We start from the raw sequence: 70,936 nt of genomic DNA on the forward strand, positions 1-70,936 counted from the left end.
AAAGATGCAGGTAGCTGCTGCGACGTCACACACTAGTGTCTATTTAACAGCTGAGCATTTTTAACATTGCCTACTTTCTGGACAATGAGTGTAATGGACATGGGGTGGAGCTAACTGAGAATCACAAAGGATTCAACTCAGGAAATAGTGCTTCATTATTTATTATCCTACAGTGTATAAAACGAGCATAATGCTGTATTAAACGACTTCAAATGGAAAGTAACGAACCATAAATTGATTGGGGGGGGAGTATTCTGATCATAAATAAAATGATTAACGGGGCTGTTTTTTCTTCATACCTTCTTCTATCAACCAGAGGTCGCCCCGTGCTGGTCATTTGACAGAGTGCACATTAAAGGCTGTAACTGTGTCGTCTTTAATTATATAGTATAATAACTTTAATTAGCACGGTGGCACGGTGGTTAGCACTGTTGCCGCACAGCAAGAAGGTCCTGAGTTCAATTCCACCATCAGGCCGGGGTCTTTCTGTGTGGAGTTTGCATGTTCTCCCCGTGTTTGCGTGGGTTCTCTCCGGGTACTCCGGCTTCCTCCCACCGTCCAAAGACATGCAGCTTGTGGGGATAGGTTAATTGGATAATCCAAATTGTCACTAGGAGTGAATGTGAGTGTGAATGGTTGTCTGTCCCTGTGTGTTGGCCCTGCGACAGACTGGCGACCTGTCCAGGGTGCACCCCGCCTCTCGCCCTATGACAGCTGGGATAGGCTCCAGCGCCCCCCGCGACCCTGAAAAGGATAAGTGGAAGCGAATGGATGGATGGATGGATGGATAACTTTAATTATACAGGAGTGCTCACGAGACATGAGTAGATGATCGTGTCTACTAGAGATGGACCGATCCGATATTAAGTATCGTATCGGTCCGATACTGGCCTAAATTACTGGATCGGATATCGGGGGGAAATAAAGAAATGTAATCCGATCCATTAAATATCACGAACAACACTGGTAACTCGCCTCATAATCTTAGCATGTCGGAGCAGTGTGCGTCACGTGATAGAGCGGTTGTGGCCTGTGAGACCTGTCTGCGGTCTGGTTGAACATTTGGAGCTTCGCTACCAACCCGGCATTTCATCTCCGAGGAAGTGATCCCAGAGAGAAGTAAAGCAAGTGTGTAAGTTCATCTCTGAATGTTTGTAAAGCATTCCTGCGTTAAGCTTAACAACCGATACCTGGAGCGACTGCCTCTGTCTCTCTCTCTCCTGCTGCTACTTCAATCGTGAAACTGAACAATGATCAGCTGATCGGCTTTTCTGTCGCGAGTCCGTGTCTCTAGTTTGTTTTTGGCCCACTTTGCACCAGAAAGAGGAAACCAGCGGCTGAACAACAGCAGCACGTTTAAGCTTGATCAGCTGTTGTTAGAATGTATTTAATATTACTTTCTACACCAGGATCTTTTTCTACAGCTGACGCTGGTAACTGTGCAGGGGCGGATCTAGCAAAGTTTAGCCAGGGGGGCCGATAGGGCATTAACAGGGAAAAGGGGGCACAAAGACATACTTTTCTTTCTTATTCTGTCGAGCTTTTAATAAATAATTATCTGACTCTTACACCCAAAGTTTTAATATGATGTAAAATGTATAAAGTCCATTACTGTATATAGTAACTATTAAGTGTAATATACCCTAGTAAGCTATACTACTTTTTCCATCTGTGCAGTTCTGTTGAAGAAAGATGTTGAATCTATTTAATATTTCTTGAAAAATAATTGATTTCTGTGCATTTTTTTCCACACTGCATCAAATTAAGGTTGATTATGTCGATTAAGCATCATGAGGGTGAGGGATGGTTCCCTATTTTTATTTATTTATTTATTTTTTTCGTTGCTGGGAGTTGGAGCCCTATTGGTTAGGTTGCTTACTCTTTAAAATACCAGAATAGGGAGGATGGTGCAGGTTTAAGTTTATTAGCTTGATCAGTATTGCGAAACTGAACTATTTTTTTTGCATGCAGGTATAACAGAATAGCGTTAGTGTTGTCGTTGTTTTTTAAACTTGAGTATGAACTTATACAAAATGCAGCAAGATATTGAAAAACTGTTTTATTGATTAAAAAACACTATCGGAGTCATATCAGTATCGGCAGATATCCAAATTTATGATATCGGTATCGGACATAAAAAAGTGGTATCATGCCATCTCTAGTTTTTACCACCATTTCAATGACATATCAGTAAAGAAGCTCAGAGGCTCAAAGATCACACAGAGGCAACAGTTTGAAAAAGACGGGACTTCGTGGAAAAAACACAGGATTTCAATCCTTCTCCTCTGAACAATGGCCGATGCTGAAGTTTTTAGAGTGACAAAATCTATGGTTCAGGAGAATACTGCAGCTGTGGAGACGTCACAGTGGGGCCCGAATCTGCAGTTGTTTACACAGTTTTCTAACAAGTTGTGTTTTATTATATAAATACAACCCAAGGGTGTCTTATATGAATACACCCCTTTATATTTCCCATATATATAATTTCATATATATTGGAATTAATGAAATGATGTATTTTTACAGAATATTCTTGTGCTTTTCAAGTTATATTGCATTATGTTCTAGTAGAAGAATGAAGAATATTATTGTGAACTGTGCAGACCTGTAAACTGGTATTGTCTGCTGAATTTCCCGGTTCAGGCGAAAGTGGAAGCATTTCTTTGGTTTTGTTTTGAACAAAAAGTAACTGTGTGTGTGTGTGTGTAATCTGCATGCATACACACAATGACATGTCTCCGTCTCCTGTGCCTTCAGTCATGGGGGAGTGTTAAAAAGAAACAGTGGCAGCACTAAAATGCAAACCAAATTGACTTTCTTCCATTTTCTTTTCTTTCTTCGTACTCTCCGCTCTCATTGAGTGCTTCGTTTCTAACAATGCCGTGTTTCCCTCGTTGATCAGCCTCTGCAGGGAACCCACCCCCCTTTTTCCTAATTTCCCTCTACCTAAACAGAAAAGAGCCCCGTTAAGGAGCGTCATTAGTGCCAGACCATTTTTTTTGTTTGTTTCCATACTCTCAGAAGAAAGAAGAAATGTTATCTGTGGCGGGCAAACTTAACCCAATTAAGATCTGGTGGGGCGCAGGGGCTTGGCTTGGGACACGGGTAAGACTGCCAGCTTTCCAAGCAGGCACACAGCCAGCCAGTCAGGCAGGCAAGTAGCCAGCTGCCCACTCAGTAACCCAGCAGCCAGTGAAACAGTCAGCCAGCCAGGAAACCAAGCAGCTGCCTACTCAGTATACCTACTAGCTAAACAGCCAACAAATTGGCCTCCAGTTAGCCAGGCACTCTGTCAGGTAGCCAGGCAGAGTCAGCCTCTTTAGGCCAGTCCTGTAAAGCGGGTTTGACTTTTGTGAAATTATTTACTGTCTTCTTTTAGTTATACTTTTAGCTCTACAGCATATACAGTATATTTGCATACAACAGGAAGAAGGGTCATTTCAAGCTGTTTTCGCATATTCCCCGTCTCTCTGAGAAGAACTCATTGAAGATGCTGAGCATGAATGTGAGCTGGAATAAACTGGACTGGTTTGTTACTGTTCTAACAGAGCTGCATTTTCTTCTTCTGTTTCTTTTTTGTTTGCTTCTTCTGCGAGAGTACAGTCCATCGGCACCATGTTGCATCGACACAGTGGTCATGGAGAGCTGCGTTTCTGCACACAGGGTTAATGTCTGCCCGAATACAGGCTGAGGCAAAGATAGCCTCGGGTTAGAATAAAGAGAGGTGCTAGTCTGCAGTAGGTCTATGATCCTGCAGGTACCTGATAAAAAAGTGAGGGAAGTCTGGCACCAAAAACGCTGCACACCTGTTTATAGTTGTTCAAGAATGGGTTTTAGGAACATATCAATTCTTTTTATACATTAACAGAGACACATTTTAATGGATGTGAACTAGAAGCTCTCTGCATTGCAACTTTTGCTGCATTGATAGATTGAGCAACAATGCTCAAAAATGCTTCTAAGACTGCAAAGAAATCCATACGTATCCTTAAGATGACAAGCCCCATCTCAAATATTCGTACTTACTAGGTTATGTTCTTAAAGCCCACCGCATTTATCTTCCAGGACCTTTAGCACCTTAAACGTTGGCACCTTTCTTTAAATCCTGCACTTGAGGCCAGAGAGGATGCCTCAGGGGAGAAAGAGCTGGTAATTTGCTCTAATGTGCTCTTGATGCATGCACTGCATTGGTGTCATTTCTCAAATAAAGCATTTGCAATTAACTAAACAACAAAAGAGGCCTTGTCATATGCAAATGTGGACTGAGACGGAGACATCATCGCTCCGTACATGGGAGCGGAGACCCCCTCACACAGACACACACATGCACAGACGCAGCATATTTCAAAATCATCAAACCTTCTTCCCCTGGTGCCACACCTCACACTGGCACACATGCAAACACGCTCACCCCATGATCCATACACAAGTGCCAGATACACACTCCGACAGCCAAACATGTTGATAATTAGAGCCTTGTTATTGGAAGGTGTTATCACAACAATTAACACCCTAATGTGTGTATAAATGTGTGTGTGTGAGTGAGTGAGTGATGACGGTGATAGGAGTGTGTGTGTGTGTGTGTGTGTGTGTGTGTGTGTGTGTGTGTGTGTGTGTGATGACGGTGATAGGAGTGTGTGTGTGTGTGTGTGTGTGTGTGTGTGTGTGTGTGTGTGTGTGAGTGAGTGAGTGATGACGGTGATAGGAGTGTGTGTGTGTGTGTGTGTGTGTGTGTGTGTGTGTGTGTGTGTGTGAGTGAGTGAGTGATGACGGTGATAGGAGTGTGTGTGTGTGTGTGTGTGTGTGTGTGTGTGTGTGTGTGTGTGAGTGAGTGAGTGATGACGGTGATAGGAGTGTCTGTGTGTGTGTGTGTGTGTGTGTGTGTGTGTGTGTGAGTGAGTGAGTGATGACGGTGATAGGAGTGTGTGTGTGTGTGTGTGTGTGTGTGTGTGTGTGTGTGTGTGTGTGTGTGAGTGAGTGAGTGATGACGGTGATAGGAGTGTGTGTGTGTGTGTGTGTGTGTGTGTGTGTGTGTGTGTGTGTGTGAGTGAGTGAGTGATGACGGTGATAGGAGTGTCTGTGTGTGTGTGTGTGTGTGTGTGTGTGTGTGTGTGTGTGTGTGTGTGGTGCCGTCATGTGATGATGGGTGGTGAGGAGGTGTGTGTGCATTCCATTAATTCTTTGTCTCTGTCACACACACATACGCGCACACGCACAGTAAGGGTCCAATGTAACAATGAAACAGTTTCCCATTTGATGAAGTTCCTGTGAATTCTGACACAAAGGCAGCAGGAAGAGGTGCTGGTGATAGATTCTGATTGATATCCAGTAGGGAGCAGAGAACGTGGATGGGTGGGGAGGGGAAAAGAGGGTGATAAGTGAAAAGGAACGAGGAAAGTTGGGGGGTGGACCGTGCAGACATCAAAGAGGAAGCAGAGGAAGAGAAGAGTGTTTTAATTGGGTGCTTGTTTTCTACTTAAATGACCAGAGCCTGGTGGCAAACACACTGCAAATGATACGACAGATGGCTGGGCGTGAAGGCTGAGGTCACAAATAAGAGGAACGCTGTTAAAGGACGGCGAGGCAGAGCAGACGATCGCAAGCTCTCTGTGTTTTCCCTTTTTTATTGTCTTTTACGTATCGATGTCATATTTGATTGGCTGACAGGTCATATACAGAGGTGGAGCGGATACCCGGCGCGCTGTAGCAGCACATCGCTCTTCAAACTACAATATCTGCTGACCATGTCAGCTACTGAATACTAGATACAAAAAGGATGTTGTAAAACTAATAATATTCATAACCCCCCCGACACAACAGTGCACTCCAATTAGAAACAAACTCCATGTATGCAGGTCTGCTGCAGCTTTTGCATTAATGTGCTGACCCAGCAAGCTCAGCAGCGACCTCCAGAAACTAGTGACTGAAACTAAAGCCATACTCTTTTCATTTTAATTAGTCGAGAAAACAATGTAAATGGTAAATCAGAAATAAAAAGAAAAATGAAATCTATGCGTGCAGGAGAAAAACTGCTAATAAAGCTGAGTGTGAAGCTTTCTGTATTTATCTATAAATGCACTTAAATGCATGGCTTTTTAATAATATCCTCACGCACCATGTGGCTGTACTTAAAGCGACCAGATGGCTTGTAGTAACTGAATAGTATTTATTTTGATATTTTAATTGATATTTATTTAGCTGCAGGAAGCCTTCAAAAAGGATTCAATAATGTCCTTTTGACTGTGACGACGACGCCTCGGGCTCAGTTTCAAACAGCACAAAATACACATCAAACTAAAGAAGTTTAAAGCAGGATCATTTTCTACATAAAATGACAGCTTATTTAAAATAATGTGTTTTTATGGCAGAGCTGTACGAAGCTCTAATTAAGTATAGGTAGGAACCAAACCAGAGTGACAGGCTTCAGCACTGTCACGGTCGACAGCAGGGACTCGAGCGCAGAGCAGGTTGATGCTTCCAAACACAGTTTATTTACAACAGCAGCGCAGAATAAATACAGTGAGGGAAATCCAGGGTTCCAAAGGTCCAAGAGGAAGCTCTCTCACACTCGTTCTCGTCTTCACATCCAAACTCACACACGTTCGCACAGCAGGAAGGTCACAGGTCCGGGGAGGAAAACTATCGCACAGGAGAGGGAAATTACTCACAAGGTACAAAACACTTCAGCACAGATTCGCGGGAGCTGAGAGGATGACTAACGTGTCACAATCATCCAGCGACGAGAAGGTCTTTGTCCCAGCCTCAAATAGCGGACAGGTAATGACAACTAATCGCGAACAGGTGTGTGGGCCAAGGGCGGGAGCCCGCAGTGAGCTCCGCCCAGGCAGAGCGGAGAGAGAGGGAGAAAGAGTACAGAACACATGCAGCCTTGGGGGCCGGCTGGGCGGACACGGGCACCATGACAAGCACTATTCTTATTTTAAGTAATGATAAGGTTTCTGTCATCTGGCCTCTCATCAGTGTTGTAAACCATAAACTGGGATGTAGCACAAATGTTAATCTCAGGAAAGTGCAGCATGTACCCCAAACTGAACTTTTATTAGTGCAGCAAATGAGAAAAATGTTCATACAAACGTGTTTGTGAAAATCAGGGACAGTAATTGTTCCCTTCAGAGGTTGACTCAACCACAGTCACGGCAAACTCTGCTTTATTTTACTGCACTACAATCAAAGGATACTGTGAATTATGATGCACAATTAAATTATGAAACTGCACAGTTATTAGAAAAAGCCCTTTTCATGAGGTGCTTAAGGTATTATTAATACATGATACCCACACAGATGAAAAACGACATCAGTTATGACAGATAATCTGAAGTATCTGTAAGCTGTCAGTTCTCTGGATGCTGCTTTTTAAAAGGAAAACTTAAATCAAACACAGTCTGCTAAATCAAACTCTTTAGAAATGTTCTCCTGCACACATTTCTGCAAAGGCTGGAATAATTCTTCAAAGTAAGACACGAGAAATATGAATTTGAGCTACTTGACAGTGCACTGCCTTCAAACACACACAGTGTCCAATCAGAGTCTGTGTGTAGGCTGGTGTAATGAGGTGAAGACAGTTGTCCATTACTTCCTGAGTTGATGGGCTCCTCACAGCAGTGCAGCCACAGCTGGAGGAGAGGGGGTGGAGGCACCATGAGGAGAGTATCAGACACATTCAGCCATATTCCTGCTCTGTGTTTGTGTCACAGCTTATTTGACTCCCACATATAATGTCATCAGTGAAATAATCATAATGCACTTTTTACTTACACAGCAAGTATCTCACAAGTTGTTCTTTTCTTTTCTACTTTTATACAGTAAGAAAAGTAACAATTTATTCTCAGGAACAGGAAAGAGACGGGAACGCAGCACTCCGTCACATCCACACCCAGTTCCATCCAATTTAAAACCTGATCCTTGTTGTTAAATGAGAGAGATGAGGAGGCAGGAAGATCGTGCCACGATATAACATCTTCATTCATGCAAAGCTAGGACGACGCAGTAATGCAGATGTCACTTTCTATTTATACATATAATTACTTTGACTCTGGGTAGTATGATGTTGACTGTAAAGATGCTCAACAACTAACTGCAGTCACGATGCCAGCATCACAGTGATGAATGAAAATGCTGGTCACACACTCGGTTTGGCACACAGTCGTGTTGTCAGAGAAAACTTTGTGTTTCAGGAGTGTTTAAATTAGCAAGTTTCATAAGAATAAACAATTTGACAGGACAAACTTTTGCTGTGACATCAAATAAAAGAACAGGTCTGTGTCGCCATCTAGAGGTGAAAAGGTGCAACGTCACAGGATTTCTACAGGTTTACGCTTCATGTCAACTCAAAAAAGCACACACGATACAATCCAAGCAGCAGCATCGTTTTTCCTTCAAACAGAAAGTCGATTTTATTCCAGTTTCATGTTTTGAATTAAAATGTTGGGCTGTAAAATCCAGTTTAACCTGCAGCTTTGGAAACTGATGTTTTTCTCCTTTCAGAGGACAATATTGCCTCGCAGTGTCACATGACAGGATTAAGGTAACGTTAGATTTTTTTTATTTTGACAAAAGAAAAGAAAAACATCCCTCAAATGACTGAAGCCCCAAATCTCTTGCTATTGATGCATTATGCATGAAGTGGTGACGTATGGATGTGTGCATGCATATGTCTACATATTTGGTGTATGTGTATTTGTACATGTATGTGTGCATGTACATGTCTATACTTATAGTTATCTGTTACTTACACAGTAAGAGTAGAATAGTTGAAATTTAATACTTGCATATTTCCACAAGCCTCATATGGATAGTAGATGGAAAATATATAACATGTTCAGAACCTCAGCTACTGTTGCAAGTCCTTGTTGTATTATCTTGTTTATTTTGTATTACTTGACTGTATTCTGGTATACTCTTTGTATTCTTCTGCTATCTGTACCTGAGCTGTGGTAACGCACAGGTTTCCCTGCGTAGGATCAATAAAGTCTCATCTTATTGCAAAATCGCTTAATGAAACCTCTGAACAGCGTGCGTGAGTGCACACACCAGGCTGCTTGTCCACTTAGTTTGGTTGAACATATAGAGTGTGTAACATCTGATGCCCCAGTACCCGCAAAAAGTTGTGAAATATAATTTAAAAAAATACAGCACTGTGCAAAAGTTTTAGGCAGGTGAGGAAAAAATGCTGTAAACAAAGAAAGCTTTCAAAAACAAAAGCATTGTTTATTTTCATCAATCAACAAAATGCAGAGAATGAAAGAAGGAGAAATTAAATCACATCCACATTTGGTGTGAGCAGCCTTGGCCTTCTTCTAGGTACTGTTGAAATCTCCCAATTCTTTGAATCTTTGGGCTGAAGGAAGGACAATACTCGGTGTATTTATGCTCAATCAACAATCATTTATTTCCATACAATTCAACACTTAAGAGCATAAGGACCATCATGATGGGGAGACATGCCTGAAGAGGGTCACAGCAAGTCTCAAAATGGTGACGGGTTGCTCAGCTTTTTATAGTCTCTAGTGGCCCCCATCTAGTCGTAAAAGCCAAAACATCACATTCTTTCTCTGTTACAGCGCCTAAGTTATGACCTCGGCAGTTGTCTCTCTGCTTTCTGTAAGGTGGGGGTGTGGAATGTGGTCTGTCTATCTCCCCTATCTTAGACACAGAGTCTCCTGCTTACAATCTTCTCTTCATGATTCAACAATTAAGCATGTAATACATTCACAGCAGATCAAGGATACAGAGTGATGCACACTTATCTAATAAACTAATAAGTGAATATGTTCTGTTAACTCAAAAGTATAACGAGAACTAAACTACATACAGCTCACACACTCTATATTAAAGGGTATAATATGATCTACAGCAGTATTCTAATTCAACTACTTTGATTACATATATAAGGTAACATATGATAACAGAATAATCTAATAGTACACTGGCACACAGTTTTTGAAGGAACTCGGCTGGTAAGGACCAAAAAGCTCTTCAAAGTTATCCATACAGCAGAACGCTGCTGCAGGGCTGCTCTCCCCTCGCTACAGGACATTTACACCAGGAGATGCTGGTCCAGAGCAGCTCACATACTGAAGGATCCGTCCCATCCCAGCAATAAACTGTCCCAACTTCTGCAATCAGGCAGAAGGTGCAACACCACCCGAGCAACAGAGAGGCTGAAGAGGAGCTTCTCTCCTGTCATTGTTACCACATTCTCATATCACGGCTGAGCCTTCTGGCTTCACTACAGCACACTTTAACACCCCACTCACACAATGCTCAGATTTTGAACTGTAAATTTCCAGATTGTTTTATTTATATAATGTAACTCACTCACTGAATATAATGTTCTCTCTCTTTTTGCACAGTCGAGCGTATCAGGTCACCTGCGTGTTGTACTTTTATTAGGGGTGGCTGTAGCCACTGTAGGGCAAGATACTAACCCCATGTTTGCCTGATGGTGGTGGTCAGAGGGCCCAGTGACACCAGTGTCCGTCTGTCAGTGCGCCCCAGGGTGGCTGTGGCTACAATGTAGCTGCCATCACCAGTGGGTGGATGACTGGATGTAGTGGAAAGCGCTTTGGGGTCTTTAGGGACCAGAGATGGGCAGTAACGCGTTACTGTAATCCGATTACTTTTTTCAAGTAACGAGTAAAGGGATTACTATTGCAAAAACGGTAATTAGATTACCGTTACTTTCCCGTAGGAACGCTGCATTACTGCGTTACTAAAACCGTGATTTTTTTGCGAGAATGTCTCACGACAGTGACGTAAGCGAGTGCAACGTTCATGACAACAGCTGTGTGCAGATCAACAATGGATCATATATCAAGTGCAGAGAGAATATGAGCGTGCAGCGTTTAAAGCGTGGAAGTACTGACCTTACTTTGAGTTTGATTCCATAAAAAGTGACAAAAACATTAGTGTCCGCTGTGCGTGGGAAGAAAACTTCTTTTTACAGAGAAAAAAACCCCTAAACTTCCAACAAGCACCGAGTAGCTACGACGTGATGGGAAACTCACAGAGAAACTCGCGGATTCTTCCACTGACCGCGGCACACCTGCACCAGGGTAAACCTCCGCCTACCCCACTCCTGCTTTACAGGTGAAAATAGAGCAACAGGACCGCTGAGTCTTTGACTTTATTTATTTTCTGCTGTGTTTTACTTGCATCTATTTGAAAGACTGAGTTTAAACACACAAAATATTTTATTTTATGTGCTTGAATGTGCAGAAAATAGGTTTAAATGTTAAACTAATTTCTTCCAGTCAGAGAATGTTGCATATAATTAAATTTTTGCTTGATGCATAAAGTTAAAAGATTAAAACTAATAAAACAAGTTTTAAAAAGAGACTTTTCCATTTGATTACATTTTGTATGATGGATTATGCAGAAAAAGTAGAATTGGGCTGAAAGATCTATCGCTTTATCACCTCTTCAGGTTGTAAGTCGTGTTTTTTAAAAGTAACTAAGTAACTAATTACTTTTGAAAATAAGTAATCAGTAAAGTAACGGGATTACTTTTTTGGGGAAGTAATCAGTAATTAGTTACTGATTACTTTTTTCAAGTAACTTGACCAACACTGTTAGGGACTGAGTAAAAGCGCTATACACATGCAGGCCATTTACCATTTTTTAACTATGTTCGTGACAAATAAAGAATCTTGGTAGGTCGTTCCAAACATCTCGGAGAATCAAGCACAGATCTCCTGTGGATGTCGGCGTCCTCACATCCTTCTGTCTCTGATCCCAGACACACTCGATGTTGAGATCAGGGCTCTGTGGGGGCCGTACCATCACTTCCAGGACTTCTTGTTCGTCTTTACGCTGAAGATAGCGCTTCATGACTTTGGCTGTGTGTTTGGGTCGTTGTCCTGCAGAATACATTTGGGGCCAATAAACAATCGTTTATATTTCTGAAAGCACCTTTCACCTGCCGAAACCCTTTTGCACAGGACTGTAAATAAATTAAAACCATATATAATAATCTTGATTGTTCACAGTAGAATATATGAACATATATAAACTGATAAACAAAGGCTAGACGAGCAGGTGGCAGTAAAAACAAACAGCTGGAACAACTGGCAACAGGTCAGCAACATGACTGTGTATAAAAAGAGCAAAGTAGAGACTCTGGTGTTTAAAACTACACTAAGATGTCAAAAGAACATTACAGCAAACACGCGACAGAAAATCACCAATACAAATGTACACAACTACTTCTGTGCCACTTAATATGCAGTTCGCTACCATGAAGCCTGGAAGCTGTTTCCTGTGTGTTACTGTACAGCAGCTCAGGCAAGCTTCCAGTATGGAAATAAAAATGAGTCCAGAAATCTCCATCCACGCGAGAGCTTCAACTGGAGCTTAAAAAAATCCTCATACAACTTTAAAAACCGATGCAGCGAAACCAAAGCCTGTCCAGGCCTCACTCGCTGCTGCAGCAGCTCGTTGTACAAAATACACAAAGGGTTCACTTTTATGTTTTATTCACTTAAATAGACTGATCAATACGTATGTGTTAGGAATTTGAGCACTAACAGCTATTCAGACTCTTACAGAAAGATGCGTCAGTTTGGTGAACTTGTATCAAGATGTTCATTTTAATTCGTAATAAAAGAAAAACGTCTCAAAACATTTATAAATGTTTTCTTTGAAAATATAATCGGGACTCCAAACCTGTTCAACATCAGCACGCCGCACAGCAAAGGGAAAAGCATACAGTGGTTCAAAAACATGAAGAAAAAAACATTTTTACAGTATCTACAAAAGCAAAGCAAAGTGTTTGTCTTTGTGAGGCCTCAGCCTCCCGCAGCTCCAACAGAAAAAGGCTTCTTAACCAGATAAATGCTTTTCAGTAATGCTAATAAATATTAGCAACAAAACAACAGTGTGCTAGAAATTCTAGCAATGACAAAAAAAGCCACATATGATAAGTAGTTGTTTGTTCCAGACTCGTGTGCTCTGCCTGCATCACATATTTAACAGATATTAAGCTTAAAGGCTGAAACCCACAGCGTGTAACCAAACCTGTGGAGCCTTCTTACTCACATCAGACCTGCCATTCAGAAAATATGTGGTCACTGGACTTATAATGAAGAGAGTCGCATTTCTTTCATTTATGCTGGGAAATAGTTGGAGCTTAGTCTTGTGCTTTGATAGAAGGACTCTGTCAGAAGCCTGGGTAACAAAACAAAGCTGATAGTTGCAATTCCAATGTCACAAGGACGATTATTTTACTGAAATGTACTGTACACGACAGCGATTTTACTGTGCACAGTGCAGGAAATGCAATTTAACAAATACACGTGTTTGTGTTCTGCCATGAAGATACTGCATGCATCATACAGAGTCCTTCAGAGTGACCGTTTACCTCTGTGGCACAAATAAAATTACACATGAATCAAGTTATATTTGAACCAGAAATACGGCTCCGAAGAACAAACCATTATAAAGTGAAATATCTGTTGTCCAGAGAAACTTTGAGAAATTCAAAGCACCATGTTGAAAAACTGTACACAGCAAGTAGGCTCGTGGCGTTTAATACAGAAGACATCCTGTTGCAGCCGTGATTGGGTATTGATTACTGCGTGGCTGTATTTCTGTGCAATCAGCTAAACGAACTACCTGATGGACCTGTGCAACACTCACCAACAGTTACAGACCCTGACGGACAAAACATAAAAAAGGCACCGATGCCTTGGGGGGGGGGGGGGGGTCTTAACATTACCACTCAAACCACCCACAGTGAGCTGAAGACATATCAACTTTCATTTATCTTCCAGCTAAATTTAGATAAAAAACATAAAAAAGGATGCTTTTGCTCTAACATGAAGTGATACACTGTTCATAACCTGCAAATTTGTGTGTGTGTGTGTGTGTGCGCGTCTCATTTCCTAATGCCGGGGGACACTCTGACGAAGAAGAGGAGCACCTGAGAAAACAAAGAGGCAAAAAACATGACTTTAGGACAAAAGTTTAAGAAAAGAAAGAAAAAAACCCCAAAAGAAACCAAAGACCAACCTGGAGACGACAGAAGTGGAGGGCGAGCACTCTTTAGAGTGGGAGGGGCTCCTCTAGTGGGACCTCTGGGGCCTGGGTGGAACACAGGAGGAGGGTGGAGCAGGGGCCCACGAGGCACACCGGGACCGCCGTAAGGGATGTGTGACGACAGGGGACCTCGGACAATTGGGCCCCCTAACGACGGACCAGGAAGGCGATGCAAGGAGAGCAGCGGAGGAGGTTTGGTTTTGGGATGAGCAACTAAAAATAAAAAGAAGCAAATCAGCCTCTAGCTGTTCATGATTAGCAATGCCGTGGTAGGTTTTAGCACTCTCACCAAAGTAGGACACCAGGACTTTTCATCATGCTTCACAGCCTCACAGCATTAAAGGTTTGACAGATTTAAAAAGACACAAAGAGGGAAAACCCAAACCTGGTGAAGGCAAGAGGGGTACAGGTGAAGGTGAGGCGTGGTCTCCCATGGGCCCCCCTGTTAAAGATGCAGGCTGAGGCTGTGGTGGCCCAGATGGAGTCGGAAGCAGAGGAGGTGGTTTCCCCAACCCTGGAGGTAACATGATCCCTTTCTCACCCTCACTGTTGGAAGCTGAAGAGATAAAACGCAGGTGAAACAGAGATATATGACCTAAGGACAAAGCAAAGCTGATACAAGAAGTCAAAGCTGAAACAGCGCTTCTGTAGGAACTGCTGTGTAATCGTTTCACCTTGTACGTGATCCTGCCGAGAGCGCACGTACTCTGAGATGGTTTCCAACTCCTCGGGGTACAGATGGACACCCTCGCCTAACAGTACGAGGAGCTGACGTGTTTCAGAGGGAACGGTGTGGCGCGCGATCTTTTCTCGATCCAGAAAGTCATCGAGCAGCTGCGACGCCTCGGCTGCAATGTCTGCTGGGTCCCTCGGGGGTCGCTCTTTAGCCAGTCCACGGTTGTACTCTGCTAGAACAAAGTCCATGGCCTGGTCTTTGGGCATGTTTCGATGGACTGAGGAGGGAAAGGGAACGGTAACGGTGAAGTGTCATGAGGCTGAGGTAGGAGAAAGAGGTGAAAAAAAGATCCCTTTCAGCTCGCGCTGAGATCGTTTTGATGTCAATGTTGGGATCAGCTGATTAAATTAGTATTTTGGTAAGTAATGCTTCGGGGGGTGGGGGTGGTGTTGGATTGCTGGATGTGTGGCACTGAGGGACATGCATTTTGTGCAAATACGTGCATTATCAGTAACTTTAATACAACCTGATTAGTAAGTACTGAATTTATCTAAATGTGCATCCAGACATTTTATTCTAAATATAATGAATGGTGACGCTTTTTCAGCTTTGTTTCTGAGGACAGACAATTGTGTTTGTTGAATTGATCTAATTTTGGTTGAATTCACCTAACAATGTGTTTAACATTTGTGTTATAAAGATTAGGTCGTGTATGTGTGCTAATAAAGCATAAAATGTCATATTAAGCAGATTTAAAGCAAACTGCACATTATTACAACTTGAGTTTGATTTTATCCAGAGCCTGGGTCATGCCTCTGTAAAACCGGCCGCACGCTTCGTCCAGGAGGATACAAAAGATAAAAATGAAAATCCCCACAGTTACGAGGTTAGATCATAAAGGTCCATAAAACCATAACTGATTTAAATGTAGCCAGTTTCCTCCTCGTGATCATATTTAGAGCCAGTATCTGATCTGATGCAGATCCAAAGTTCAGCTCAGGCTTTGGAGTCGAGGATTACTCTCTGTTAAAAAGTGCTGCTTGTTCAGCTTCGACCTAAAATTTCTCAGTTTGAGAAACCACAGGCATCAGGAGCATGGTCACGGTCTCCTTTTGACATTCACAGCAAATCTGCTTCCCAGGTTCAGATGTGAAAATGCAGTCCTACAGTAGGAGTCCGACCGTAGGAGTTCGAAGGAGAAAACTGGGTCAGCTGAACTGTGATACACGCCGCTGTGGAACTGTGAAAGGATTTGTATACAATCTTCACACTAGGGCTGCCACGATTAGTCGACTAGTCACGATTACGTCGACAGGGCAGGGATAGCTCAGTAGGTAGAGTGGTTGCCCCATGATCGGAAGGTCGGGGGTTCGATTCCCCTTAACAGCTACCCTGAGGTACCCCTGAGCAAGGTACCGTCCCTACACACTGCTCCCCGGGCGCCCAATGGCTGCCCACTGCTTCACTGAGTGAATGGGTTAAATGCAGAGAGCAATTTCCCCACGGGGCTCAATAAAGTACAATAATGTACAATAATGGACTATCAACTAATCGACTAATTTAATAGTCGACGCGTCGTTTGAAGCTTTGTAAGATCCTGAAAGGCGCAGGAATAAGTAGCAGGATTTAAGAGCTCAGTTGTCAACAATGGCGGCAGCTAGTTAGTTTTAACTTTACTCTTATTATTCTTTCTGGGTCACAAAATAAACGTTTAACATATTTTCAGGTAAGAATGTAGCTGTGTAAACCTCAAATATCTGCTCAGTTTATCAGGACACCGCATATTTTCAAAAGCGCTCCGACGTTTTCGGAGATGTCTGTTACCCACTAGCTCGATAGCTAGCCGGGGGCTAGGCTCGCTAGAGCCGTGAGAACACCGGACTCCCAGCAAATCGTTTTCAAACCCACCGCCGTCTTTCGCTACTCAGGTTAAACATGATATATGAGTCACTTAGATAACTTAAACATGTTATTGTTTGGCTTTTTTCTGTGTTTTTTATTTGTTGATGAGATGAGATAGCCTTTATTTGTCAGTTCCAGGTCTTTTGCCCACAACCGAGATGACAGACCTTTATTTGTTCCTGAGTAAATCGGTTTGGCTGAGATTAAAGTTATTAGATTAGGTTAGATTAGATAAAATAAAACTTTATTAATCCACTGGGTGGTTTTCACACAGCTGAACAAACGTCAAACAGAAAATTGATTAAACAGAAGTGTGAGATGGTCGAGAATTTACTCCGGTGTCCCGTTATATTTTAGGGAGCAAAGCGCAGACGACTGAGTTTATTAAACTTCACCGAAACAATCTGCAAATTTCATTAAAATTTAATAAACTACCATCTTGTGTTTATTTTTAGTTAGCACAGACCTTAAACACATAAAGCTGTAAGCTAATGATGGTTATATAAGAGCAGATGCTGCTGGTGCAATAAGCTGTACGTTTTCTGTCCAATGGATGATGATCTGATTAGTCGACTAATTACAAAATTAATCTGTGACTAGTCGACAATCAAAATAATCGTTTGTGGCAGCCCTACTTCACACCATCCTGAGAATTTTCTGTCCTCCCTGAAATGAAGTTTCAGCTGAAACGTTGTAGTTTTGCGACACTTGGTACATCTGGTTCCCACAGGACTGAGGTGACACAGAAATACTTTTATGGTCTGTGTTGCTAAACGTCTCGACTGCACCTCATATGCAGCTGAACCTGACCTCAAGCCCAGGTCTTGCGTTTGGCACCTGGCACAGATCGTGCATACGTCTGATAATAATACAGATTTGGTTTATTTGTTTTTGTTAAGAGTAACACTCACGTTATCGCACAAAAATCAAAGATGAAGTGAAGTTGGTGTGTAAGCTAACAAATAGTCTGAATGGTAGCTACAACGTTGCCTTTGTGCCGTCTTCCAAAGAAGTCTGATTGTTGGTTTGGTCTGGTTTGTTATTTGGTTTAAGATAGCAGTTAGTGACAGAACTGATGACCCATAAAATGAAACACATGTTGTAATAAATTGACCGTTTTTTAGTTTTTGGTTTGGTTTTTTTGGGATGTATTGTCATGTATTGTTGTGTGAAGTATATGCATGTGCTAGCCAAAGGATCGTTTGCCAAGATCCAGCTATTAACATGTAGATATGATAGACTCGGCACAGTTTTTAAATGCATGCATGACTGAAGAACTGTAGCTTTGTGTAACTTTAGATAGTGGTCTTTTAAATGGTAGTGTGTCTTTTTAATTTATTTGGTTTTACAAGAAATTTGTTTTAGACCTCGTGTTTAAAGATGTGGAATCTACAGACTGTTGAACTGAGCCTAGTAAAAGGGATGGTTTGGTAAGTTTGAAGGAATACGAGGGGTACGAACTTACTTTTGAGGGATTCTGAGAATATGATAACAGTGCAGGAGGACAGAGCTACGTTTGTCTGCTCCACCAGAATACATAAGGGGGAGCCTTCTGCTCGGACATCCTGTAGGGCCCGGGTCAGGCCCGATTCCGCTTGAAGGTAGAGCATTTCCACTGACAGGCCACGCTCCTGCAAGCACTGGCTTAGCGATTTGGGGTAATCCCTTTGAGAGGAAGAGAAACACTTTGTTAACGTGACATTTCTATATTAAGCGACTCACCTCGTATAGGAGATACCCCGAGTTAAATCTGTGACGGAGCAAAGGGTGACTCCTTCATTTAAAATGTGCTTTCCCAACAAAAACAGTGTTTTATGTGAAGCTAACACAGATTTTCAAATCTCTCATCGGTGTGATTAGTGTTGTATTGTGGGTTTATTCTTAATGAGATGTTTGTACCGTAAATATTATAATACTAGTATTTCCTAGTGTCTTTGGGATACTGAGAAAGTCAAATAAAGTGCTGCATCAATTTATACTTATCAATAAGCATTTTATAACTGCCAGTCCATCTGTATCAACTGAGTCTCATAGTTAGCTTGAGTTATACTCCTGTGCTGAACCAATTCCAGTGGTTGACACCCTTGTGACTATACTAGTAGGACACTTTATTAAGTACACCCTGCAAGTTCAACAAGGTGCTGGAAACCATTCCACATTAAATGTGTCCCCTAAAATCAGCACTCTCTCTGATTCTGATGCTCAGTTTGAACTTCAGCAAGTCTTCTTGGACACGTCTGTATACCCAGTATAGGGTGCATGGCCGTGCCATTCAACACAGGAGTATGGCCTAAATCAAGCCTAAGCGGCCATATTTGTGATTCAAATTAATCGTTGCTTTTAGTGTAGAAGTGCGTGAAAATTGACTGATGATGTTGCAATCTTGCAGAGCATAAGGAGTGCAAGTTTTTTAGTGTGCTTTGACCGCTACTCTGTTAGACTTTTACCATGTGTAGAATGTCATGGTCGGGGGGTGGGGGGGTCCAATTTCACTGCAGGTGCAAACTTGCATGTGACAAATAAAGGTTTGTTTGATTGATTGATTACTGGTTTACAACTGTGGCAGTTTTTCAAAAGCATAAAATAAAGAGTATTTTAACAGAACGTGATCCAAGTGGCACATTTGATATGTGAAAGGTGTATTCAAGAATGTTTAACCTTCACATGTATGTATCTGTTAATGTACTTCAATGCAAATCAGTGTGTAGTTGAACACTGAATTTTAAAGATGTGCTACATGACATTTTTTGACTGTGCATAAATGAATACAATCTTCGTTACTGACTGATCAAGACACCAAAAACAAACAGCTGTTCCAACTTTATGTAAATGTGTTTGTGTGAGTGACAAAGTGAGGTGTTTTTTTGCTGGTGTTCACGTTGCTTCGTCTGTGGTTGTCAGTTATCACAACTAATTTAACAGACAATCATTCAACACAACACAGGAAGAAAACTACGTGTGCAAAAAAACCTGTGGGCTTTTACTTTGGTTTTTGTTGTTTTTTTGTTTGTTGCCATGGTGACAAAGCTTCACAGCAGACATCTGCATTGGAAATGTGGTTATATGAACACTTACACACAGGGTCTGCGTGTGAAACACTGTTAATACATCAACAAAAAGACTTTCCAAAGGGAACAAGAACCTAAACTTGAGTAGCCAGAACAAATTTGAAGTTACAGCACGTTAAATGTGAACAAAGCCTCGTAGCTGAAACGATTTGCAGCCTGCACAGCACACCAAGAAAGTAAAGAAAGGCAAGCAAAAAACTGACGGTGATAATAAAAGGATAAGATCTGATACAGAGTTATAAGTCCTTCTGCTCCTAACACTTTCATTGCCTCATACTTACTGACACATCAAAACAGCTTTCATCCAATAAGTCTCATCCTGCAGGGAACCAAAACTCCACAGTCATGGTCTGCAGCTGCTGCTGGAAGCACTCATTTGTTCTGCGGTCTCTGTGAGCTTAGCACAGCAGCACAAGAACCAGTCCTCCATCTGCTACAGGCTCTGATTAAAGTGACCCTAAAGCTCACAGCAGAGCTCCAAAGCAGGAGGACGACTACTGTGGCCAGCTGCAGTCCAAGACGGTGCAGTTGACTCAATGACACTGAGAAACACTACAACAGTAACCTGGCCAGCAAGCCAACCGGTAGGGAAAACACCAGCCGGGGAAAGGTTGTTAGCATCAACTAAGGTTTTAATATAAGACTGAGGAAGATAGAAAAACAAAAGATAATATGAGTCGGCCCGAGTGTGGGGAAACACTGAATGATATCAGTCTCCTCACGCTGATAGTAAAGGATAAACCAGCAAATTCTGTTGGCAATGAATAAATACTCACAGGCACTGTTTGGTAACAGAGAGAACCACGCAGTCGGCTGGCTTCCTCTCCTCCTGCACCTGTCTGTAGAACTTCTGATACAGCGTTTTACGTCTGTCTGCTGGAGTGCCACCCTCTGGTTTGGCTGGAAGTTTGAGAACGGTGACGTTGAAAGAGACTCGAAAAGCGGCAAAAATATTACTGCACTCTTTTCTTCTTTGGATCAATGTGTAATTAAGATTTTAGAGTATTTAAAAACATGTCTTGTGTAAAGCGTATCCATTTTGCTCATACGGACAAAACAAAGAAACAAATCTCACCATTTGGCTGATGCTTGTAGCCCTCGTACTTCACACTTCCACTGTAGTTTTGGATTTGCTCTAGCTCTTCATAACTGAAAAAAAGCAGTGAAAAGTGTCATAACAGTTTAATATGGGAGGTATTTCTATGCCTCCTCTACGACACCTTAATATGACGAGCATATAAATATCCAAAAATAGATTTTCTGAAAGTGAGACTCAGAGAGCAAGTGCACGAAGGAGCCTGTGCGTCCGACATTCAGTGCATCAAAGTTTTAAGTTTCACTCAAACAGCTTTTTCCCCTCACAACACAGAAACAATAGTAGACTGTTGCAAACACCGTATTCCTGATGTCTTACTAAAACATTACGTCAGCATATTCTGACATTCACACTTTCAAAGGATTCACAGCTAAAGTGTTGAAATACTTGATTTTGTCATAGTTGACAGTAAAATTACATCCGTCTTCTGTCCCAAAGTACAGAATAGAGACTAAAGTATGGGATCACCCACACTTTAGACCCACGGGAGCTGCTCAGCTGCCGGAACCCAAACCCTGAAACTCCAGTGGCATGTCAGCACAGATGTTCATTGAGAAGTTTGGAAATGTGGAGTTGGTGAGTCAGCAGAGCGCAGTCGGTGACCCCACTCTCTAACTTTACGTTCGTGACCGAGTGGCTGGTTGCTAAACTTTACAAAAACACATCTTACAGTTGACTGTGGAATATGTAGGAGAGAAGAAACTGTTGCAGTGACGGTATCCTATTATAGTACGACGCTCAAATTCAGCGTACTCGTTTGAATGACCCATCCCGTCACAAATGTTTGGAACGCCACAGCCAGGAGCACACACCTGTGACACCTCACTTAAAGATAAAAGGTGGGCCCCAATTCTTCCATCCATATAGCACATGCTCTACAGTGAACAGTGTGCAATATTTTTCTCATCAGGAAGCAGCAGTAACACGTTACTTCTATACTAGTCTGGTGACATGGCCGCAAAAAAGTCAGTGCAGTTTGCACAGAGCTCAGAACAGCTGCTTTCAGCTTATATACTCTAACTAAGCACTAACAGTTTTACAACACACACTAAAAATTAATGTTCAGGTAACTTTAGTTCATTTTACATCTATGATTCCAAACTACCAAGCTTCTATCAGTACCTGCTTTGCCTGTTGCACATGCAATTATGAACTTACCCAAATAAAAGTGATTTCTGTGTTAAAGATGAGTCTACAACCTCGCTAGGCAGCTGAAACTGTAAGTGTACTCAAACTGGAGAGCTGCATTCAAAGTTTGGTCTAACCAGTTAAACCTGTAAACAAGATCCTAGAATTATTTGTTTCATGATTTACCTTCAGGGAGGAAAGAAAAGTCTGGCTGGGAAGGAAGTAAGATGTTCCCCAGTGCTGACATAAAGAGAGTTGGGCAGCTATAAGGAACTATTAAATATGACTTATAGCAACTTGGAGGCTTTAAATGCAGTTTTTATTTACTAAGACGGTGCATTTTCTTTCATCTAAAACAAAACCATGAATGACGTGTAGCACTACACACAGAAGTGAAGGTGCACAGTAAATCACTCATAATAAAGCTTTGGTCACTTTAAACCATTGCCGACAACAAAAAGGCTGCCCGAGGCTGGTACCTGTCCAGGGCATCCTTGAGCTCTTCGGTCCTCTCCTCTCTGGTTGGGTATGGAGCTGCCCTCCGAAACACACGCGGCTGTGGAGCACTACACAGCACAGGTGGCGGTTTATAGGGCCGCTAATTGACAGCGTTTCACGTTTCTATATTATTGTGAGCTAGCAGCTAATGCTAACCTCGCTAGCCTGGAAACTCACCTTCCGTTAGGGTTACCGGATGGCCGCCGACCACCCGCAGGTGATTTCACCCAAGACGACATTTTGCCTGCCTTTAAACTTCACCTCAGCAAAAGGCAGCTTTAAAAACACCCAGAAAAAGACGCTCTCCTGGTGTTATTCCGCCAATGTTACCAGATACAGCCTGTGGTGATGAACGAGGAGGGGAAGAGCTCTTCTTCTGGCTTTACTGCTCTCACAGTGTGTAGGTGCACCATCGCCCCCTGCTGGACGACCCTCTAATAACATTAATGGTTGCGCCTTTGAAACTCCTAGCAGCTTGTAGCTCTTTGTTTACACATTAAAAGTGATTTGTAAACAAACAGGCAGAAACGAAACTACAAATTAACTAAATGTAGGTGTTAAATTTAAAACTTGACAAATAATTAATAACTAAGGATGTAAAAAAATGAAATATAAAGTGATAATAATCGTGAAACACATATATTAGTAAATAAATATATGACATATAACTCCATTAATTAGTTGAATTAAAAATACAGATTTCAGTACAGCATTTACATTTGTACACTGCTGTTTATTGTCATATTGTTTTTCTTCTTTCTTCTGCTCCTTCAGATTAATAATCTCCCTCCATCTCACTAGCATGCATCTCTGTCACACCAACTCACAGCAAGCCCTCCTTTCTTTGTGGTCTTCCTCCTTTCTTCCTGCCTGTCAGCTCCGTATTCGCCATCCTTTGTAAAATACATGCACTGTCCTCCCACTGCACATGTCCAAACATACTTGAGTCCAAATAACTCAGTTTGAGTATTTTCTCTGATATTCTCCTTTACAATCCTGTCCATTCAGGTCACTCACATCACTCATTTGCCTCCTCTCCTCTTCATTACCTGTTTAGTTTTTCTTTCGCTGACATTTTTTAGCAGTACTCCTTTTCAAAATTATCCATGTAAAAAACAGTGACCACAAACAAACCCTGACCTTGCATATCAGGTTCACTCAAGTGACAGCAGTAAAGTAAAAACTGAGTATCACAAAAAAACAAACAAAAAACCAATACCTGGGTTGGTTTAATTAAGAGGGATGCTGGAAGCATCTGTGAGGATACCACTTTAGGATTTTTCACTTTAATCAACACTCAGCAATCCAGGTGAATGATCTGCCTGTGGCTTTACAGATAATAGCCTGTCTGATCTTCAGTGAATCATAAGCACACCTGCATGTTCTTTTTATCTTTTAGAGAAAGCTTTGATTGCTTAGAAACAAATACGTTAATGGGTTTGGTTATGCTTCGAAAGATGTGACGACCATACTGTGTACTGTGGGTTGGAGGAGAGGGCCATGCCATCTGTGGTTACAGATAAGGAAGACAACCGAAGATAAAGAGAGAGCAGATTTCTCCTGTTTTGGCTTCCTTTCATTGGCTTCCTGTTAAATCCAGAATTCAAAATCCTGCTCCTCACATACAAGGTCTTAAATAATCAGGCCCCATCTTATCTTAATGACCTTGTAGTACCATATCACCCTATTAGAGCACTTCGCTCTCGCTCTGCAGGCCTACTTGTTGTTCCTAGAGTATTTAAAAGTAGAATGGGAGGCAGAGCCTTCAGTTTTCAGGCCCCTCTTCTGTGGAACCAGCTTCCAGTTTGGATTCAGGAGACAGACACTATCTCTACTTTCAAGATTAGGCTTCAAACTTTCCTTTTTGCTAAAGCATATAGTTAGGGCTGGACCAGGTGACCCTGAATCCTCCCTTAGTTATGCTGCAATAGACGTAGGCTGCTGGGGATTCCCATGATGCACTGGGTGTTTCTTCTCTCTGCATTGAATCATACTTGTTATTAACCTCTGTCTCTCTTCCACAGCATGTCTTTTATCCTGTCTTCCTTCTCTCAACCCAACCAATCACAGCAGATGGCCCCGCCCCCCCCCCCTGAGCCTGGCTCTGTTGAAGGTTTCTTCCTGTTAAAAGGGAGTTTTTCCTTCCCACTGTCACCAACGTGCTTGCTCATAGGGGTCATATGATTGTTGGGTTTTTCTCTGTATGTATAATTGTAGGGTCTACCTTACAATAAAAAAACCTAATTGAGGCGACTGTTGGTGTGATTTGGCACTGTATAAATAAAAGCGAATTGAACTGAACCAGGTTGGATCTCCATATTCTTCTGTTTCCATATCCTGAAACTATTATCCAGGGTGTATCTGACAGTACCGTCCCAGGAGACTCCAAATCAGCTGCACTGAGTTGTGCAGCTGACTTGGGTGTGTATAGTCCCATGTTGCCTGTTTCTGGAAAGGTTAATATAGGTTACGACTGACAATGCAGCCCTCAAGATACCTTGAGACAGCTGCACACGTCAGTACAATGATCACATTATATTCCGTTCATCTCCAAATCTCGATTTGAGGACATATCATCAGTAACTGATGGTTCAGTGAGGTTCAACATTTTAAAAATTACCCTTGGCAATTGTATCAAAGTCCATCAGTCCTTGGCACGTGTCTCTTGGCCAATTTTGTTTTCAAATTTGCTGTTATTCAGCACGGGGAAAAGTCTATCTATGACCTTTTCTAATAACATACATATGTATGTTTTAGTTACCTTAATGAAGATATGTCTTCATGATGGCATGAGAATCAACTATTATTTTAAGTGTGCTATCGTGACTTGACTCAGAGTTCACCCCTGTTTTTCTTTTCCTGGCACGCCTCCTGTTGTTTAAACTGTTTGTCACAGAGCAGAGCCTTCTTAATTTCCACTGCATCTCCAGTTCGAAGCTTTTGTCCTTATTGCCCCCCCTCTTTTTCAACCATTTTCTTTTTCAGAAGGACTTCCAGGGTTACCACATGAGCTTTAGTATGAAGCCCTATATTTACTGATGATTTATTAGAAGCTTGTGTTTTCCTTCAAGCTTTTTTCCCCCCTACTTCCTTCCTGTGTTGATCTTAAAACTGCTCATTAAGGGATTTATTGTCCTCCTTTATCTCCTAGAAAGAAAGCATCTCTGAGTCCCCGAGCAAGTGTGTTTCAAAACATGAATTCAAATTCATTGTGTTCAACAAAATGTGAAACTCTAGACAAAAAAACAAGGACTCGATAAAAAAAAAAGATGTTGAATACTTGGCAGTCGAATGAATGTTGGTTTTGATGAAGGAAACAATACCTGTCAGTCAAGATGGGAGCACCCAAAGATGTTTCTGTGGGCGATTGTGGCTCAAGAGTTGGCAGCTCGTCTTGTAATCAGAAGATTGCCGGTTCGAGCCCCGGCTTGGACCAACTCGGTCGTTTTGTCCTTGGGCAAGACACTTCACCCGTTGCCTACTGGTGGTGGTCAGAGGGCCCGGTGGCGCCAGTGTCCGGCAGCCTCGCCTCTGTCAGTGCGCCCCAGGGCAGCTGTGGCTACCATGTAGCTGCCATCACCAGTGTGTGGATGGGTGGATGACTGAATGTGTAAAGCGCTTTGGGGTCCTTAGGGACTAGTAAAGCGCTATATAAATACAGGCCATTTACCATTTCTGGACAACTATACAGCTAACATGTTGTATTATGTCAAGACTTGGTAAGATTTCACCTTAAGAATACCAAGCTATGAATAAAAACTGATTTTATCTTGTTTAATATTTTCAATATAATTCTATTTATGTTATTGGATAGTTAGATAACTAACGCTATCCAAACTTTGAGGATTGATTCAAGGATTTTTATTGTCATTCCAACACCTGTACTGATCAACAACAATGTGAACACAAGAGGAATATTTGCAGAACCAAGGAACTGAACATGTTTACAACATGTGCAGCAAATAGCACAAAGACAGGCGATTGCTCATATCTGTTGCTTTTGGTTGGGAGTAGCAGATGATAGAAAGCACCACCAAAGTTCAACCGTGTTAACTGTCTCTTAGTCTGGGAACTCTACTCTTGATGCTCCTGCCTGAGGGGAGGGGGACAATAATAGTGTGTGTCCTGGGTGACTATAGGCTCTTTCAAGATACAGCAGGTCCTTTTCCTGCATCTGCTGATGTAGATGTCCGTGGTGGTGGTGAAGCTGCTGGCAACAATCCTCTGTGCAGCTTTCATCACCCTCAGTAGAGTCTTCTTCCCTGTCACAGAGCAGCCGCCACACCACATAGTGATGCACGAACCACACATCTGCAGAAGGAAGGAAGGAAGTGTTTTGGCTCCAGGTAAAATCCTTGCTGGAGACCATTTTCACACCTGCTTCCCCACTTTCTGTGCCACCTGAAATCTATATCTCATTTATTTTCTTGACATTGACGCTGACACCAAACTGCCTTTCCGCCTGCTTGTAGTCAGACCAACCTTGTAGGTATCTGGCCAACCCTGCAGGCTATAGGTGGGATCTTTTTTTGTTTAGCCGTACCATCCTTTTTTATTTACAACCTAATGAAACCCAAATCGTCTGCCATGTCCCTGAATTTACAACCCCAGTGACATCGTTTTCATCATTACAAAAGAAACAGAAAGCACAGGCTGCAGAGCACCAGCCTGCTCACCTTCACGTGTGAAATTTGCGCAGGTCCCTTTAAAATGTATTCCTTCCTAGTTTAGGGGGAAAAAATCTGCACAGCAAACCTTTTTATTTAGATATTTTTAATATCGCCAGTTTCATTGTTTGTCGTATATAACTTCTTCTCTTTTATCGTTTTAAATGAATAAAATACTGACTGAATATGTGGCGGTTTCAGGTGTGTGTCGCGCGAATAAGTTCACGCACTCGTCTCTCTCGAACCGTGAGCGCGCCGCGGCGGTGATAGTCGCCATTTTATTTTGAAAATCAAACTGAATTGAAGGCACGGCAACCCTTCCATTTCGTCAAGTTTGTTCCGAGAAACAAAAAGAGATGAGGATCTGAATTACTTTATTGAGAGCACGGTGAGGCTTGTGATGTATTTAACAAATGATCGTGGATTGCTTTAGGTTGAGAAATTGGCACAAAAGCAGCGATATTAATACGGAGAATAGCCGTTAGCTCCCGGAGCGGGGGAGGTCTACTTGCTGAGAAACAGCTGTCATATTGGTGAACGCAAAAAAGTAAAAATTCCATAATTTAGCAAAGTTTTTCGTGTAGCGAAGGTACCGCTGTATACGTGTATTTGTTCAGGTAACACGTGAGATTTACGTTATGTCCGAAGATAGCAGTTTTAAGTAAAGTGTTAGCGATTCCATAAACTAGTCGGAGCCCGAAGAGAGAGCGAGGCTAGCGTTAAAAAGGTTAGTGCTAACGTTAGCTGACATGATCGCGCAAAACCCGTCCGAGTATTGCGCTCGCGGCCTTCAGGCTTCCGGCCAAATGTGGCGTTCCAAACCTTAGTAGTTGCTTACATAAACAACTTGTATCTGAATGTGTAAAAGGAATGCCATTTTATTCGATTCTGCTGTATAACAATAACCAACATGAAACGGGACTCACGTTGCCGTTAGCTTCACATTGCTAATGAGATAGCATTAGCCTGTACTCTCGCACCCGGGGCTGGTAATGGGTTAATGTTGGTATTTAATCAGCGACGAATGGTATCGATCCGATTTAAATTCCCGTTTAGACTTGGCTGAGTAAACAATAATACATCTCATGTTTTATGTTAATACGAAGCTAATATTCGGTGAACATAAGGGCTAACTGCTCCGTAGCAAGTGTTTATCAGCGTCATGGTGATAGTTAGCTCGAGTATTTGGCATGTTTCACTACTTGCTACATGAACCGAGTCCCTGAATCTTGACATTTTTTAAACGTTGTCTTTATTCGCATATTAAGACGTTTGGGTAAATTATGAATCTGTTAACGCTCATAAAAATGTCTCATGCTTGCGCATAGGTACTCTCCAAGATTTGGTAAGTTACGTTAGCCTGCTCTTTGTTTCAGTGTGTGATTTCCACACTTGTCCTTTTCTCATTGTAAACTCAGGGCTGGTTGCTTTTAACGCCACGTACTTTTTTGGGGGGCATTTCATTAAGTGACCAAACCGGAGTGACTCTGTTCCAAACATTACGGTGTTTTTAAGGCCTAGTGTAGTTTATGCAACCCTATACAATCTTAGTGCATATGTTGTACCAAACTGTGTGGCAGTAACTTCTTTCACTGTTGTTTCTGAATTTATTAGCAGATAAGTAGCCATGCAGTTATTCACTGCATTGTTGGGTCTGTCATTCAAGTAGGCCTCATTAGTGGCACCTAGGCTGCACATAAAGTTTAGTGCAGCTCAAAAGTAAGTTTCTCTCTTATATTTCAAAGTGATTTTTGTGTTTGTTTTTCTTGTTTCAGATGCTGAACTTGATTTTAAACTGAAAGACTCTACCTACTTAGCACCGGGAGCCACCCACCCACCATTACCTTGGAAGTCAACATTATTCACACCTTTTGGGGGGGGGGAGCAGAAGTAACTTATCACTGAAGTGACTAAAGGGGAATAATGGTGATTTTGCGCCGTGCTCGGCCGCCTGCTTCCGCCCCAACCAGCAATGAATCTTGACTCGCTCTCGCTGGCTTTGTCTCAAATCAGCTATCTGGTGGACAATTTAACAAAGAAAAACTACCGAGCCAGCCAGCAGGAAATACAGCATGTGAGTGGTAGCGAAAAGTCTTTACCGTTATTTATTTAATTTTAAATTTGCAAACAGGTATCTTGGAATACTTAAACACCACAAGATATTCTATTCACTTAAAGTTGTAGATGTTTAAAACCTTAATTAAACAAAAAATTGCATTTTTCTTCTGTTTTAGAGAGCTGTGTGTGTGTAAATTTTATGATGCTAATACGCTAGGACTGCCCAATGTTGATCAGGGTCTGCGTATCAGAGAAGTTTAAGTTGGCTCACTTTCAAGATACTATTGGATCAGCTGGGCACTGCTCTTTTTCCCTCGGTGAAAGGAGGAGCAAAGAGGACACGGTCTTGCCGTTTTGATGTTTCACTTGTGGCCACATTGTTATGAAAACTTGAACTTTATATGGCTTAGTGTGTCTGTGATGGTCTGTGTGACATGTTCTGACATTTTGGTGTGTTTCATGTGCTCTCCCAGATTGTAAATCGTCACGGTCCTGAGGCAGACAGGCATCTACTACGCTGTCTCTTCTCCCATGTGGATTTCAGTGGCGATGGTAAAAGCAGTGGCAAGGACTTTCACCAGGTAACTTTAAATTTGAGACGTTTGAATTCTGGATTTTCATATGTGCTGTTGTCATATAAGGCTGCAGCTAAATTTTGCCAGAGGAGCAAAACAAAACTCTTGAGTGGGTTTTGACAGGTTTTCGTCTTACTAGAAGGGATGTGCGCAGAGCCATTAGGTGGAAAACACACTTAGCTTTAACATGGTGGCCGAGTGTTCGTGTTTGTTCTTCAGTTTGCTCAACCATTGCTTATCTCAACTTCTTCGTACTTGGAAAAGATTTTGATGGGGGATCTAAGGAGGTGCGGTGTGGCATTTTAATTAAATGTTTTTAAATTTGTTTGTTGTTACCCTTTGATATGTTTTCACTGACATCCTCCAAGGTGGCTGTTTGTTCACAGCATACACACACTTTGTTTAGGAAGAATACCTCAGTTTCTGCAAGGGTATTTTTTTTTCTTTCTTTTTTTTTAAGGCCTGATCCTGAAAAATTGCTGGATCCATAAAGACATGCTCCATGGAGCATGTAGATAAGAAATTGGCTGCCAAATGGCAGCATGGTGTTTTTAAAATTTAAATGTTTACACAGGATATGTTCATTGCTTTGTTTGAATTTGGCATTTTTCTTTGACATTTATTACCGCTAGAATGACAGAAACAAGGACCAATAACAAAGTAACAGGGCCTCTTTTCTTTTAAATTTCAGTGGGGATGTTGTTTCCAAGCAAAATGTCCCATTCCTTTCATAGTATTTTGAGCATGACTCACTCAAGCACTACAGAAAAGCCATAACCACCCTGAACTCACACATGCACTGACCACACACTTCACCCCCCAATCCAACGACTTCAAACAGACTACCATCACTACTATGCGTTACTTTATTTACAGTGTGGCTTATTGCACATAAATTTAGAACACTATTTATTTTATTGCAGATTTGTATTTTTTTTTTTTACTTTTTTATATTTTTTTTGACTACTGTTCATGTGTATATAGTGCTGCAGAACTGTGCACCTCACACCCCTTTCTTTTCCCACATGTTTGCATTGGGTAGGAGATGCTCTGTATCACATTGTACGTGAGAATCGTGACAGTAAAAGGCATTCTATTCTATACAGCTGTGAACACATGTGGCATCAGTGAACTCTGTGAGAGTTGAGATATTAGACCTTAGGGATGGAGATGGGGCTGATACTAATTGTCTGTGCTTGCTCCTTAGACTGCCTTTGCAACATTGGGGGTCTTTTGTTTTGCTGTAGTGATAATAACTGTAAATATACAACCGCTGGCTGCAATTTCTCCATTTTGAACACCAGTTAATGTAATGTATAAGGATATAGGCGTTTGACGTGTCAGAAATACAGTAGTTACAGACTCTGACCCTTGCACTGCCATCTACTTACTTGATGACTAACATCAAAGCACGATCTGATATCCTCGTGTTGGTGTTGTTCCCAGATCATCATACTAAATGTTGTTCCAGGATCAACATTGCAAGTGACCAATCAGAATGTTGTGACGTCATACTTTTGCGACTTCGGGAAAAACCGGCGTAAAACAAAAAACTGTACTTAAGCTGCGAGAAACCGCCTCTGTCCGCCGATCAACGGACCCTGACCCTTTAATAAACAGTAAGCAGAATTGATATTGTCCTTGCAACATTGGAATTTCATAAATGCACGAATGGCTTGGCGCGCAAAAGAATAACGTCACAACAATGTGATTGGTCACTTGCAATGTTGAACCTGGAACAACATTTTCATGATGGTCTGGGAACAACACCAACACGAGGCTATCAGATCATCCAACATCAAACAGACACGTAAGCTTTTAGCAGTGGATGACCAGAAACTCTGTTCTCGCTCCAAACAACTTCAGAAAATAATCAGTCTTTTAAAGTTGCCTGAAACTTTCCTTTAACTTATTATTGGTTGTGTTTACAGCAGTAATTTGGCAGAAATGAAGAGAAAAATTTATCCTGCTCGAATTTCAACTAGACTCTATTTGGAAAGAATAAAAATGGTGTAAACAAAACATTAGGGTTAGGGGGTTGCAATATGGAAACTAAAATGTAAAATGGTTTCACTTGGTAAGATCCGTTTTAACCTCTGGTTTAGTTTCACATCTCTTCTTGAGAGTCGGACTGCTGTTGCTTCTTGGAGCCCCAGTAATACGTAGAAGGCTGATGTAATCAATTCCTGTTTAGTATCATATTTATTTTTCTTCTTCTTTTGTGAACTTAGCGTTTGTTATTAAATCTGTCATTTTCTGAAAGCTGTTGGCCATGAAAACATGAAAATACGTCTTCCTTTGAAATTACCTTTAAACTGTTGGAGCAACTATTGTAATAAAATCAGCTTCCAGCAGCAAAGTGTGAGTCCACTGTGGGTGGCTGTCCAAGAGTACAAGTACCTTCTTTTCACTTTGACAGTAACTTATTAACTGAGCTCTGATGTTGTAAGCTGTAAGACACAAGCATCTGTCATCAACTCCTTCACACTTTATGTTTAATGACAATCTTATACATTTCATATTTGGTAATAGTGGAGTTGGGCAAACAAAACTTGCAGAAGAAAGATGAATCCTTGCTTAGGACACTGCTATTATAATCAGAAAATTAGCTTAAACCCCTGAAATGCACGTTGTTTGTGTCTTTGACGTTATTAAAAAACAGAATACACTTTCTCCGAGATGCAGTTTGGTGTGTTGACAGCTCACCGCGGTCTCTGTGCAGCTTTGTTTGTGCCCCTGTAAGTGGGGAAACCTATACTTCATAAGTCACTGGTAACTCTGTTAGGAAAGTTACATTAATTAAAATGGCTTAGTCTGGTTATTGTTTTTATGAGTTTTCTGATTTTGTTCTTCACCCTAAACTTTTTTATTTTTTTCCTCCAACCTGTCAAAGACACAGTTTCTGATCCAGGAGTGTGTGTCGCTGATATCAAAACCAAATTTTATCTCTACTCTGTGCTACGCCATCGACAATCCCCTGCACTACCAGAAGGTAAGGAAAGATGCTGAAATGTCAGCGTATCAGTAAGATAAGCTCTTGATCTATTAAACCACTTTTTTACATGTTGGGCTTTAACCCTTTAAGACCGGTCGGAGTGGGCACGCTCCATGTTGTGTAACTATTTTTAAATTCCTGTAGCTCTGCAACCACGTAAGCTAGCGCAGTAATTTTTTTTGCATATGAAACCGGAGGAGTTGTACTTACATCTTGTGCCATCAGCTTGTCCTAGGTCAGTTTCCTTCCACATAAAGCTTTGCAGAAACTGCGTAAAAAGCACTTGCAGCAACAATAATAATAATAATGATAATAATAATAATGATGATGATGATGATTGGGTTTATATAGCGCTTTTCAAGGCACCCAAAGCGCTTTACAATGCCACTATTCATTCACTCTCACATTCACACACTGGTGGAAGCAAGCTAACAAATACATAATATTCCAGAAACAGGCTTTGCCGATCCGATCAGCTGTTCAAAACACTTCCTGCATTGGAATAGACGTCAGCGCGAACTATCACATATCCGCCATTACCTGCCCAAAACCGGAAGTGCTGTCATTTTTTGCAGAAAACAGTTTTTGTTTTTTACCTTCAGGGCCTTATAAGCCTATACTGGTGTTTTTAAAAGTCCTGTTTGACTTTATGCTTTTCTGTATTGTTTCTTGGAACTGCTGGAAATAGTTTTTGATGCACATGCTGTTTGTTTGTGTGTTTGGTGGTTTTTTTGTTTGTTTGTTTTTTTTTTTTGTTTTTTTTTGCAAATTTGCATTACGATATTTATTTTGGTTTTTCCTGCAGTCCATAAAAAAATGGTGCATCTCAAAAATAAAACTGAAGCACAAATTTCCTCTGGAAACCATTTTGTGCAACTTTTTTGTATTTACAGTTTTGGGGGATAAAGTTCTTAAATTTCTCTAACTAGAAATATATGTAAAAAAAATAGTTTTGTTTTTTTTTCCATTTTTTTTGTAGTTTATTGCACTTTTTTGCAATTTATGTACAGTGGGGCAAAAAAGTATTTAGTCAGCCACCGATTGTGCAAGTTCCCCCACTTAAAATGATGACAGAGGTCAGTAATTTGCACCAGAGGTACACTTCAACTGTGAGAGACAGAATGTGAAAAAAAAAATCCACGACTCCACATGGTAGGATTTGTAAAGAATTTATTCGTAAATCAGGGTGGAAAATAAGTATTTGGTCACCTCAAACAAGGGAAATCTCTGGCTCTCACAGACCTGTAACGTCTTCTGTAAGAAGCTTTTCTGTCCCCCACTCGTTACCTGTATGAATGGCACCTGTTTGAACTCATCATCTGTATAAAAGACACCTGTCCACAGCCTCAAACAGTCAGACTCCAAACTCCGCCATGGCCAAGACCAAAGAGCTTTCGAAGGACACCAGGAAAAGTATTGTAGACCTGCACCAGACTGGGAAGAGTGAATCTACAATAGGCAAGCAGCTTGGTGTGAAAAAATCAACTGTGGGAGCAATCATCAGAAAATGGAAGACATACAAGACCACTGATAATCTCCCTCGATCTGGGGCTCCACGCAAGATCTCATCCCGTGGGGTCAAAATGATCATGAGAACGGTGAGCAAAGATCCCAGAACCACACGGGGGGACCTGGTGAATGACCTGCAGAGAGCTGGGACCAAAGTAACAAAGGTCACCATCAGTAACACACTACAACGGCAGGGAATCAAATCCCGCAGTGCCAGACGTGTTCCGCTGCTGAAGCCAGTGCATGTCCAGGCCCGTCTGAAGTTTGCCAGAGAGCACATGGATGATACAGCAGAGGATTGGGAGAATGTCATGTGGTCAGATGAAACCAAAGTAGAACTTTTTGGTATAAACTCAACTCGTCGTGTTTGGAGGACGAAGAATACTGAGTTGCATCCCAAGAACACCATACCTACTGTGAAGCATGGGGGTGGAAACATCATGCTATGGGGCTGTTTTTCTGCCAAGGGGACAGGACGACTGATCCGTGTTAAGGACAGAATGAATGGGGCCATGTATCGTGAGATTTTGAGCCAAAACCTCCTTCCATCAGTGAGAACTTTGAAGATGAAACGAGGCTGGGTCTTCCAACATGACAATGATCCAAAACACACCGCCCGGGCAACAAAGGAGTGGCTCCGTAAGAAGCATTTGAAAGTCCTGGAGTGGCCTAGCCAGTCTCCAGACCTCAACCTCATAGAAAATCTGTGGCGGGAGTTGAAAGTCCGTGTTGCTCGGCGACAGCCCCAAAACATCACTGCTCTCGAGAAGATCTGCATGGAGGAATGGGCCAAAATACCAGCTACTGTGTGTGCAAACCTGGTAAAGACCTATAGTAAACGTTTGACCTCTGTTATTGCCAACAAAGGTTATGTTACAAAGTATTGAGTTGTATTTTTGTTATTGACCAAATACTTATTTTCCACCCTAATTTACGAATAAATTCTTTACAAATCCTACCATGTGAATTCATGGATTTTTTTTTTTCACATTCTGTCTCTCACAGTTGAAGTGTACCTCTGGTGCAAATTACTGACCTCTGTCATCATTTTAGGTGGGGGAACTTGCACAATCGGTGGCTGACTAAATACTTTTTTGCCCCACTGTAGTTCCTATGGATTTAATGCAGACATATTATTAAAATTTGGGCTATAACGGTTGTATTGATGCGTAGCAACTTGAAGTGCTCCCAAAATTGGCAGTACAGCATGAAAAATATAAAGATAAGCTCTGGCGAACTTGGTTCTATGGTCTTAAAGGGTTAAGTAGCTGAGAGACAAACTCGAGACACCCATGTTTGTACCGACATGTTAAAGGTGTTTACGAATACTAACAATGAATTGTATTTCAACCTTCAGGTGAAACACAAGATAACAACCGGTTTTCATTGTTGATTTAAATTGTCTTTCAGAGTTTGAAGCCATCTGCTCACTTATTCACTCAATTGAGCAAAGTTCTTAAGCTCAGCAAAGTCCAAGAGGTAAGCCCGCTCTATCAACTTTATTTCTTTCTTTATTTTAAACCATTGGCCCATCAGCGAGCCCATTTTACAAGCATTCTTTAAATGACTAACTCCGAGACAGTTTTTCCCTTAAACAAAATTCAAACTGTTTTGGAAAGAAGAGAAGACGAGCTTCAAAGCTTTCACATATGCTGATGTCTGAACAGTCAGAAGTCAACTCTGCAATGATTTACTTAACTGTAGCTCCCACCATTCTGGGCTAAATAGAAAATTTAAGTAGTTCCTGAAAGATGAGAATGTATTTTGTAACTTTTCAGCGAAAAATGACAAATTAAGGACAAGTGGCCTCGATGACACTAGGTGGTAAAGGATCAAGTGAAAACAATGTAAATGCAATATAGTAGCTTTGGCACTTGTATGAACATAAAGTTAAATTTTGATCTAAAGATTCTCTGTATGAAATCAAGCAAACATTAGGCTCTCCTTTTAAGTGTTTTGTTTTTTTACCCCTCAGGTTATATTTGGCCTTGCTCTGCTCAACTCCAGCAACACAGACCTTCGTGGCTTTGGTAAGTTTTTCTAGCACACCTTCATTTATTTAAACCCAGTGAATAAACAGTGTTTTTCTAGCAGTATTTGTCAGTAAAGTGAACAAACGGTTATATTTCCAACAAATCTTGTATTTCTAAAGATGAACTAATACATTTCATGCTTGTTCTTCCTGAATTGTCTTAAAATCTTGGCTGAAATGAGCCTGGTAGTCTGCTGCTGGTATGCAGTTTGCATTCTTTATGCCAGTAGGGCTGCACGATTTTGCATAAAATGAGAATCACGATTTTTTTGCTTAGAATTGAGATCATGATTCTCTCACGATTTTCTTTTCCAGTATAAATATTTATTGCACTTATTAACTGCACATCAACTTCGTAACAGTTGAGATTGAACATAAAAACAATAAATAAACATAAAAACAACAAATGTCTCACGTTTTGTTGTTGCCGAAAAATGTTGTACTGCTTGAAATTCTGTCTCCACCGTTGCTCGATGCTGCGTGTATAGAGCAGGTAGTGCAACAATAGAAAAATAGTTGCGGGACGGCACTGTGTAGCGTTTGTCTAGGGTGTTGATCATTCTCCTAAATCCCTTGTTTTGCATCAGCCAAACCGATTTACGGTGTTCTCACGGCTCTAGTGAGCCTAGCCCCCGGCTAACTATCGAGCTAGTGGGTAACAGACGTCTCCGAAAACGTCGGAGCGCTTTTGAAAATATGTGGTGTCCTGATAAACTGAGCAGATATTTGAGGTTTACACAGCTACATTCTCGCCTGAAAATATGTTAAACGTTTATTTTGTGACCCAGAAAGAATAATAAGAGTAATATTAAAACTAACTAGCTGCCGCCATTGTTGGAAACTGAGCTGGGCTGCGCTATGAATTCTGGGACACTGCTTCTTCTTCTTCGGGGTTTAACGGCAGCTGGCATCCTTGTACATGCAGTGCTGCCATCTTCTGTTTCAGTTCGTTATTACACTCTTAAATCCTGCTACTTATTCCTGCGTCTTTTGGGATCTTACAAAACTTCAAACGACGCGTCGACTATTAAATCAGTCGTCGACGATTTTGATAGTCGACGTAATCGTGACTAGTCGACGTAATCGTGGCAGCTCTACCTGTCACACACACGCTTACCAATGCAGAGAAATCCTGAAATCAATGCTTGACTTTGTTTCAAGATTTCAGTTCATCTCTTTTGCACACAAACACGCTTCTTGCGGAGATGCATTAAGGAGCATTGTGTGCTTTGATTGCAGTCATTCCTGGAAGGCATGGCGTACTGTCCCTATCATTCTTCTGAACATTTAATCACTTAAATGTTTCACATTAGCTGCACCTAATGATTTTTTTTTCTCTTTTTTTCAAACATAGTACACAGGAAAGCACATGATAAACTGTTTTTTTTTCTCTCAGCTGCTCAGTTCATCAAGCAGAAACTTCCAGACCTCCTGCGGTCATACGTTGACGCAGATCTTGGAGGAAACCAAGAAGGTGGCTTCCAAGACATTGCCATAGAGGTGCTGCACCTACTGCTCTCCCATCTACTGTTTGGACAGAAGGGAGCCAGTGGGGTAGGGCAAGAGCAGATTGACGCCTTCCTCAAAACACTTTGCCGAGGTATGGAGGATCAGTTGGGGGGGGGCTGATTGTAAATCTTAAATATGCACGCAGACTGACTCGATATGGTGAAACGGCCAGTTTTGTTTTCCCAATCTGACTCTGCCACGCTTTCTGTGTGTTGCTGTCAGATTTCCCCCAGGAGCGCTGTCCTGTGGTGCTCGCACCACTGCTGTACCCTGAAAAACGGGACATTCTCATGGACAGGATCCTACCTGACTCGGGGGAGTTAGCTAAGACCAGGATGGAGAGTTCTCTTGCAGAATTCATTCAAGAAGTTGGCTATGGTTTCTGTGCTAGGTGAGTGTGGCTTGTTTGAAACTGTGTGAACAAAGTGATTTAAAAGAAATAAACCTGTGACTACAGTTATTTGTCTTGTATCTAAATTCTAAGTAATCATTTGAACGACCGTGTGTTGGCACCAAGAAGCTCTTGCGTGTTTGGTAAATTGTGTTAAATAAATATGAAAGAAAACTGGCAGTCTTTTTTATTGTTTGAACACGCTTTATCACAAACCTCAAAGTGAGTTATTACTTAATCCTGTCCTAATATAAGTTCTGGTCTGAAATTACATGCGAGTGCTCAGTAATGACGGATTGTAGGCAACATTGACCTTTTCTTTCCTCTCTTCAGTCTGGACGAGTGCAGAAACATAATCGTTCAATATGGGGTGAGAGAGGTGACGGCCAGCCAGGTAGCCAGGGTCCTGGGCATGATGGCTCGTACCCACTCTGGTCTAACTGACGGCATCCCACTACAGGTGAGACTCTTTATTTGATGGAGGGGACAGGAAAGTGTAAGAACGCTGTTTGGTTTGCTTCATAGTTAGTTTCTCTTCACACAGACTTGCCATGAACTACTGTAAGTGCAAACATGAAGATTCAAACTGCTGTTGTTTTTGCTGAGTGCAGGAGACAGTCTAGCAGTTCACACTGTTTTATTATCAACCAGTTAAAGATTTGGCTAGCACAGCTGTGGACTTCTCAATGTCAGGCAGCTTCTCCGTGTGCACATGTTTTATTTTCATGCTGAAGTCGGCCTTAACTGACAGAATGAAGTCGAATAGAGTACCCTGTTATCATACAAGGCCGAGCAGCCCTTCTGTCTGATGCTGTGTTCTGTAAGCATGTAGCAGTTCACCTTCGACACTCGGCTCTTTCTGTCCCTCTTAGTTAAGCCTTCACGCCGTGGGCTTAATGTTAAAAAGAAACCTTATCAAAGCCCAGGCGTACCTGCTTTGCTCTTCTCTTGTTTTTAAATGTGAGTGCACTCTGTCCCATGGTACTGGACAAAGGTGGAGACGGTGGCTCAAACACAGATTTTGATGGATGATTGATGGCTTTCCTCTTTCTGCAGTCTATCTCTGCTCCAGGAAGCGGTATCTGGAGCGATGGGAAAGATAAGAACGATGGTTCGCAGACACATACGTGGAATGTTGAGGTCCTCATCGACATTGTCAAAGAAGTGGTAAGTGAACTGTCAGTTCATCTGAAAACCAGAAATTTTCCAGGAAACGCTGAGATGGAAAACTTAACAAAAATAAAAAATCCTTTTTAATGACTGAATTTTCACTGCTTATTTATTTATTTATTTTTAACCTATACCCTAGAATCCCAATCTCAACTTCAAAGAGGTGACATATGAACTGGACCACCCGGGCTTTATAATCCGAGACAGCAAAGGCCTGCAGGTAGTGGTGTATGGGATCCAGAGAGGGCTGGGCATTGAAAGTTTTCCTGTGGATCTCATCTATCGGCCTTGGAAACATGCTGAGGGACAGGTAACTTATGTTCATCGAGAGGGTAAAAATTCAGGTGTTTGGGGAAAATTATGAGAGGAATCTTTGTCAAGTTGGAATAGATTTGTGTAGTTTAATGCATCTTTTCTGTATTTTTTCCAGTTGTCATTCATTCAACACTCCCTGATGAACCCAGACGTGTTTTGCTTTGCTGACTACCCTTGTCACACTGTGGCCATTGACATCCTCAAGGCCCCACCAGAGGATGACAATAGAGAGATTGCCACATGGTATGGAAATTGAATATCACCTTGCCTCTGCAGAACGGTGTGCCGTTGCGTATTTTTCTTACTGTGGCTTCAGATTTTGCTTTAAAGCAGTAAAAATGTAATTGAGGTGTCCTTGATGGGCTCTTAAACTGGAGGCAAAGTTGGACCTCTGTGTGTACTGAAGTGTTCACGTTAAAAATGAATAAATAAAAAAAATCCATCACTTCAAATCAAGTTTACCACGACACTTTAAAACTCTGCCAAAGCGCTCATCTTTTTGTAATTCTTCACAGGAAAAGTCTGGATCTGGTGGAGAGTCTGCTTCGACTGTCTGAGGTGGGCCAGTATGAGCAGGTGAAGCAGCTGTTCAGCTTCCCGATCAAACACTGCCCCGACATGTTGGTGCTGGCGTTACTGCAGATTACCACCTCGTGGCACACACTGCGCCACGAGCTCATCTCCACCCTGATGCCCATCTTTTTGGGAAATCACCCCAACTCCGCCATTATCCTGCACTATGCCTGGCATGGACAGGTTGGTGTTTGTTATTAGATCAGTGTTGCTGGGTAACATGTTGTTTGGCAAGTCATGTCTTCAGTTGAGTGTTTCTCAAGTTTTCTACTAGTTTGGTGCGTCGTTCAAAAACAAAAACTAAAAAAATCCTGCTTGCATACAAAACTGTGTCTGTCTGTCTTGCAGGGACAGTCTCCTTCCATACGTCAGCTAATTATGCATTCGATGGCTGAATGGTACATGAGAGGGGAGCAGTATGACCAAGCAAAGTTATCTCGCATCCTGGATGTGGCCCAAGACTTAAAGGTTGGTTAGAATACTGCGTTCTCCTTGACCATTAAAGTTTTTGTACTCTTGTAACATTTCATCTGAATTTAAGGTAGAGGGTAAAGGTACACGCTGTATAGCATGTCGGTTCTCTCCTTAGAAACTTTTTTTGATTTAATATTTAAAAACATTGTATTTGCTGCAATAACAGACCTCTGTACATAATCTGATTATTGGATTTAAAGAGTCCGTGTCTATAGTTGTAAAGGTGGATTATTAAATGTTTCATGTAATAAATGGAGACAAATTAAGTGAACCCAATGTGAACTTGAATGTGTTTTTCCTCTCTACAGTCTCTATCAATGCTGCTGAATGGTACTCCGTTTGCCTTTGTTATTGATCTCGCTGCACTTGCCTCGCGTCGTGAATACCTCAAACTCGATAAATGGCTTACTGACAAAATTAGAGAGCACGGGGTAGGTCTTTAAACTAATGATTGCTAATCGATATGTCTTTTTAGATGGGTTTCCTGTTTATGCTAGTGTAACATTAAACGTATTTCATGAAAAGTCTGGTTTTGTATTAATTATATTTCTTGTTCTTGTGACAGGAACCTTTCATCCAAGCTTGTGTGACGTTCTTGAAGAGGCGCTGTCCATCCATTATGGGGGGTTTGGCTCCTGATAAGGACCAGCCCAAAAGTGCCCAGTTGCCTCCAGAGACTCTAGCCACCATGCTGGCCTGCTTGCAGTCATGTGCTGGGTGAGGAACTTTAAAGCCTGGTGTTTATCCCCTATTCGGATCGACTGCTTTTTCCATTGCAATTGCGCACCACCTTTTGTGCGTGGTCATCATCATAGCAACGCGAGCGAGCGTCCTGTGATGTAATTGGTATGCAACACACTACAACAAAGGTACAAGCAGAGGTGATCGTACTCGGGCCGCGGCTTTTTCTTCTTAGTTGTAGCCATTTCCCTCGATGCCAGGTTATGAAAATGGCGGTTGTGATTTTCGTGAACGTGCTGCTTTCACGACTCATCTCTCAATCAGTAGCATGCACTCTGGTGACATCGCATTTCAGTACCTGCTCGGATCACTTGAACCTCGGCCGAGCGGGTACTATTTTAGCACCAGAGACTGACTTAGTGGAAAACTGTGGCCAGTTGATCCGAGTAGGTGCTAAAGGAAAAGGGGCTTTTGTTTGATGCTCCTGGACTTTTGGAGCTTCGAGTGGAGCCCAACGCTGGTTCGATGCAGTGTAACATCTGTCTTACATGTATGTTGTTTTTGTTTTAAATCCTTAGCAGTGTATCCCAGGAGTTGTCGGAGACTATCCTGACGATGGTGGCTAATTGCAGCAATGTAATGAATAAAGCCCGACAGCCACCACCAGGTGTAATGCCAAAGGGACGTGCCCCGAGCACCAGCACCCTAGATGCCATCTCACCTGTACAGGTATCTTGCATATCACGTCTTTTGAAATACATTTTCATGATTGGTTTTGTGGATGCTAATTTTGATATTAACACTTTTATAAAGTGTACAATGTTTTGGGTTTCTGTAACAGTTCTGTCATGTTTTCTTTTACTGTAAAAAGCTGACGTTAGTAGCTCTGTTCCATTCCTGCCTGCTTAACTTTATGTCCCTTTGTTTAGATGGACCCTCTGAGTGGCATTGGCGGTTTGAATTTGGGGCCCTCAGCTACTTCCCTCAATCCAAGCATAAGTTTCCCAACCCCAGTGAATACACCTTTCAATAATCCCCAGTCTCCAGCAAAAGCCTTTCCACCACTTCCCAATCCTAATCCCAGCACACCTTTTGGGAGCATTTCCGGCCTGCCCTCACAACTCCCTGGTATGACCTCAGGTTTTTGTATTTCAATCCAAACATGCTATCAAGTGTGAAGCAGAAAAGTGACATTATTGTTACTTCCAGGTCCACTGGGCACGGGCATCGGTCCTGGTCTAGGGATGCCAGCAGGGAGCACTGATCCTTTTGGTCCCAGGAAGATGAGCACACCGGGCCTGAACCCACCAACCTTTCAGCAGAGTAAGATGAAGGCCTGTAAGTGGTGGTGGTAGTGGTGTGACTGAGAGCCCCGCCCCGCGCTGCTCAGCACTGTATTTCCTCTGCTTTTGACAACAATCACTTACTAAAGAAATTGGCTTTCAGGGCACTTTGTCTGCCGCACCAAAACGTTTCCTTAACGTGAGATTTTATTCCTGAAACAAGTTAATTGGTGATTTGTTTTACATAAAATGATTGTAGACTTCAGTGTGAGAGGAAATACAGATCAGTCTTCCATTCCTTGTCTGCTTTTGCTGACAGCCCCACTTTAATATTTTTCAGCTTCTTCAACATGACGTAATTGTCTACAGTACTGAATTGTTAGAGGCCTCTAAGATGAAGAGACACTTGTTTTCTTTCATCCAGTCTATAAAGACGAACATGAATGATTGATGTTGGTAGGGCTGTTCGATACAACGATATATATCGGATGACGATATAAAAACGTCTGTCGTTTCATTTCACGCTATCGTTTGTTTCGTGGTGTCGTAAAATAAACTGTTTACAGCAATATTATTTTCATCGTTCTGATGTCACTGTAGTGGCTATATTCATTTCTTAAACTTCTCTCTTTCTCTTATATTTAATATCACCACACTACGGACGGACAAGCGCCTGTTTTTATGCGTTGTCGTTAGCAACAACGACGGTAACACCATCGCGTGTCCGCTTGTTAATGTTCCACATAAACCTTTCACAATAAAGCTCAAGATCCTGTTGAGACTTTTCAAAATAAACTGAATCATGTGAAAGAGCAGATTATTTACGGATGAGAAGTAAAAAAGAGACGTCAGGTGCTTAAAAAATAGACCTTAGACTCAAACGTTAGAACAGGCTTTTCCCCGCAGCACGCCGTGTAAGAAATACTCACAAAGAAAATGTCGGCCGTTACAACTTGTGTCTAAAAATGTGTCGTTTCATGCATCGGTTAAAACACTCGACTCCAGCTACACGACGCGCAGCTGGAAACACTTCACGCAGGTCGAGCTGCCCGAGATTCACAGACTTTACAGAAAATGTTACGTTTGATTTTGGTCATATCGCGCAGCCCTAGATGTTGGTGTTTTAAGGTTAACGGTGAAAGAAGTTTTCTCAGCTGTTATTGACCTCCAGCTGTCGCCTGTACTTTGGGCTGAATCAGGTCATTCAGTTTCAGCTGTTGTTGTTGTGTTTGCTCGCCTCTGTAACATTTCCGAAAGGGCCCCTACGGGAATTTTTATTTTCTTTTTCTTGTGTGTGAAGAAATTTTAAACAACACAAACAATGTGACTTGCGTGTTGTAGATAAACCAAGACACTTTTGTGTTTTATTATAGTGAAAATGAGTGCATTCTTATTCATTGTTGGACTTAAAATGATCACTTATGCTTTTCTGTTCCCAGCCGACCTTTCTCAGGTGTGGCCCGAAGCAAACCAGCACTTTAGTAAGGAAATAGATGACGAAGCAAACAGTTACTTCCAGCGCATTTACAACCACCCACCTCACCCAACCATGTCTGTGGATGAAGTGAGTAGTTACATGACATTTTTTTCTGCGAATATCATTCCTCTTCAAATAGAATCCTTTCCACACTTGTCAAACAATTCATATGTGATGTCATTGGATTCATGCAGGTCTTGGAAATGCTGCAAAGGTTTAAGGATTCTACCATCAAGCGGGAGCGAGAGGTGTTCAACTGCATGCTTCGAAACCTGTTTGAGGAATACAGATTCTTCCCCCAGTACCCAGACAAGGAGCTGCATATCACTGCCTGTCTTTTTGGTGGAATAATCGAGAAAGGTCTCGTCACTTACATGGCCCTGGGTTTGGCCCTCCGATATGTTCTTGAAGCCTTACGAAAACCGTACGGATCCAAAATGTATTACTTTGGAATTGCTGCCCTAGATCGGTTCAAAAACAGGTACTAGCTTTTTCTTTTGCAAAACAAGTGTAAGTATAAGGCGTTATGTTACAGCTGACATCTTTTTTTTTTTTTTTTCTCCCCTAGGCTAAAGGACTACCCTCAGTACTGTCAGCACCTGGCTTCAATTGGTCACTTCTTGCAATTCCCCCACCATTTACAAGAGGTAATCAGGTTTCCTTAATTTATTTGTGGTGATCCTTTTTCTGTTATCAGCATTCATTAAGTTTTACTTAGTTCTCTCTCTTGCTGGAGAGAGAAGCGCGCCTTTGATTCAGCTAAATTAAATCTGTCGCTCTGCATCTTCAAATATCCTGTGTGTGCAGTATATTGAGTATGGACAACAGTCACGGGACCCTCCAGTGAAGATGCAGGGGTCCATCACCACACCTGGGAGCCTGGCTCTAGTACAAGCCCAGGCACAGTCGCAGCAACCTGCCGGCCTTAAAGCCCCACAGCCAGGCCAGCCCAGCACCCTCGTCACAACCACCACGACTACAACCACAGCCTCTAAGACGTCCACGATCGCAAGGCCGACAGCCACTAACTTCAAGAAGGATGTGCCTGTGAGTTCAGTTTTGACCGGACACCATGCGGCAGCATAGAGAGAGAGAGATATATATCTAGATATAGATAGACATAGACAGACACACACACACACACACACACACACACACACACACACACACACACAATAATAATAAATAGTCTCCGTTCCTACCTACAGCCCTCCATAAACACTACCAACATTGACACCCTGCTGGTGGCTACTGACCAAACGGAAAGGATCGTAGAACCTCCGGAGAATGTCCAGGAGAAGATTGCTTTTATTTTCAACAACCTTTCTCAATCCAACATGACTCAGAAGGTAAAGACAAAGAAACAAAATATTACTGCATTAGAACAACCTTAATAATCAAAGCTGCTGTTTTTTAAAAGCAGAACATTTCTTTTGTCAGGTCGAGGAGTTGAAAGAGACGGTGAAAGAGGAGTTCATGCCCTGGGTGTCTCAGTACCTGGTGATGAAGCGAGTCAGCATCGAGCCCAACTTTCACAGCCTCTACTCGAACTTTTTGGACACACTGAAAAACCCCGAGTTTGTGAAGATGGTTCTTAATGAAACCTACAGGAACATCAAGGTAGACTTAAAGACGGAATATTTAGTTCAGTGCAATGTTTGACACCTCTACCAAAAGTCGGATTGAGCTCTGCTGTCTTATTGCCAAAAACTTGCCTAGTGTGATGCGCTTGTAGTTACGTTTCTCACACGTCACATTATTATGTTGGGTAAACTGGTTTTGCTCTGGTAAACTGTCATCCTTTGTAAAGTACTTTTCCCCTGCGTCTTTCAGGTGCTTCTGACCTCAGACAAGGCAGCTGCCAACTTCTCTGATCGCTCCCTGCTGAAGAACCTTGGCCACTGGTTAGGCATGATTACACTGGCCAAAAACAAGCCTATCCTTTATACAGTAAGAGCATTTTATTACTTGCTCCGTAAAATTATCTGCTGGTTTTTGTGCTTCAGAGTGGCCTAATTTTTATTTTTCCCCTCTTCTAGGATCTAGAAGTAAAGTCTTTGCTACTGGAAGCTTATGTGAAAGGCCAGCAGGAGCTGCTCTATGTGGTTCCCTTTGTGGCCAAAGTTTTGGAGTCCAGTGTGCGAAGCATGGTGAGAAATATAGGTGTACTTCTCAGTAGACCCTAAGCAGTATGGCCCATATACCAACTTTTCTATATATACAGTGGGGGGAAATGTCCAAACCACTCAGCGTGATTATATTTTTGAGTCCACAGGTTTTCAGACCCCAGAATCCTTGGACTATGGCCATCATGAATGTTCTCGCTGAGCTGCATCAGGAACATGACCTGAAGGTAATAAGTTAGCCTTGTGTGTTGCTATTTAGAAAACACATCTGGATTTGTACCGTAGTCTTAAACTCCAGTCCGGTTGTTTTACATTTACAGTAACAACAGTGGAGCTGCCTCCCATAATTCCTGTTTTTGATTGGATGCACTGAGTGATATTTAACAATTAAGATTAAATGCACAATGATGCATAGCAGGATGTCTTATCACTGAAAACTGCACTTGTCTAAACCGTCATTATCACTTAACGTCATGAATAAAATTACAGTTCAAGTGACTGACGTTTCCTTAGGTAAATAAAAAGGTATCAGAAGTTCATTGCTTCCATGCTTTTGTTTACTACAGTTGAATTTGAAGTTTGAGATTGAAGTTCTGTGTAAGAACTTATCTTTGGACATCAACGAGCTGAAGCCAGGAAACCTGCTGAAGGACAAGGAGAAGCTAAAGAACCTCGAGGAGCAGCTATCGGCACCAAAGAAGGAGGCAAAACCTCCAGAGGAGATGCTGCCAGTCTCTACTGCAGGTGATCATGTTATTCCTCTTTAAATTGTCTTTGTAGTTTAAACATCTCAAATGTTTGTTTTTGTCATGTAGAAACAAAATGCATTACTTCTGTTACGTCTGAAACTTGAATAGTCTTGTTTTGTTTTGAATACTTGAACATGTCAGAATCTTATTGTTACTTGTAATCTTGTCATGTTGGGGCCATCACTTGTCCTTTGAGAACACTTTAAGAAGCTCGTTGGTTTTTGTGTGCTTGCTGTTTGTTTTGCCTTTTCTTGTGAGTTTTTTAATCAAATTAGCATTTTCAACCAACAGGAGACTTTGTTCCATTTGCAGCTCCTCCCTCCACCCCAGCTGCAACCACCACCACTTGTACAACGACCGGGCCGCCCACCCCGCAGTTTAGTTACCATGACATCAATGTGTATGCATTGGCAGGCCTGGCTCCCCACATCAATATAAATGTCAACGTAAGTATAAAGACTGCGTCATGATTTTGGCGTCTGAGCAGAGTTGTAGACTGTTGCAGGATTCTATACACTTCAGCTATGCACACATGAAGCTACGCACACTAGACGCCCTCAGGGACCTGATGACACCGAGAGTAACTAATTAATGAGTAATCATTTCATGTGTTTGGATCTCTTCTTAGTAGTTTCTCTCATTCTTGGGCTGCTCTTGTTTTCTTAGATCCCTCTGCTGCAGGCTCATCCTCAGCTAAAGCAATGTGTGCGTCAGTCAGTGGAGCGTGCCGTCCAGGAGCTGGTGCACCCTGTGGTCGATCGCTCTATCAAAATCGCAATGACGACCTGTGAGCAGATCATCAGGAAGGACTTCGCTCTGGATTCTGAAGAGTCCCGCATGCGTGTGGCTGCGCACCATATGATGAGAAACCTGACTGCTGGCATGGCCATGATCACCTGCCGTGAGCCTCTGCTCATGAGCATTGCCACCAACCTTAAGAATAGCTTTGCTGCAGCTCTGAGGGTAAGGCCTCCACGAGGGTGTGTATTTAAATTGCTAGTTTACAGAAGAAAGAGGAAAAGCATGCATCAAATAACAAACTTGTTTTCCTTTTAGGCACCAACACCCCAACAGAGGGACATGATGGAAGAGGCTGCAGCCAGAATTGCTCAAGACAACTGTGAACTTGCTTGCTGTTTCATTCAGAAAACGGCAGTGGAGAAGGCTGGCCCTGAAATGGACAAGAGACTAGCCACGGTAAGACTTTAAAGGGGATTAACCCAAAAGGCACAAATACAAATCTACTTGGATTTTCATGGAACTGATCATTGGCCTATGGCCCAAGTTGGAGTGGTGAATACATGTACCGTATTTTCACGACCATAAGACGCACTGTACTAAAAGGCGCAGTCTCAGTTATGTGTGCCATTACTGTATTTAACACACACATAAGGCACACCTGATTATAGGGCGCATACAAGTGTGCGTATTTAAAAATAAAGCGGGAGCAAAACTGAGTTTGGTACTCACATTTTTATTACCGGTAATAGTCATCAATCAAACCCATCGAAGTCCTCATCCCCTGTGTCTGAATTGAACAGCTGCGCTAAATCTCCATCAAACATGCCAGGTTCACTTTCTTCACTGTCAGAGTCACTTTCCGTGCCGTGCGGCTCCTCGGAAATGATGCCGGCTTTTGCGAAAGCTCGGACAACAGTGCCAGCAGACATGTTAGCCCAAGCATCTACAATCCATTGGCAAATTGTGGCGTAACTCGCCCGGCGCTGCCTTCCACTCTTGGTGAAACTGTGGTCTCCATCGTTCATCCATCGCTCCCAGGCCGCTCGCAGCCTTACTTTGAACGGCCGGTTCACAGTGATGTCCAGCGGTTGGAGTTCCTTTGTCAGGCCTCCTGAATGACAGCAAGCTCACAGTCATCTTGGTGGCTGTCTATGTTCCCCCCTCTGCTAACCCCACAGCTGCATGTGACACTATCCACTCTGCCATAGCTCGGCTACAGACTCAGCACCCGAGTGCCTTTATTGTGATCTCGGGTGACTTCAACCATGTATCACTGGACAATACACTACCAACATTCAAACAATATGTGGACTGTCCCACCAGGGGAGAGAAAACTTTAGACTTACTGTATGCTAACGTCAAGGATGCATACAGCTCCTCCTCCCTCCCCCCACTTGGTAGGTCAGATCATAACCTGATTCACCTCACCCCCCGCTATGTGCCAATTGTGAGGAGGGAACCTGTGACCACCAGGACTGTTAGGAGGTGGTCAGAGGAGGCAATAGCAGAACTACAGGGCTGTTTCAAGGTGACCGACTGGGAAACACTCTGTGAGCCTCACGCCGAGGACATCAATGGGCTTACTGAGTGTATCACAGACTACATAACTTTCTGCACCGACTCCATTGTTCCAGCTCAGACTGTTCATTGTTACCCAAATAACAAGCCGTGGGTGACTAAGGACATCAAAGCCCTCCTCAACAACAAGAAGAGGACTTTCAGAGGGGGCAACAAAGAGGAGGTGAGGAAGGTCCAGGTGTTACTAAAGGACAAGATCAGAGAGGCTAAGGACAATTACAGGAGGAAGCTGGAGTGGAAACTCCAGCAGAACAGCATGAGAGAGGTGTGGAGGGGCATGAAGACCATCACTGGATTCAGGCCAACCAACAGCAGGGGAGCTGAGGGAGGTGAGAATAGAGCCGACGAGTTGAATCTGTTTTTCAATAGATTCGACACCACAGTGTCTGCTCCCACCCCCACAACCTCACCTGCAGTCAGCCTGGAATCCAGAGCCACACCACTGTGCCAGCCTCTCTCTTCACATGTTGCCTCCTGTGAGATTCCTGACACCCCTCCCCCACCCATCACCTTCACTCAATACCAGGTTGAGATGCAAATGAGGAGACTTCACTCAGGCAAGTCTGCTGGACCAGACGGAGTGAGTCCCCTTGTCCTCAAGGCCTGTGCCCCCCAGCTGTGTGGAGTCTTTCATAAACTGTTTATGCTGAGTCTGAGTCTGCAGAGGGTCCCGGTGATGTGGAAGACATCATGCCTCGTCCCTGTACCAAAGACGCCTCGTCCCAGTGGCCCCCAGGATTACAGGCCCGTGGCACTGACCTCCCACATCATGAAGACCCTGGAAAGGCTCATCCTGGACCAGCTGCGACCCATAGTAAGACCACACCTGGATCCCCTTCAGTTCGCTTATCAGCCTCGTCTCGGAACAGAGGACGCCATCATCTACCTGCTCAATCGTGTCTACACCCATCTGGACCAGCCGGCGAGCACTGTGAGGGTCATGTTTTTTGACTTTTCCAGTGCTTTCAACACCATCAGGCCGACCCTCCTGGGTGATAAGTTAGCAGCGATGCAGGTGGATGCTTCTCTGGTGTCCTGGATTGTTGATTACCTGACAGGAAGACCACAATATGTACGTCTCCCACAGTGTGTGTCTGACAAGGTGATCAGCAACACAGGGGCACCACAGGGGACTGTCCTCTCCCCCTTCCTCTTCACCCTCTACACCACAGACTTCAGCCACTGCACAGAGACCTCCATCTTCAGAAGTTTTCTGATGACTCTGCGGTGGTTGGATGCATCAGCAGGGATGATGAGACAGAGTACCGGGCTGTGGTCGACTCCTTTGTCACGTGGTGTGAGCAGAATCATCTGCAGCTCAACGTGGCAAAGACCAAGAAACTGATCGTGGACTTCAGGAAGACCAGGAAACACTTGACCCCTGTTTCAATCCAGGGGGTCAGTGTTGACATTGTGGAGGACTATAAATACCTTGGAGTACACATTGACAATAAACTGGACTGGGCTAAAAACACCACAGCACTTTACAGGAAGGGCCAGAGTCGTCTCTATTTTTTGAGGCGACTGAGGTCCTTCAACATCTGCCAGAAAATGCTGAGGATTTTCTACGAGTCTGTTGTGGCCAGTGCGATCCTCTATGCTGTTGCATGCTGGGGGAGCAGGCTGAGGGTCGCAGATGCCAACAGACTTAATAAACTGATCCGTAAGGCCAGCAATGTTGTGGGGATGGAGCTGGACTCCCTCAAGGTGGTGTCGGAGAGGCGGATGCTGTCCAAGATAAAGACAATGTTGGATAACACCTCCCACCCACTCCATGACATGTTGGTCAGTCACAGGAGCTCGTTCAGTGAGAGACTGAGATTACCGAAAAGCACCACTGAACGACACAGGAAATCATTCCTGCCTGTGGCTCCCTGTACAACGCATCCACTTAACACACTGTTTGCTGCTACAGCTACACATGTTTCTTTTCCAACTATTTATCTATGAGTGACTTATGTATGTATGTATGTATATATATGTATATATTGTACTATTCTTAGTTAGCGTATTGTCTGTCTTGTCTTAATGTTGGTTTAAAATGGAGCACTGTAACAAAAAATAATTTCCCCCAGGGATCAATAAAGTATTCTGATTCTGATTCATTTGCTGCACTTGTTTTTTCACATCGGCTGTGAGATGGGCACGCATAGTCACAGATCAACAGCGATGGTGATGCGTGGAAAAAACCACCTGGTCTCCTTACATACACCTCCCTCAGCCACTCTTTCATCATTTCCTCATCCATCCAGCCCTTTTCATTTGCCTTAATGATGATTCCTACTGGAAACTTCTCTTTAGGCAAAGTCTTTCGCTTAAAAATCACCATAGGCGGCAGTTTCTGTCCATTAGCATGACAGCCAAGCACAACAGTGAAAGAAGACTTTTCATACCCCGTTGTGCGTATCGCTACCGTGCTGGTCCCCTTCTTCTCCACAGTGTGACTCACCGGGATGTCAAAAGTGAGCGGGACCTCGTCCATGTTAGTGATGTGGCTGGGCTGGATGTTTTTGTCGCCAATGTGTTTGCTGCAGTAGGAGCGGAAGATGGCCAGCTTTTCCTTATAATCCGCTGGAAGTTGCTGCGCTACCGTAGTCCTGGTCCGGATGGAAAAATGGCACCGTTTCATAAAACGAAAGCACCAAGACGGACCTCCTCGGAAATGTTCAATTTTTTATTTCTTCTGCTAGCGAAACTGCTTTTAGTCGAATGGTGAAGTCGAAACGCTTCTCCCGCTCGTTCTTTGCTCGATGATCCACCGCTCGAGTCTTTCCTCCAACTCTGGCCACCTCGCCTTATGTCCGCGGAAACTCAGCTGCGTCTTCTTGACCTGTCGGAGCTTGTTTTCCATGTTCCTCCGCGTAGCTGATGGCCTTCAGTTTAAACTGTGCTTCATAAGCGTGTCTCTTTGCCATTTTCAGGGTTGTTAAAACAACGATGTTCTGCATAACGCACATACCTGTTCTTTTATAAACAATCAACGCCCACACTTCACCCTTTAGCGTTCTCATGGTGTTCTCTACTACGTCCTCCTTACAACACACAGGGCGCACTGCGCTATAGGGCGCGCCGCACTTTTTGAAGAAAATCTAAGACTTTTATGTGCGCCTTATAGTCGCGAAAATACGGTAGCTTTGTAACTGTGTAGAAACGTTTAAGTCAAATTTCTTGACATTGTTTCCTTTTTACTCTTCCAGGAGTTTGAGCTGAGGAAGCATGCACGCCAGGAGGGACGTCGCTATTGTGATCCCGTTGTTCTGACTTACCAGGCTGAACGTATGCCAGAGCAGATCAGGCTAAAGGTGAGGTCACTGTAACATGCTAGTTTTATCTTAAAACGCACGATTAACAATGGAAACCTGCCCTGAATTTGTATTAATTTGAAGAGATGCAACAAAAAGAACTCATAATCTGTGGATACAGTCTCTGAGTAACGGTGTGCCTGTGCTGCAGGTGGGAGGAGTGGACCCTAAGCAGCTGGCTGTGTATGAGGAGTTTGCTAGAAACGTTCCAGGTTTCTTGCCAAGTAATGACCTTTCCCAACCAACTGGCTTCTTGGCTCAGCCCATGAAGGTACGTTTATTTTCAGGGACCCACGCACTCATCCCAAACACAAGAGCTGAATGCTGAAAAGTACCACAGTGTTACAGAACTGATAACATGTTTAGAAGTTTATGTCCTGCAGGTTAGAGTAGCATGGAGAGATCATCATTTATTATTCTGTCATCATTTATGAATATTCAGTGGATGAGTTGCTCAGAAAGCAACATTTAACTAAATACTTCTTGTGTTGCCGCATTTAACTCAAACTTTTTTTCCCCATGTTATCTCAGCAACAGGCATGGGCGACGGATGATGTTGCTCAGATCTATGATAAGTGCATAGCAGACCTGGAGCAGCATCTTCATGCCATCCCTCCAGCGCTTGCCATGAACCCTCTTACCCAGGCCTTGCGGAGCTTGCTGGAAGCTGTGGCTCTGGCTAGAAACTCCAGGGATGGCATTGCAGCGCTTGGCTTGCTGCAGAAGGTGGGATAACTAAATGTTGCTGGTTTAGTTTTGGCTCGTAGACGTCTTCCGCACAGTAGCTTCTCGTTTTGTGCATACTTAGAAGCAGTTTATAGAACTGATGTCGTTTTGTCTTCACAATCGCTGTTAGACAGGTCAGGTCTTAATGCTCATTCCATCCTCCAGGCTGTTGAAGGTCTTCTGGATGCTACAAGTGGCGCCGATGCCGACTTGCTGCTTCGCTACAGGGAGTGCCACTTGTTGGTGCTTAAAGCCCTGCAGGATGGACGTGCCTATGGCCCACAGTGGTGCAATAAGCAGATCACCAGGTGCGTCTATGTTGGAACAGTTTTTGTGCAGAATGGGATATCCTGCACCATCCTAAAAGCTATTGTAACATTTTCCATGAATCTGTTAAATTTAGTGTCTCTGACTTGCTTCATGTTCGCAGGTGTCTGATTGAATGCCGTGACGAATACAAGTACAACGTCGAGGCGGTGGAGCTTTTGATCAGGAACCATCTTGTAAATATGCAGCAGTATGACCTGCACCTAGCACAGGTACACACATTTCTACTTCTGTGGGTAGTGTCTTTGTCTGTTCACTGCCATTAACTGGTCTTCACATCTGTTCTGTAAGTTGGTGAAATAAAACTTCTGGAGGCATAAACATGCTTTTTCTGATTGAATCAGTTTCCTTTGCTGTTGGTTGCTCTGTCAATGTGTTTTTAAATTAACAAAATGTTTTCCCCTCCTCCCTCCAGTCAATGGAAAATGGACTGCACTACATGGCGGTTGCATTTGCCATGCAGTTGGTGAAGCTGCTGCTGGTGGATGAACGCAGTGTGAGCCACGTCACAGAAGCTGACCTCTTCCACACAATTGAGACTTTGATGAGGACCTGTGCGCACTCCAGAGCTAATGCACCTGAGGGGTAATGAACCACAGCAGTTTTAATTCATTAGAAGTGGAATGATTATAGCTACAATCTGAGGCTGGAGATTAACCTTCAGGGCTGCTTTACAGCTCCATTGGCCAGTTTTATGATGCTAGTGCAAAATCTTGGTAGACGGTAATGTTTCCCTTTGCTCTGTGATGGCATTTGTTCACTGCGCTTACATGTGTTTGATGTTCAGTGATCTGAACATGTGTTTGTGGTCTGCTCGTCTGAGGTGGCAGACCCTAGCTTGACCTTTGCTCTGATGGCATGAGTAGTTCTGGAGGTGTAGTGTGCTGAGACCTGATTCCTACGCCCTCTACCACCTCGTTTCCAGGCTTCCCCAGTTGATGGATGTGGTTCGCTCCAACTATGAAGCCATGATTGACCGGGCCCACGGTGGACCCAACTTCATGATGCACTCTGGGATTTCACAGGCGTCAGAATATGATGATCCTCCAGGCTTGAGGGAGAAAGCGGAGTACCTCCTGAGGGAATGGGTCAACCTGTATCACTCCGCTGCTGCTGGCAGGGATAGCACCAAAGCTTTCTCTGCCTTTGTTGGCCAGGTTTTTATCAGCATTTATTAGTTAATGGGAATGATTAAAAAGTAGTACTGTTACTCATGTTTGCATCCCCGTTTTCTTTTTCCTAGATGCACCAGCAGGGAATTCTGAAGACAGATGACCTGATCACTCGCTTCTTCCGGCTGTGCACAGAAATGTGTGTGGAGATTAGCTATCGGGCACAAGCTGAACAACAGCACAACCCAGCAGCCAGTGCAGCCATCATCAGAGCCAAATGTTACCACAACCTGGATGCCTTTGTGAGGCTCATAGCCCTGCTGGTGAAACACTCTGGAGAGGCCACCAACACAGTGACAAAAATCAACCTCCTCAACAAGGTGCACCCACATCACACTGAATATTATTCTGATATATCATTTATAGCCCAGTTTCACTCATTTTCATTATGGTATAACCTTAATATCTCCACAGGTGCTCGGTATTGTAGTTGGCGTGTTGATCCAGGACCACGATGTTCGTCAGACTGAATTCCAGCAGCTGCCGTATCACCGCATTTTCATCATGCTGCTGCTGGAGCTCAACGCCCCTGAACATGTCCTGGAAACCATCAACTTCCAGACACTCACTGCCTTCTGGTAAGTAGTCGCTTTTTCTGAAGGGCCTCGTCCTGCCGAGAAACTGTAGTTCGGCGAGTTCTTGTGATGTTTTCTTCGGTCCATGTGGTCGTCCAACGTTTGCCTTTATCTGCAGCAATACCTTCCACATCCTGAGACCCACCAAAGCACCTGGGTTTGTGTACGCCTGGCTGGAACTGATTTCTCATCGCATCTTCATTGCCAGGATGCTTGCACACACCCCGCAGCAGAAGGTCTTTAAGGAGAAATCTTACATAAATAACATCACATGGCTGTTTTTGTTTGAATAGTTTTTGAATATTTGTTCTAAACCGATGCTGTCCTCTAGGGTTGGCCCATGTACGCACAACTGTTGATTGATCTTTTCAAGTACCTGGCCCCTTTCCTGAGGAACGTAGAGCTCAACAAACCTATGCAAATCCTCTACAAGGTGATCTTTCAGGGTCATTTTAATCAATATCCTGGCTTTTAAGTGTTAATGTTGCTCTTGAAGCAAGGAGTATTTTGAGTGATGTGTAGAAAACGTCTGCTGTTCTGATGATCCGTTCAGGGCACGCTGCGAGTGCTCCTGGTTCTGCTTCACGACTTCCCAGAGTTTCTGTGCGATTACCATTACGGCTTCTGTGACGTCATCCCACCCAACTGCATCCAGCTCCGCAACCTCATCCTCAGTGCCTTTCCACGCAACATGAGGCTTCCTGACCCTTTCACACCCAACCTGAAGGTTCGATTAGCGCTTTGGTGTGAATCGTGGATATGAGCCAAGTTGGTTCGAGACCGAAAGATGTAATAGGCCTGTCCTTTATCGATTCCTGCCGCAGGTGGACATGCTGAGCGAGATCAACATCGCTCCGCGGATTCTCACAAACTTCACAGGCGTGATGCCGTCACAGTTCAAAAAGGATCTGGACTCGTATCTGAAGACGCGCTCACCTGTGACGTTCCTGTCGGAGCTCCGTAGTAACCTGCAGGTAGGCTTGGTGTCCGTTTACTTTAAATCAGGAGTAAGAGAAGCACAAAGGTGTGACGAGCTTGTGGCGGTCTTTTGTCTCCCAGGTGTCTAATGAACCAGGAAACCGCTACAACATCCAGCTGATCAATGCTCTAGTGTTGTATGTGGGGACACAGGCAATCGCTCACATCCACAATAAGGGCAGCACCCCCTCCATGAGCACCATCACCCACTCCGCTCACATGGACATCTTCCAGAATCTGGCTGTGGACCTGGACACTGAGGGTAGGCTAGCAGCATTAAATTAAGGTCTTTTCATAGATATTTAGACACTACTCCTTAGAAACCAACTGTGTTTAAAGCTCTTTTCACCCAAATAACGAATGTCTTTGCTGGCTCTTGGTAGTGCAGACGGAGCTGGATTTTTAGGTGTTGAGCATCTGACCTTAAGCAAATCATCAGGCTTCTGATTTTGTCTTTTTCCAGGGCGTTACCTGTTCTTGAATGCGATCGCCAATCAGCTGCGTTACCCCAACAGTCACACTCACTACTTCAGCTGCACGATGCTCTATTTGTTTGCCGAGGCCAACACTGAGGCCATCCAGGAGCAGATCACCAGGTGAGACCGATCCGAGGTCCAGACGATGTCGTTGAGCGTCGTCTGCGAATACTTGGTTAATGTTTCCTCCTTGTTCTTTAGGGTTCTGTTGGAGAGGCTGATAGTGAACAGGCCTCACCCGTGGGGTCTCCTCATCACCTTCATCGAGCTGATCAAGAATCCTGCCTTCAAGTTCTGGAGCCACGACTTTGTGCACTGTGCGCCCGAGATTGAAAAGTATGTTGCCTGTTTGATATGCGATGTCTGGGAGCAGCTGTTGTTGTGGCGCCTTAAACCGACGCTGTCTTTTCCTCCCGTCTCTCCTCAGGCTGTTTCAGTCTGTCGCCCAGTGCTGCATGGGACAGAAGCAGGCCCAGCAGGTGATGGAGGGCACCGGTGCCAGTTAGCCTGTGTACCAGCCAGCTCGTAGCCCCCCGGAGAGATGCTGTGGCCTTGATCCACCCCCCTCACCACCCCACACATACACACCTCCCTCTTTACTGTTGGCACTGGATAAACTGGCAACCATAGTCATTTGGACTGTGGATGAAAGGACTACTGCTCATGGATCTAGTTAGGTTTTTTTTCCCTCCCCCTTTTTTGTCATATCCCTTTGGAGTTGAGATGAGATGGATCGGGACATGCTGTTTAATATACTTTTTTTGACGCTTTGATGTAAATATTGGAGAAAAAAAAGGGGAAAATAGGGGAGTAGACAAGTGGAAAGCAATGCACATGTCAAATAAAATGTACCTTGACATGTAAAGACATGTAAACATATTTTCACTCACTACCAAAGTCCTCTGTTTGCTTCCCTCCCACACATCCTTTTTTTCCTGGCTTTTTTGTTGTTGTTTTTCTTCAGCGGCTGAACGGTAGAGTGACGAGAAAAGCTGCCTACTTTCATTTGATTCCTTTTATCTCCAAGTGGGACAGAAAGATGTAGTTCTCCCATGTGGGGTGGGGGTCTACTCCTGGTGTGTTGGTGGAGAACGTTTGCTGATGGTTTGTCCATTTGAAACTGGCTCTGGAAGTCTCTCCCTGGCACGTGTAAAATTATGCAGTGATGGAAACCTTGTATCTTGACAAATTTGTATAAAGATCCAAATTGAAGAACAACAATAGAAGGACCAATACAGCCCATTTTGTAACATTTTGAATGTTTTGTAAATGTATTGGTCCATGTGTTGTATTTTGTAGTCCTTTCTAGTTTGCCTTTAGTTCTTGCTACTTAACTGCAGTATGCATACATACAGTAAATAAAGCATTCAAACTGCTATTTCATCTGTCTTCTTTCAGGACTGCATGACTAAGATTAACAAAGTGGGACTAACTGTATTAGCAGTAATAAGTTTTCAAGCATGTTAGTTTTTAAATATTAGGAAGCCAGAAAAATGGACTCTTTGAACCAAATGCTTTTTGTAGTCAGCGAGTTTCTGGCCGTCTGTTTGCTAAAGAGTGACCAGAGTTCATTTAAATTTGAACTGTTGTCCAGAAAACATTTGGCTTATTCATATGGGCAGTTAGTAATTTAAGTTAAGCATAAATGTCTTTGCTTTGTAGCCGGGCTTCTTGGTTGGCGCACTCTCAGTCCAAATACTTCACTGTAGACGGTGATGCTGGTGCAGCAGCAGTTTATAGTGGAGTCTTTGGAGTTGTTTCTAAACATAACCGGTTTCCTCACATCTGAGGGCAACCATTTGGGTTGGGTTTGAACTGATCATCTAGGGATCTGCAGATGTTTAGGTGATGGTTTAAAGAGAACTTCTCAGTTGGAGAAGGTCCTTGGACTTGGTATTGGTCAATCTGATGTCAAATCCTGTATATGCTGCCAAAGAGAAACTACCAGTTGTAGACTATCACGATTGTTAATGAGGCTTGGCTGTGTCACGTTAAGACGGCACCACTTAAACAGATTTAAGTATATGAGCACTGCTCAAAAGATCAAACACTTCTTAAGCATCAAGTCAAAACTTCTGGGAAGTTAAGTTATCAAACGGGGTTGTAAATCAGTTTCAGCTGCTTTAGAATAGAATAGAATAGCCTTTATTGTCATTGTACAGAGTACAACGAAATTGGAGTGCCACTCCCTTGGTGCAAGTTTCAATAATAAATATAAATGTAAAATATAAAAAAGTACAAAAAAAACAATCGTAAGTACTCAAACAATAGTATGTACAATATATACAGGATAGCAGCATTAATATAATGACAGTATGAATAGCAGCATAATATAATGACAGTGACGGTATGGAATAGGTTCAATTGTTTTTGTGCTTATTTACTACGGTGATAGCTCTGGGAAAGAAGCTATCCCTGAATCTGTTTGTCCTGGTTTTATGTGACCTGTACCGTCGGCCTGACGGTAATAGTTCAAACAGTTGGTTGCTGGGGTGAGAGTGGTCCTTGATGATATTGCCAGCTCTGCTGAGGTACCGAGAGTTTGCAGTGACCTCCAGGCTGGGCAGAGAGCAGCCAGTGATCTTCTGGGCTGTGTTGATGACCCTCTGCAGTACTTTCCTGTCTGCAGCTGAGCACCCTGCATACCATGTTGTTATGCCGTACGTTAGGATGCTCTCTATGGTGGCTCTGTAAAATGTCACCAGCAGCCTCTCCTCCAGGTTGTTCCTCCTGAGCACTCTCAGAAAGTGGAGACGCTGCTGGGCCTTTTTAACCACCGCTGTAGTATTTGCAGTCCAGGAGAGGTCATCAGATATCTGCACGCCCAGAAACCTCATGGAGTGTACCCTCTCCACACAGCTCCCGTGAATGTAAAGTGGGGCCGGGTCTGCTCTGCCCTTCCTGAAGTCCAAGATAAGTTCTTTAGTTTTCGTGGTGTTCAGTTGGAGGTTGTTAACTGAACACCACTCAGTCAGTCTGTTGACCTCATCTCTGTAGTCCGACTCATCCCCCCTTGAGATGAGTCCAACCACTGTGGTGTCATCCGCGAACTTTATGATGGTGTTTGAGAGATGGGTAGGGGAGCAGTCGGATGTGTAGAGCGTAAACAGGAGGGGACTCAAAACACATCCTTGTGGAGACCCGGTGCTGAGTGTGATGGTGCTGGACAGGTGGGGGCCGAGTCTGACAGACTTAGTCTTAAAGTTAACAACAGGTCCAGAAAGGGCTGTGCAATATGACAAATCTCATATCCTGATTTAAGACATGTATCGTCCTGACGATATAAATCACAAAAATGTAACATTTTCTGTAAATTCTGTGAATCTCGGGCAGCTCGACTTGTGTGAAGTGTTTCCAGCTGGCGTCCTTTACCTGGAGTCGAGTGTTTTAACAGATCATGAAACTATATTTTTAGACACAAGTTGTAACGGCCGACATTTTCTTTCAAAGTTTGAGTCTAAGGGTTTTTTTGGGGGGTTTTTTAGCACCTGACGGCTTTTGCTTCTCATCCGTAAACTCTCTGCATTCTTTCACGTGATTCAGTTTCTTTTGAAAAGTCTCAACAGGATCGTGAGCTTTATTGTGAAAGGTTTACGTCAAAAAAAAGCAGAGCCACGCGATGGTTTTACTGTCGTTGTTGCTAACGACAACACGTAAAAACAGGCGCTTGTCCGTCCGTAGTGTGGTTATATTAAATATAAGAGAACTTTAAGAAATTAATATAGCCGCTACAGTGACCATCAAAACGATGAAAAACTATTGCCGTAAACAGTTTGTTTCGTGGTGTCGTAAAATAAACGATAGCTGTTTTTATATCGTCATCCGATATATATCATTATATCGAACAGCCCTAAGTCCAGAGGTAACAATGAGCCAATGCCCAAAACAGGAATGATTTCACACAACGGTGGGGAACTCCAGGCCTCGGGGCCGGTGTCCTGCAGGTTTTAGATCTCAGCCTGGGTCAACACACCTGAATCAAATTAGTTCATTACCAGGCCTCTGGAGAACTTCATGTTGAGGAGGTCATTTAGCCATCTAAATCAGCTGTGTTGGATCAAGGACACCGGCCCTCGATGCCTGGAGTTCGTCACCACTGATTTTACAGGTCGAGGCCACTGACATTTATTTTTTGACCAGTTCAACATTTGGCTCAGATCAGTATGCCTAACAGGAGACATCTGGACCCAAGATAGCACATCAATACATGCTGATGCCAGAAGGTTTGCTGTTCCCAGCACCATCTGAAGAGAGTGAGAGGAGAAATGACCTCCACCAGAATGTTCCTGACCAAACAATCAGAAACAGACCTGCGGGTGGCTGGAGGGTAGGGCTGCCACGATTTGTCGACTAGTCGCGATTACGTCGACTATCAAAATCGTCGACGACTGATTTAATAGTCGACGCGTCGTTTGAAGCTTTGTAAGATCCCAAAAGACGCAGGAATAAGTGGCAGGATTTAAGAGTGTAATAACGGACTGAAACAGAAGATGGCAGCATTGCATGTACAAGGATGCCAGCTACCGTTAAACCCCGAAGAAGAAGAAGAAGAAGCAGCTGTGTCCCAGAATTCATAGCGCGGCCCAGCGCAGTTTCCAACAATGGCGGCAGCTAGTTAGTTTTAATGTTACTCTTATTATACTTTCTGGGTCACAAAATAAACGTTTAACATATTTTCAGGCGAGAATGTAGCTGTGTAAACCTCAAATATCTGCTCAGTTTATCAGGACACCACATATTTTCAAAAGCGCTCCGACGTTTTCGGAGACATCTGTTACCCACTAGCTCGTTAGCGAGCCGGGGGCTAGGTCACTAGCACCGTGAGAACACCGGACTCCCCGCAAATCGTTTTCAAACCAACCGCCGTCTTTCGCTACTCAGGTTAAATATATATGAGTCACTTAGATAACTTAAAATGTTATTGTTTGGCTTTTTTTTTTTAGTATTTTGTTCCTGAGTAAATCGGTTTGTCTGAGATTAAAGTTATAGTTTTTACACAGCTGAATAAACGTCAAGCAGACAGCTGATTATCAGAAGTGTGAGATGCTGGAGAATTTACTCCAGTGTCCTGTTATATTTTAGATAGCAAGGAGTTTATTCAACTTCACCGAAACAATCTGCAAATTTCATTAAAATTTAATAAACTATCATCTTGTCTTTATTTTTAGTTAGCACAGACCTTAAACACTTAAAGCTGTAAGCTAATGATAGTTATATAAGAGCAGATGCTGCTGGTGCAATAAGCTGTAGTTTTACGTCCAATGGATGATGATCTGATTAGTCGACTAATCGTAAAAATAATCGGTGACTAGTCGACTATCAAAATAATCGTTTGTGGCAGCCCTACTGGAGGGTATACCAGAACCGGTTGTTTCTTTGATTTTTCTGATGAGGATAAGACATGAGCCTCAGTGGTTTGGAGAAAATCCAAAATAACTTTTTAAAACTAATTCCAGATGTATGCTGTACCGTGACACGACATTCATGGTTAGAGCCTGGTCAGTTCTCAGTGTAATAGTTTTACTACATTTTCCTTCACTGGACAGTGAAGTCAGTGTTGGTGGGAGCGAGTCCGAGTTAAAGCGGCTCACGTTCTGTATATTAATACTTGATTTTGTTTTTGCGAGATGTTCTGATGAAATGTGAAATCTCAATATTAATAGTGAAGAAAACAGTCCAAAAAAGCCCCAAACCATCTTGTAAGACATTTGTTTTATTAACCGTGTCATCTAAAAACGATGGCGCACACATACGATTAAAAACCTCGGCTGCGGTTCCCGTCAGAGCCGAACTCATGACTTGGTTAGCTCCATGAGTCCATGCAGGATGCTCTTCTGTCCATAGCGTACTTGCAGCGCCTTCCACTGCCTGCAGCTCAGTCCCGCGAGTGCCGCCTTATCCTCCATTAACGCCCGGTCGACATCCATGACTTTTTCCTCGTCCTCTCCGTCTCCGTAGGACCTCAATGTCAGATGGGCCGCCTCATAAATCAGTCGTTTCCATGAAGCCTTTAACTCGGAAAGACCCTCGTTGGAAAGCGCCAGGGATATCTTCTCATCATCCTCGTCGTCTTCTTCCCATCCTTCGTTGTCTTTAAACTCTGAAAGCTCCTCCTTTGACATGCACAGCACCTGAAAACAAAGTCAATCAGCAAACAATCTTATCTCAAACGGCGCTGCTTCAAGTGTTTGTCCCGACTGTTGTCATAAGTAAAAACAGACGATAACTAGCGCTGTTTTTACGTGCTCCCTCACCTTGAGCGCCGTATAGAGCTCTGTGTCTGTAAGGCAGCCTTGTTTACCAAAGACAAAGGCTGCTTCCTCTTCCGTCATCTGACACAACACCCCCCACTGCTCCTCAACCAGCTGCCGGTCCAGATCCGACTGAGCACCTGGGAGGGAAAATGAGGGATGTCGTTCACACCGTCACGTCACAACGCTTTGAAACAAAGCTGTTATCGTTGTTATCGTTCACCTCGTGCGGCAGCTTCGTAGACTTTAGCGACGGGGATGTCGGCAGTGTCGTTGCTGTTGCTGGAACACGGCTCGGTGAAGCCGTACATGTGAAGCAGCTGCCAGTTGGCCATCTGCCCGTACGTGTTAAACACCTCCTGGCCTTTATGAATAGGGCGCACGCAGACCATCTTCAAGCTATCCTGAAAAAATGTTGCGCAAATTCATTGTTCAAAACTAAAATTTGGAAACACAGCGACTCTATTCTACGCTTTCCTGATGAGTTCATGACCACAATCCCTCGTTTCAAGCTAATTTTATACATCATGGCCACATTACTGTCCAAGCATACACAGACAGGTGCTGTACGAGTGTTTCGCCACCTCTTGCTTGTCTTGGACATCAAAAACTAATGGGGGGCATCACGCTGGCTTCTCCCATTTTTTATCTACAGTATATGATTTTCAAAGGTGCAAAGCTGCCACAACAGATGTGTCTCCTCACTTGTGTGAACTCCAGATTAGCATTGTGATTGGACACATGGTTAAGCATGTCAGCCATGGGAACCATCATTGGTGGGTTGGGAGGCTTCTCCTCATCCTCATCCTCATCGTCGTCATCCTCATCTTGTGGCTCTTGGAAACTGCAGACGAATGGAGAGACGGGATGGGAAAGAAGAAACAAACACACATACTCGTGCCCTGCTGTAACTGTCTTATGTATTTATGCATGCTAACCTGTAGGCCATGACAAAGGCCACAAGCTGTGTGTACAAGTCCAGAGTGTGTGTGCCAGGGTTCCAGAGGTCAGGATGTCTGGTCATGAATGGCAGGACCACATCTGTGTACTCCCGCTGGATGTTAGCCAGGTCCCTGTCCACTGCCTCCGGCACACCTGTTCCCTTCAAGAGGCTGCCTCTCTCCTCTTTAGACCTGAAAGGATGGACAGCTCAAATGTTTTCCTCCTCTTTCCCATAAGAGAGGAAATAAAATATTAATTTAACACTATTTCATGTACGGTAGTATAATTTAGAAAGACTAAACAAAGATACAGTCACTTTCTTTCAATAATTACCTGCAGGGTAATTATTGAAATAAGATCAGGCCAATTAAACAAACGCAAATTAGCGGCTCAAAAATTGGCACGTGCAGTTAGGAAGGACAGACATTTGGACCTGATGTGTGTGGCTCAGAGAAAATCTTTAGCAAAAAAAGAAATTACATGGACATTGCTCTGTGTGCTCACTGCTGAGAAGAGACGTTTTAATTACACCGATCTCTGTGCAGAAATGTGACTAAGCTCAGTTTCAACAAAATATTAGAAGAACAGAAAGGAAAGGGATTCTGCTCTTTCATTAAGTGAGCTATTTAAACAGGTTTGGAAACAAATAACACAACTCCAGCGAGCACGCCAATGTACGCGCCATCGTACCAGGGAAGTAACACCACACCTCTGGATAGGATGGGAGCCGAAGCGTGTTCCTCACCAGAACATGGGATGATCCAGTGTTTTGAAGTCTGTCCACAAAGAGAGGTAGGCTTTCCAGTGGGACTGTGAGGATGTGTATTCATACAGCAGAGCCAGCAGCAGGGGAACCCAACCCGACGAGCTCTGCAGAGTCGACTGCTCTGTGAAGGAAAAGGGAGAAAGTTACAAACTGAGGGATGCAGGCAGGCAGCATCTTTGCAGCGTTGCACGTCACCTTTTTCCAGCAAGGTAGAAACTTTGGTTGTTCCCTGATGGAGGAGAGCTGATCTGGGGATGGTGAACAAAACCTCCCCGTCCTCTATGTCATCCTTGGCCAGCATCCCGTACTCGGCCACGGTCCCCTCTTTACTCACGCACACCTACAGGTACAAACGTCAGTCCTAAACCAGGTCTTAGTGCTGACTAAGAAGCTGTAAATGCAGTCGCACGACGCCGTAACAAACCTTACTGCTGAGCTCCAGGCCGACTCCGTCACACCACTGTAAAAAGCTCTGCAGAGGGCTCAGCTCTGAGCCATCCTCCACCTGTCAGCGCAGAAACATCAGCAATACGAACAGGCACGTGTTATCTAATGCTATCGTGCACGTGGTTTCACGCGCTTCTAAAACGAAGCCACGTGATTACAGTTAGAAGAAGGTAACTGTGTTCCTTGCATCAATGCTAAGTGATAAAGTGAGCTGAATGGCGGCACGTTTTAAGTAGCAGATCACGATCGACTGCGTAAACCCAGCGTGTGCACCACAGCATGTTACACGTACACAGAAACACGCGGCGTCGTGTTTGCTGCTTAAAAACAAACCGGATCAAACTGTTACCTTGGCTCGTTTCGCTCTTGCTGCCATCCCGCAGAAGTACACTCGAAGCTAACTCGAGCATGCGCACTGTGAAACATGTGCAGGTTAGGTTTGGCCCACGCGGTGACTCGTAGTACGAGAAGTGCGGAAGTGAGAGGCTTTTTTTTTTTTTTTTTTTTTTTTTTTTTAAATACTTTAATTAAATTTATGCACATATTACAATCTCTCGTTGGGAGACAACATTTATGCAACAACATCTTGAAAAGGTTGAATAAGAAATCAAACGAAAAACAAACAAAAAAAACAAAACAAAACAAAACAAAACAAAAAAAAACCACATATATACATATACATAAATATATGAAGGCCATTTTTATGACATATAACAGTTTCCTTTCTGCGAACACTTTAACATACATGTGGCTTACTTAGTACACCAAAAACACAATCATTAAAAGGATAGAGATTGAGTCCCATTGTCGCATATCAAAGCAGCCTCTTTACATGAATCCCTCAGTAATTCTAAAGATGACAAAAAAGATTTTAATTCAATTTTCAATACAGTTAGGGAAGGTCTTTTACTTTTCCATTTGCATTTGTGTATGTGGTATTTGCCCATAATTATCACCACCTTGTGTAGCATGGACAGTTCCTTAGATGGATCACCATTATTATATAAAACTTGTGTTAGAGTCAGTGGGGTCATCCCATCTATTCTTATACTCAACCAGTCTACTAGATCTTGCCAAAAGTCAGTTGTTACTGAGCAGGAAAAAAACAAATGATCAATACTTTCCACATTTTGTGAACAAAATCCACATGGCTCTACCTCAAACCCAAACCTTTTTTTAAGCATTTCAGCTGCTGGGTAATATCCATTAATTATTTTAAATTGCATTTCTTTGACTTTGGGGGGGATAGGCCATTTTAAAAAGTGCGTATATTTGTTCGTTATTTTAACATTACTCCCTTTTAGTTTTGTGTTACTGTTAAAGTCGTGAAATAATTTGTTTTTAAATATCTTGTTCATGGTTTTATTATTACAGTTTTTATCCGTCAAAGGAATCTGGTTTAGATGTAAAGAAGGTAGACTAATTTGTGCCTTAGAGTAATACAAATAACCTTGAATCAAACTCAACAGAGGTAAGGGGATTGCCTTACAAACCTTGTCATATTCTCTAAGGGAACACTGAATGTTAAACTTCGCATTAAAAACACCCACTGAGAGAAACTGACCCCTTTCATCAAGTAAGTCTGTTATAAAGATTATGTTTTTTTCAAACCACTCTTTAATAAACAATGACTTCTTATTAATTGTAATTGTTCTGTTATTCCACAAGGTGGAGCAATGTGGTGAAAAGTTATGGGCAAACACCATCTTCCAATAAGACAAGACCTGCTTATGATATTCTGACAGTTTCACAGGCAACTTCAATATATCAAAACCACATTTCAGGAGAAAATCCAACCCTCCCACCTTTTTGAAAATATTTTTTGGGATATGGAACCATATGGAGTCAGGTTTCAAGAGGAAGGCTTTTATCCAGTTTATTTTAAATACTCCAACCATTGATTGAAAATCAATTGACTTTATACCACCTTTAGCGTAATCTTTGACAAGTTGTGATTTTTTAATGTAATGTGTTTTATTGCGCCAAATGAATTGATAGATTATAGAGTTAATCTTTTTAATACTTTTCGGGGTAATGTATAGTGAATATGCTGGATAAACCATCTTTGAGACGCCCTCTGATTTGGATAATAGATTGCGTCCAAAAATTGTAATATCTCTCGTCAACCAATGATTTAGTGTTTTGGACATGCCATCAATTTTGTCTTTTAGGTTTTTTGATTCTCTAGTGTTGATGTCTTTGTCTAAATAGATGCCTAGATACTTAACTTCATTTTTCACTGGAATCGTCCTCATGCTATTTTCCAAACAATCATAAAGTGGCAAAAGTTCACACTTCTTTAGGTTCAGACACAAGCCTGAAGCTTTAGAAAAAATTGAAATGACATTCAATGCTTTCTCGAGTATTGATTTATCCTTTAAAAATATTACTGTGTCATCTGCAAACTGACTTATTTTCAGTTCAATATCAAAAATGTTTATTCCTTCGATGTCTGAATGGTTCACAATGAGGTAAGCCATTAATTGAGTGCAAAGAATAAATAATTTTGGAGAAATTGGGCAACCCTGTCGAATTCCACAGAATATGTCTATCCTAGATGTTATGCCTGGATTGAGCGAAACATAACTATAAATTTGCTTGTAGAACAGTTTGATCACTTTGCAAAATTTGTTTCCAAATCCAAAAAGTTCTAAAGATCTAAATAAAAAATTATGGTCTATTGAATCAAATGCCTTAAAAAAGTCAATAAATAGTATTTGTACAAAAGGGTTAGGGTTGTGTATGGGATTTACTATGTCCCCTGAATGCACCATCGGGGTGCATGTCCGCAACTTTAGTTCAGAGACAAACGGCAGCCAAACAACGGACAGTGTGTGCGTTCATAAGACCGTAAGTTAATGTTTTACTTCACTCAGTTATGTTGGTGTTCAGCCATGAGTGTATTTGATGACTTACCAGCAGTTTCTGCTTCTGTTTAAGTGACGTTATGTACAAGTGGCAGTTCGCTAGCATAACAGATTTGTTTGCTAATTAGCTTCTAGCAGAGAGATTCGTTGTTATCGTGTTGTTGATTCTGTGCTCTGTGTAACAGATGATAAACCAATGTAAAGTTGCCTTCAGTGCATAGTTGTATGCGGTGTGTTAATGCATAATGTCTGACTTTAAGTTTATGTAACCAGGCTGAAGTATAATGTCAGCTTATTTAGCTATATACTGTACTTGAGTACACCTCAGTTGTATCTTTATGTTTATTATGTAATCTGATTCCTAATTGATTGTATTATTATGCTTTGTCTGCAGAAACCACACATACACACACACACTCTATCTCGCCCAGCTGCGGGCACATTCTCAATTGAAAATACAAAGAATGACAACTTTATTCCTGGACTCTGCCTGTTTGTTCCTCTCACATCTGAACATTTGCAAGTGTCCTGACCCGACACTCTGAAGTGATTGCTGCCAGCTCAGATTTCTTTAACCCTTCTGAACAGTATTAAACTTTCTGAATTAATAAAGGATCGATAGTCAATCATATCTAATATTAATCTTATGTTATTATGAATCTGCCTTCCTTTAATAAACGCTGATTGGCACTCATCAATCAATTTGGTTAAGATGCTTTTAAGCCTATTTGCATATACTAAGGCTAATAATTTGTAGTCGTTACATAAAAGTGTTATGGGTCTCCAATTGTCTAGCATTTGTAAATCTTTGTTTGGTTTGGGTAATAAGGTTATTAATCCTGCTTTCATTGTTGGGGATAGTTCTTCATTTTTTAAACAATCCAAAAAGCCATTAAATAACAAATCTTTAATGTCTTGCCAAAAGGTTTTATAAAATTCAATCGTTAAACCATCAATTCCAGGCGATTTTCCATTTTTCATTTGTTTTAGAGCTGTATCTAATTCGGATATTTTCAAATCTTCTTCTAACCATGTTTTATCATCCTCTTCCAATTTTTTAACCTGATCTTTAATCATATCAAAAACATATCTGCATTTTCTTTTTCAGTTCTTGATTTATACAGATTACTATAGAACATGTTAATTTCCTCACTTATTTTGTTTGGTTCCTCAATTATAGTACCATCCTTACTCAATTTAGTTATTTTTTTCTTTGTTTGTCTACGCTTCTCTAGACTATAGAAATAAGATGAATTTTTTTCTCCATGCTCAATCCACTTGGCTCTAGACCTTACATATGCTCCTTTAGCTTTAATCAAGTACACCTCATCTAGCTTATTTTGTAAAGTTTGTAAGCGTTCTGACTCTTCCGCAGTCATACAGGGTTTACCACATAATAAATGAATTTGTTCAATTAGATTTTTCTGTTCACATACGCGTAGGGCAGACACTTTCTTTCCCGTTTCTATAGCTAATTGTTTCACATTATATTTAAACCATTCCCATTTACTGACATTAGTCATGCTCATATTGTTAATTTCTGATTTAAGTTCTTTAACTTGTTTACAGAAGTCTTCGTTTTGTAATAAACTATTGTTAAATTTCCATATGTTGTCAGATCTTTGTTGTTTACGTAGAGATAATAAGAGACTTATCAGACAATGATCAGTAAGTGGGGTTGACTGGGTCTCACATTTCGTAACATATGATGATACTGTTTGGGAGACAAGCCAATAATCTAATCTTGAACATACGTTTTTATTTGATGGACTAAACCAAGTATATTTCTTCGTATTTGGGTTTGTCATCCTCCAATAATCGATCATATTGGTTGTCGTACAAAAGTCACAAATAATGCTATCGTGTTCTGGTTGATTTCCTCTTTGTGGTTGTCTGTCAAGCCATGAGTTAGGAGCCAGGTTAAAATCGCCTCCAGTTATCACCTGGGTAGAACCATATGTAGTACTCCACTTTGCAATTAATTTACTTAAGTTAGACATCATATTTCTATTTAGCGACCTGTTATTGTATCCATACACGTTAATAAGAATAATTTTCTGTTCACAGACTTCTACCAACACCATGATCCAATGCCCCATTCCGTTGCTTTTATGATCAATAATTCTCCCTGCAAATTTGTTGAATAAGATCATAACTCCTGCTGAGTGAGTAGTACCATGTGAATAAAGAATACTATCTCCCCATTGATGTTTCCAAAATGTTTCCTCTTCCTTACCAGAATGTGTTTCTTGTAAAAACAAAATGTTTGCCTTAAGTTCCTTGCACAATAAAAACATGGCCTTACGTTTGACATTGTTTTTTAAGCCTCGAACATTTAAGGAACTTAATAGAACAGCCATCTATAAGATAAAGAAAAAACAAAAACGCAAGAACAAAATACAAAACAAGAACAGTAACGGCTTCCTTGGCACTTACTAGAAGAAAAAAAAAGTGCTTGAAGCGGGAATAAGCCTAGTGTCCTACCTATGTAATCATAACAGTACTCCGACCCTATCACAGTACTACCTCTTTCTATATGTGGCAATTTTAGCTCTGGATAGCCCACGTTTAACTACGGCTTTGCTTTTTGACCCTCTCCTATTTTTTATTTGTGTATTTTTAACAGATATGTATATATAAACATATATATACACACACACATACCCACATTTTATGGTTAACTTGTAGTGACTTCTTCAAGTGCATCTCACAGATCGATCCTTTTACCGTCTATTATTGCATAACCCTCCTTTAGGAATGCTCTTTTGCCGTTGTTTCGAG

At 42.5% G+C, this 70,936-nt stretch overlaps 3 protein-coding genes across 4 annotated transcripts; 1 reads left to right on the forward strand and 2 right to left on the reverse strand.

Annotated features, from left to right (window-relative positions):
* Positions 1 to 13,865: 13,865 nt before the first annotated feature.
* Positions 13,866 to 22,766, reverse strand: LOC146627495 (uncharacterized). Its single transcript, XM_085357161.1, has 9 exons — positions 22,601 to 22,766; positions 22,405 to 22,491; positions 20,777 to 20,850; positions 20,478 to 20,601; positions 18,099 to 18,298; positions 14,730 to 15,008; positions 14,441 to 14,611; positions 14,029 to 14,268; positions 13,866 to 13,939 (listed from the first exon to the last, which is right to left on the reverse strand). Exons 1-9 carry the CDS (start codon positions 22,660 to 22,662, stop codon positions 13,902 to 13,904), a joined length of 1,275 nt encoding a protein of 424 aa, XP_085213287.1. The 5' UTR covers positions 22,663 to 22,766; the 3' UTR covers positions 13,866 to 13,901.
* A 4,608-nt stretch (positions 22,767 to 27,374) lies between these two features.
* Positions 27,375 to 58,241, forward strand: cnot1 (CCR4-NOT transcription complex, subunit 1). 2 transcript variants are annotated; one of them, XM_085358956.1, is made up of 49 exons: positions 27,375 to 27,478; positions 28,866 to 29,164; positions 29,622 to 29,729; positions 32,617 to 32,715; positions 35,638 to 35,706; positions 36,203 to 36,257; positions 37,656 to 37,859; positions 37,991 to 38,159; positions 38,493 to 38,619; positions 39,216 to 39,326; positions 39,469 to 39,639; positions 39,760 to 39,887; positions 40,160 to 40,400; positions 40,566 to 40,685; positions 41,000 to 41,122; positions 41,257 to 41,408; positions 41,951 to 42,101; positions 42,302 to 42,500; positions 42,582 to 42,695; positions 44,095 to 44,219; positions 44,327 to 44,613; positions 44,701 to 44,779; positions 44,940 to 45,179; positions 45,341 to 45,481; positions 45,573 to 45,752; positions 45,966 to 46,082; positions 46,172 to 46,282; positions 46,408 to 46,485; positions 46,825 to 47,002; positions 47,299 to 47,453; positions 47,674 to 47,970; positions 48,064 to 48,204; positions 52,524 to 52,628; positions 52,780 to 52,899; positions 53,160 to 53,354; positions 53,520 to 53,662; positions 53,785 to 53,893; positions 54,097 to 54,266; positions 54,607 to 54,838; positions 54,925 to 55,173; positions 55,268 to 55,431; positions 55,547 to 55,664; positions 55,760 to 55,861; positions 55,982 to 56,155; positions 56,253 to 56,402; positions 56,488 to 56,668; positions 56,870 to 57,002; positions 57,084 to 57,218; positions 57,310 to 58,241. In XM_085358956.1, the coding sequence occupies exons 2-49, from the start codon at positions 29,063 to 29,065 to the stop codon at positions 57,386 to 57,388; spliced, it is 7,131 nt and encodes a 2,376-aa protein (XP_085215082.1). In that variant the 5' UTR covers positions 27,375 to 27,478; positions 28,866 to 29,062; the 3' UTR covers positions 57,389 to 58,241. The 2 variants fall into 2 exon arrangements, with proteins under 2 accessions (XP_085215082.1, XP_085215083.1); XM_085358957.1 differs by having other exon boundaries at positions 47,320 to 47,453.
* A 4,367-nt stretch (positions 58,242 to 62,608) lies between these two features.
* Positions 62,609 to 65,676, reverse strand: setd6 (SET domain containing 6, protein lysine methyltransferase). Its single transcript, XM_085357162.1, has 9 exons — positions 65,638 to 65,676; positions 65,266 to 65,346; positions 65,037 to 65,181; positions 64,821 to 64,962; positions 64,072 to 64,266; positions 63,839 to 63,977; positions 63,357 to 63,537; positions 63,137 to 63,273; positions 62,609 to 63,013 (listed from the first exon to the last, which is right to left on the reverse strand). The coding sequence occupies exons 1-9, from the start codon at positions 65,662 to 65,664 to the stop codon at positions 62,675 to 62,677; spliced, it is 1,386 nt and encodes a 461-aa protein (XP_085213288.1). The 5' UTR covers positions 65,665 to 65,676; the 3' UTR covers positions 62,609 to 62,674.
* Between the last annotated feature and the right edge of the window lie 5,260 nt (positions 65,677 to 70,936).

This window comes from Diplotaxodon limnothrissa, linkage group LG7, assembly GCF_057381915.1.
Source record: "Diplotaxodon limnothrissa isolate DT_005_m linkage group LG7, D_limnothrissa_male_GT1.1, whole genome shotgun sequence".
In the NCBI taxonomy this organism is placed as follows: Eukaryota; Metazoa; Chordata; class Actinopteri; order Cichliformes; family Cichlidae; genus Diplotaxodon; species Diplotaxodon limnothrissa.

Excerpts from the sequence above, each read along its gene's own strand:
- setd6 (XM_085357162.1), bottom strand. The coding sequence starts at position 65,664 with ATGGCAGCAAGAGCGAAACGAGCCAAG. Across the intron at positions 65,182-65,265 it reads GCCTGGAGCTCAGCAGTAAG|GTGTGCGTGAGTAAAGAGGG; the intron begins GTTTGTTACGGC and ends TTGTACCTGTAG. Across the intron at positions 63,538-63,838 it reads CTAATCTGGAGTTCACACAA|GATAGCTTGAAGATGGTCTG; the intron begins GTGAGGAGACAC and ends ACATTTTTTCAG.
- LOC146627495 (XM_085357161.1), bottom strand. The coding sequence starts at position 22,662 with ATGTCGTCTTGGGTGAAATCACCTGCGGGTGGTCGGCGGCCATCCGGT. Across the intron at positions 20,602-20,776 it reads CTACAAGCATCAGCCAAATG|CCAAACCAGAGGGTGGCACT; the intron begins GTGAGATTTGTT and ends TCAAACTTCCAG. Across the intron at positions 15,009-18,098 it reads ATTCTCAGAATCCCTCAAAA|TCCATCGAAACATGCCCAAA; the intron begins GTAAGTTCGTAC and ends TTCCCTCCTCAG.
- cnot1 (XM_085358956.1), top strand. The coding sequence starts at position 29,063 with ATGAATCTTGACTCGCTCTCGCTGGCTTTGTCTCAAATCAGCTATCTG. Across the intron at positions 38,160-38,492 it reads GGCTATGGTTTCTGTGCTAG|TCTGGACGAGTGCAGAAACA; the intron begins GTGAGTGTGGCT and ends TCCTCTCTTCAG. Across the intron at positions 42,501-42,581 it reads CCTGCCCTCACAACTCCCTG|GTCCACTGGGCACGGGCATC; the intron begins GTATGACCTCAG and ends TGTTACTTCCAG.